Here is a 55138-nt window from a genome sequence, read left to right as displayed (position 1 = left end):
GTTCCAGGAGTTGCATGTGACGTCTGTACACAGTCCGTGTTTCGCAGGCATAGAGCAGGGTTGGGAGGACAATAGCTTTGTAGACAAGCACCTTGGTATCCCTACGGATGTCTCGGTCCTCAAACACTCTGCTTCATTCGGGAAAATGCTGCACTCGCAGAGCTCAGGCGGTGTTGTATTTCGGTGTCAATGTTGACTTTGGTGGAGAGGTGGCTGCCAAGGTAGCGGAAATGGTCAACATTTTCTAATGTTACACCATTAAGCTGTATCTCTGGCATTGGGGAGGGGATGGCTGGTGACTGCTGGAACAGCACTTTGGTTTTCTCGATGTTTAGTGACAGGCCAAGCTTCGTGTATGCTTCTGCGAAGGTGTTTAGAGTGGCTTGTAGATCTTCTTCTGAATGCGCACAGATGACATTGTCATCAGCATACTGGATGTTGTTGTTGACCTATAACAGATGTTGTTGTAACCTTGGTTTTGGCTTTCAGTCTGCTGAGGTTAAACAGCTTGTCATCTGTCCGATAGATGACTTCCACTCCGGTGGGAAGCTTCCCATCAACAAGGTGAAGTATCATGGCAATGAAGATGGAGAATAGAGTTGGGGCAATAACACATCCCTGTTTGACACCCGATTCCACCTTAAATGGGTCACTTTGGGAGCCATTGCTGCCATTTTTGTCTATAAATGCAGGGGACCCCAAGAGCATGCACGCTTCCTGATCCATGGCAACGGAGCATCCGCACCTCCTCGGAAAAGACTGATAATCTTCGCCGGAGGAGGCCTGTGTGTGCGTGAGTATGCGTGAATGTGTGTGTGCAGGAGAGCTCTCTTTGATGTGATTCTGATATGATTATGTGACTATTGTATTTCAATAAATGTTATATGAAGTGTCAAAACCAAATTTGGTCTCTAAAGTGTCTCATTGGTCTGAACTACCTTACTATTCCTTGCACACTCTGCACAAAAGAACAGGAACCTCTTTGGGTTCATAACAAGAGTGCTAGTGGTCTCGTTCGAGAGGCAGAGATTATAAAGTTTTGTCCTGACACAGTTCAGTTGCCATCATGCGTTGGAACAGTGAGGAGCGTGCTTTTGCCGTTGAGGCCTACTTTTCGAGCGGATTTGGAGTAGCCGGCCCACTCTCCAGATTTGGCCCCTTGTAATTTTTTTCTATGGGGTTTTTTGAAATCCTGTGTTTATGTGAACCGTCCAAGGACCCTACAAGATTTGAAGACCAACATCCAGGAAGAAATTGCCAACATAACACCTGCTATGCTAGCAAGAGTCATGACAAACGCCAGAAATCGGTTTACTCAGTGTATGGAGAATGGAGGACATCACCTACCTAATTTGATCCTCAAAACTACGCAAAATAAAACTTTAAGTATGCGCCAACATTATAAAAAAAAAAATTCTGATTCATATAATGGGTTATATTAAGTTTTGAAAAAAGGAAGTTATGCTGCCTCATCCTGTATTTAATCTCTTCTTTCCATGATGTAGACATTTAGGGGAAAAGCAAGAATAGGTAGGCCAACTTGTCATCACAACAGGACTGGGCAAGCCTATTTCATAAACTTATTTTAATAAAGAGAATAAATACTGAAAACTCAGGAAATAAAACCACTTAAGACATATATGAGCAAAAACACAATTTATAATCCCACCAAAGGCAAATACAAACACTCCTCCCCATCCAGCAGTTTCATAGGGTTCCGACCTATGCAGGATTCAGGTTCAGTTTCTTTAGGCCTCAAAACAGGAAGCTTGCAAGAAAGAGAGGCCTTCGAACCTGTCCTTTCCAACTTTAACTCCCAAAGGCCTCTTTAACTACCAAATTTGCCTTTGAGGACAGCTTCAACGATTCGCTTCTGGCCCAGAGCTTTCAGAGCTGAGTTCTGTTCAGCTTATTTCCTTCCAATCATGGGTAAGATTCCCCAGTAAGCTGAGTCCTCTTGTAACTCCCAAATGCCGACATGGCCTTAAAAAGAGTGGCCCCTTGCCAGCAAAAAGGCTTCTTACATACGAAGTCCAAAGCAAAAAATAAAATGAAATCTGGCCTGAGGGACGTATAACCCTCTCGGTGTTCCTCTCACAAGTTGTCGTAATCGTCCTCGTCCTCGTGTTTCCTTTTCAACGCGTTCGACTCGCCAGGCACACCCTGCGACGAGACCATGTTGGTGGTGATGAGGATGTTCTTGGATCCGATCAGGGATGGGTTGATCAGCACGTTCTGAACCGTCGGAGTGGTGGGCGTTGCTGGGGGCAAAAAGTTTCGTATGATTAATCTTCCTAGAAATCAATGGCGGTTCTGATTTTGGGAAGATAGTGTTGGAACTCATGCACATCCTGCACAAGTTTATAGTCCTCATCAAGGAAATAGATAAGGCAGATGAGTTCGTTGGCATGGAAAAGTCCTTTCTTGATTGGCCTCTTAGTTTCTCTTTTCCAGGCATTGGCCAACTTGGGACCTTCAGGGGTTTTGGACTCCAACTCCCATAATTCCTAACAGCCTCGGGCCCCTTCCTCAGGTCCAATGTTTTGGACTCCAACTCCCACAACGCCCAACAGACTCAGGCCCCTTCCTCAGGTCCAATGTTTTGGACTCCAACTCCCACAATTCCTAACAACCTTCCTTCCTCAGGTCCAATGTTTTGGACTCCAACTCCCACAATTCCTAACTGCCTCGGGCCCCTTCCTCAGGTCCAATGTTTTGGACTCCAACTCCCACAATTCCTAACAGCCACAGACCTGTGGGAGTTAGAGTCCAAAACATCTGAAGGCCCCAAGTTGGCCCATGCCTGGTGTAAATGCACCTTAAGATAGTTCTGTTTCCATGTGTTGTTGAAGGCTTTCATGGCTGGAATCACTGGATTGCTGTGAGTTTTCTGGGCTGTATGGCGATGTTCCAGAACCAAGTTGGCCCATTCCTGCTCAGATAACTGCTGAAGCTTTACTGCTGTGCTCAAGAAGCTTATGATTTGCTAAAACTGCTCCTGTTGTTGCCAATTGAGATATTTGAAATGCTTTTTCGTTTTTGAAATTACTCAATGGATGGACGCCTTGCAGTTTTGACTTACCTGATTTTACTGATGTTTGAGATGTGGGGATCTGCACGGTGAACCTCTGGCCTGTCAGGGAGACGGGTGTCCCGACTTTTGCCGAAACCGACATGGCCTGCGCTGAAGGCGTTCCTGAAATTCATATCATTATTGTTTAAAATTTTTTTATCAAAATCTCGAGCAAAACAAAGGGGCAGGAAGGAATGCACAAGCACTTTATATCAGGACCAATTTCTGATAGAAAGGAATGGTAAATATGGCACTAAGAGTATAGAGCTCTGCATCAACCTGGGGGAAACTGCTGGACTACAAGTCCCAGAATCCCCTAAACAACCTCATCTGGGAAGCTCTGGGAGTGGCTGCCATTACTAAGGGACATCTCAGGCACAAACCCAAATATAACTGGAGAAAAATGTGTTAACTTGCCTAACGTGGGTGTACTGGGACGGCTGGTCACAGCTCCAACACTGAGTCGTGGCACAGTTATCCTTCCAGCAGAGGAAGAGACCTGGGGAGAAAGAGGTAAAGGTAAAGGTTCTCCTTGAAGTGACTGGACTGACCTTGAGGGAGCTGGGGGTGGTGACGGCCGACAGGGAGCTCTGGCGTGGGCTGGTCCATGAGGTCTGGAAGAGTCTGAGACGACTGAACAACAACAAAAGGTTCTCGCTTGTATTAAGTCTAGTTGTGTCTGACTCTGGGGGTTAGGGCTCATCTTTATGAGCCACTGCGAAGAGTAAGATCTTCCGGGGAGGCCCTGCTCTCGGCCCACCACCATCACAGGTGCGTTTGGTGGGGATGAGAGACAGGGCCTTCTCAGTGATTGCCCCCCCCCCCGGTTATGAAACTCCCTTCCTGGCAATATTAGATCAGCCCCCTTCCTTCGGTCCTTCAAAAGGATGGTGACGACTTGGCTGTGGGACCAGCCTTGGGGCAATGCAATGAGGCAATAATAGAATGGTGTCCTGAAATGGTTTTTAAGCAACTGATTTTAAAGTGTATATAAGTGATTTTAATGTTGATATATATTTCTGGTTTTATGTCCTGGCATTGAACGTTTGCCATATATATGTTGTGCTCCGCCCTGAATCCCCTGCAGGGTGAGAAGGGTGGAAAATAAATCTTTTAAATAAATAAATAAATCTCCATTTCTAAGCTGAAGAGCCGGCATTGTCCGTAGACATCTCCAAGGTTATGTGGCCGGCATGACTGAATGGAGCGCTGTTACCTTCCCACTGGAGCAGTACCTATTCATCTACTGCATTTCTACATTTTCAAACTGCTAGGTTGGCAGAAGCTGGGGCTAACAGTGGGGGCTTACTCCATTCCCCGAATTTGAACCGCCAACCTTTTGGCCAGGAAGTTCAGCAGTTCAGTTTATTCTGCTGCTCCACCCACTACGCCACCGGGGGAAAGCAATGTTCCAAAAATATATCCAATTAATATTATTTATACCATCATTTTTAGTAGTAGTAGTAGTAGTATTGTTAGAGAAAGCAGTGTCCAAAAATCACGCAGGATGCAGAAGTTGAGCATCCAGCCCATTAGCAAGCAGAGTGTGAAGTGCCATTGGTTGCGCCTTTAAAGAATTCAGAGCTTAGGAGGCAAACATGCAGCCCAAAATCACAAAAGGGTTTATCTATATAAATAAAAATGTAATGTTAGTTCGTGCTACCATCAGAACTCAAAAGCCACTGGGGGAATTGACACCAAATTCGGACACAAGACACCTAACAGTCCAATTTATGTCCTCCACTCAAAAAAATTGATTTTGTCATTTGGGAATTGTTGTTGCTGGGATTTATAGTTTACATACAATCAAAGAGCATTCTGAACTCCACCAATGATGGAATTGGGCCAAACTTAGCACACAGGGCTCCCATGACCAACAGAAAAAACTGGAAAGGTTTAGTGGACATTGACCTTGAGTTTGGGAATTATAGTTCACCCACATCCAGAGAGCACTGTGGACTCAAACAATGATGGATCTGGACCAAACTTGGCATGAATATTCCATATGCCCAAATATGAACACAGATGGAGTTTAAGGGAAATAGACCTTGACATTTGGGAGTTGTAGTTGCTGGGATTTATAGTTCACCTACAATCAAAGAGCATTCCGAACTCCACCAATGATGGAATTCAACCAAACATGGCATACAGGACTTCCATGACCAACAGAACACACTGGAAGGGTTTGGTGGGCATTGATCTTGAGTTTGGGAGTTGTAGTTCACCTACATCCAGAGAGCACTGTGGACTCAAAAAATGATGGCTCTGGACCAACTTGACACAAATATTCCATATGCCCAAATATGAACACAGATGGAGTTTGGAGGAAATAGACCTTGACATTTGAGATTTGTAGTTACTCGGATTTATAGTTCACTACAATTAAATAGCATCCCGAATCCCACCAACGACAGAATTGGGGCAAACTTCCCACACAGAACCCCCATGACCAACAGAAAATACTTAAGGCCATCCAGTCCAACTCTCTTCACCAGGGCAAGAAAATGTAATCAGAGCCCTCCTGACAAAGAGCCATCCAGCCATAGATATAGATAGATAGATATGATTCCCACATACACACACAGATATAGTATCATAGACCCTTAAACAAGGACTATGATATGTTGCATGTTCCAGGGTGGGCAAGCCAGACACTCTCCACATCAACACTGACAAAGAAACAACAAGAAATACTGTTCACTCACAAACATAAAGGAATTTATCTTTATTAATGACTTAGATGAAGGGCTAGAAGGCATGATCATCAAGTTTGCAGATGACACCAAATTGGGAGGGATAGCCAATAGTCCAGAGGACAGGAGCAGAATTCAAAACGATCTTGACAGATTAGAGAGATGGGCCAAAACTAACAAAATGAAGTTCAACAGTGACAAATGCAAGATACTCCACTTTGGCAGAAAAAATGAAATGCAAAGATACAGAATGGGGGACGCCTGGCTCGAGAGCAGTACGTGTGAAAAAGATCTTGGAGTCCTCGTGGACAACAAGTTAAACATGAGCCAACAATGTGATGTGGCGGCAAAAAAAGCCAATGGGATTTTGGCCTGCATCAATAGGAGCATAGTGTCTAGATCTAAGGAAGTAATGCTACCCCTCTATTCTGCTTTGGTTAGACCACACCTGGAATACTGTGTCCAATTCTGGGCACCACAATTCAAGAGAGATATTGACAAGCTGGAATGTGTCCAGAGGAGGGCGACTAAAATGATCAAGGGTCTGGAGAACAAGCCCTATGAGGAGCGGCTTAGGGAACTGGGCATGTTTAGCCTGAAGAAGAGAAGGCTGAGAGGAGATATGATAGCCATGTATAAATATGTGAGAGGAAGCCACAGGGAGGAGGGAGCAAGCTTGTTTTCTGCTTCCTTGGAGACTAGGACGCGGAACAATTGCTTCAAACTACAAGAGAGGAGATTCCATCTGAACATTAGGAAGAACTTCCTGACTGTGAGAGCCGTTCAGCAGTGGAACTCTCTGCCCCGGAATGTGGTGGAGGCTCCTTCTTTGGAAGCTTTTAAGCAGAGGCTGGATGGCCATTTGTCAGGGGTGATTTGAATGCAATATTCCTGCTTCTTGGCAGAATGGGGTTGGACTGGATGGCCCATGAGGTCTCTTCCAACTCTTTGATTCTATGATTCTATGATTACATATATTAGAAACCAACACTTTCTCGTTACTTTATTTTCCAGATCACCAGACTGGGCCACAGCAACGCATGGCAGGGGACAGCTAGTTTACAATAATAAAGAACTACCTACATTTCTCCATAGTAAAGAACTGGGTCTGAGCTACTCTAACACCCATCTCTTCTAAGGTTTCAAAGGGAGGGGAAAAATCATCCAAGCACTACATCTCCCTGACACACTCAGAGAGAGATCTCAAAGCACACAGCGCATACTCTCCATACTAAAGTGTAAGAAACAGAAGTCAGATTCAAAAAACCTGCAGGAAAAAAGTATCAATTTTAAACAACCAATCAAAATGAGAGAAGAAAAACTGTCATTCAGGAGACATGGGGGAAAGGAAACCCTTAAGTCTATACTAAACTAACTAAACTGTTCCTCATTGAGGACTTGAGACTTGGGCAGTGTGGGGTTGAATTCCAACAGTATCAGCAGTATCACCGTTACTGCCATTATCATTCTCATTGACTTGTACAACACAATACCGTTCAGGCATGGGCAAACTTTGGCCCTCCAGGTGTTTTGGACTTTAACTCACACACTTCCTAACAGTCGGTGGGCTGTAGGCTAATCGTTGGTGGCTCTGGGCAAATTAACCCAACAATTCCTTTGATTAAAGAGTACCTTCTGGACAGATTTCTTACCTTTTTCTGTAAGGACCTCAGCCTGTAATTTGGTGCTGTCAGGCAGTATCGGTCTGGGGGCAACCTTGGCCCAGAGTACGGTTTAATCAGTGGCAAAGGCGTCTGGTTTTTCTGTCTTGCGATATCCAGCAAAAACTGTTTTCCCCAAAAAAGAGGAAGAAGAAAAAGAGAAGTGAAAAATTAGGAACGCTTTCTTCCAAATTCCTACCCAACAATAAGCCTGAACACTAACACATACTCTATGTTTTTCCTCTTTCCTGATCTACTGCATTTATTATATTATAGATTTATTATATTATATTTATATATATTTATTATATCATATCCCTCTCCCCCAAACCTACCATATATATTCTAGTACAAGCCGACCCAAATATAAGCCAAGGCACCTAATTTTACCACAAAAACTGGGAAAATTTATCGACTTGAGTATAAGCCGAGGGTGAGAAATGCAGCAACTAGTCAATTTCAAAATAAAAATAGATAGCATTAAAATTACATTAATTGAGGCATCAGCGGGTTAAATGTTTTCGAATATTTACATAAAACTGTAATTTAAGATAAGACTGCCCGAATCCGATTAAACCATTATTCTATATAATACTAGTAATAATAATTCAATATTACAATTATAATTATATATTTACATTACATGTAATATTACTAATAATATTACAATATAATCGTATAATGCAATATAGTAATATATACTGATATTGTACTATGCTAATAATATAATATATTGTATGAAAATATAAATTGTAAGCCGCTGTGAGTCCCCTTCGGGGTGAGAAAGGCGGCATATAAATGCCGTAAATAAATAAATAAATAAATAAATATCCTTCAGTGTAAATGTCTTTATGTATCCTTCCAACAGAATATAATAATAAATGTAATTAAAAATAATAATAATAGAGTAAAATAATGGAAATATAATACAGTAATAGAGTAAAATATTAAATGTAACAATATAATAAAGAGTACAATAATAAATGTATTATAAATAATAATGGAGTAAAATAATGTGAATGTAATAATAATAATAATAATAATAATAATAATAATAGAGTAAATAATAAATGTAATAATAATAACAAAGTAAAATATTAAGTAACCTTGACTCGAGTATAAGCTGAGGGGGGCTTTTTCAGCCTTTAAAAAGGCCTGAAAAACTTGGTTTATACTCAAGTATCTACAGTAAATAAAAAGAGATTGAGATTGTTAAACTCCTTAGAGCAAGACCTTTTCTGTTCACAAGCATTTATAGATCAGCCCCCTCCCTCCTGACCTTCAGAAAGAATGTGAAAATGTAGCTCTGGGATCAAGCCTTCAGAGAAGAACCACAGTGCAATAGATGGACTGGAATTATGTGCAATGACTACAGGAATCACCTGGATTATGATTGAGGATCGCGTGGTTTTATAGTGATTGAAATGTTTTTTAAATGTTTTAATGTTTTAATCTCGATCTTAATTATTGATTCAAATGTTTATTTTAATTCACTGCCTAGGAATTTACTGCACCTAGTTCAGCCTGGACCTAGCTCTGAATCTGTTTCAGCCATGATATTGTTTTTATGATGTTTTATGCTGTTCTTGTTGTTTTAACTGCAGTATGTCTTAATTTGATTTATTTTAATGCTGTTTATTTTTATCTGTGATTTTGGGCTTGTCCCCATGTAAGACGCCTCGAGTACCCTTGGGGAGATGGTGGCGGAGTATAAAAATAAAGTTTTATTATTATATTAGTAATAGTAATTGTACATTGTTTTTTTATTGTTTTGTCATAGTTATTACATTTGTTATACATTTGTTATAGCAGTTACATATTATTCATCACCCTCTTTAACATATAATCTTATTATTCTGCTTAAGCATCCCCCCCTTTTTTTCCCACCACTGTGCTCCCCTCCCCCATTTCAAGCCACAACTTTTACATATCATTTGTCCAAAATCTCATTTCTTCTTGTGACGGTAACCTTCCTTCTTTATTTTTTAAACCATGTACAACAAATTTTTCCCATACAACATAAAAATCACTTTGTTTCCATATACCTTTTTAAACTTTTAATATACATGTAAGCTTATCATTTATTGCCAATTTCCATGCTTCCTTGTACCACTCCTCTATTGGTATATTTATTTCTTTTTTCCAGTTCCTTGCTATGAGCAGTTTTGCTGTTGTTAATAAGTTTGTTATCACTTCTTTATCCTCCTTTTTCAATTGTTTATTGTTATATAGTAATAATAAAGCTATGCTAGGACTTTTCTCAATTTTCATATTCATTATATCTTCTATTTCTCTAAATAGTTTCTCCCAAAAATTATTTACATATTTACATTGCCACCACATATGTATATATGTTCCTGGTTCTTGGCACCCTTGGCACCCAAGAACCATTGTACATTGTTGTTAAGGCATTGAATTATTGCCTATCCGTAACCCACCTTGAGTCCCCTTCGGGGTAGAGGAAAAAAAGAGTGTTTCCAAGTTCAAGAAAATAATATTGTTCAGAAAGGTCTAAACGTACATCTCGCGGAGGAGGAGAGGTGAAGGACTGGTCTGTCCGGCACTGGATGGCCAACCGGACATCATCTGCATCCACACTGGACTTCTTGGCATGACTCGAATAAATCTTGGCATCTTCTAAGATGGTTGTCACGTACCCTTTGAGGAAACAAAATGCAAAATAAATTAATAGGGTGAGTATGTTGATCTCCATAAAAGGATTCATTTGACAAGGTTTTAGGTGTATGAGGTGCACAGCTTAGCTATAAGGGTAAATGGGTAACAGCATGGAAGGGGGAATTCTGATCCTCATGCTCTTCCCTTTGTTGTTGTTCATTTGTTCAGTCGTGACTTCATGGACCAGTCCATGCCAGAGCTCCCTGTCGGCCGTCACCACCCCCAGCTCCTTCAAGGTCAAGCCAGTCACTTCAAGGATACCATCCATCCATCTTGACCTTGGTCAGCCCCTCTTCCTTTTTCCTTCCATTTTTCCCTGCGTGGCTATGCTGTGAATCCGCACTAATGGTATCCTTCTGCGCATGCGCAACATAGCTCGGAAATCTTCAGTTAAAATTTAAATAGGACGGCGGTTGGCCCCGCACACACTCCCCATGATACTATAAATAGCCCGCGGAAGGCTAACCGCCTGTCTTCTCTAAGCTTTCCTTTCTCTTCCCTATTTAATGTTTTTGTTTGTTTATTTCAGTGCAATTCTAGGCTGCATCCATAAGAGTTTAGTGTTGAGATTGAGAAAAGTCACAGTCCCACTCTATTCTGCTTTGGTCAGACCTCACCTGGAATAAGCTGCTGTCCAGTTCTGGCTCAAGCCATTCAAGAAGGGTATGACCAGCTAGAACATGCCCGGAGGCGGGTAACCAAAATCGTCAACAGTTTGGTAACTATGAATCGCTCTGAGGAGTGGTTTAAGAAGCTGGATATATTTAACTTGGAAAAGGGAAGGTAAAGACTGAACATGATAGCAATGTTGAAATATTTGAAAGGAAATCCTATTAAAGATAAAGCAAGCTAGTTTTCTGCTGCCCCAGACTGGGACGTAGAGCAATGGATTCAAACTGGAGGAAAACAGATTCCATCTAAATTTAGGAATAACTTCCTGATGGTGAGACTGTTGGACAGTAGAATATGCTGCCTGGGAGTCCAGCGGAGCCTTTTTCTCTAGATGTTTTTAAACAGAGGCTATATGGCCATCTGTCAAGCAGGCTTTGAAGGTGTGTTCCTGTTTGGTAGAACAGGGTTGGACTGGAATGGCTCTTAAGAGTTCCCTTCCAACTCTATATGAGTCTACAAATAATTGGGCCAAAAAGTAATATAGCATTAAACAGCCAATCCAGTTAAAACATGCATTATAAACATTTTATACCACATTCAACACATATCATATACTAAAACATACAGCACCTATTATGCCATAATTAAGAGAGAGGGTTAAAAAGGAGTCCTCCTCAGCATCCAAATATTCCTCCCTTTTAAGAGACAGTTGTAATTATATTTGCCATTATGCATTCAAACCTTCAATGGGGAGTTGGAGAGAGAAACCGAGAGACAGACAAATGCAAAAATTAGGGGAGGGGGGGGGGGAAGGTAATGTGTGTTAACTTACTGTATGCAAACTCCAGCATCTGGTTTATAACCCGTGGCTCATACTCCGTAATCCCCATATCTTTCAGGATCTGGGCCATCACCTGTTCATTCCAAGGAGGAAAATGTTTGCATGGCTACAACATACAATATCAATTATGGTGAAAACTATTTTGCAAATGGAACAAAGTTTGTGTGCACTGAACCAGCAGAAAACAAAGGGAGCACTATTATAGATACCTATGGGGACCATTTTGAAGTTTTCAGATCCAAGAATTTATATTATTTTGGAGTTTTCAGATCCAAGAATTTGTATTATCTTCTTCTTCTTCTTCTTATTGAGCACTGTTACCTTCCCGCCAAAGCGGTACCTATTGATCAACTCACATTTGCATGTTTTCGAACTGCTAGGTTGGCAGAAGTTATGGCTAACAGCGGGAGCTCACCCCGCTCTCTGGATTCGAACCGCAGGGGGGGAGGGGGGAAGCAGGATTACCTCCTTCTCCTTCTGAGGTGGCAGGCAGGTTTATGCCTGTTTTTTTTTTATATTGTATGTTTTTGTATTATTTTGCATATGTGGAAACTGTTCTGAGTCCCCTAGGGGAGATAGGGTGGTATATAAATAAAGTATTACTGGGTTGTTGTAAGGTTTTTTCGGGCTATATGGCCATGGTCTAGAGGCATTCTCTCCTGATGTTTTGCCTGCATCTATGGCAAGCATCCTCAGAGGTAGTGAGGTCTGTTGGAACTAGGAAAAAGGGTTTATATATCTGTGGAATGACCCAGGATGGGACAAAGGACTCTTGTCTGCTGGAGCTAGGTGTGAATGTTTCAACTGACCACCTTGATTAGCATACAATGGCCTGACTGTGCCTGGAGCAAACTTTTGTTGAGAGGTGATTAGATGTCCTTTGTTGTTTCCTCTCTGTTGTTATGCTGTTGTAATTTTAGAGTTTTTTAATATTGGTAGCCAGATTTTGTTCATCATGGTTTCCTCCTTTCTGTTGAAATTGCCCACATGCTTGTCTGTGTAGTCTGACATGGTGGTTGTGAGAGTGGTCCAGCATTTCTGTGTTCTCAAAGGTTGGTTCATCAGGTGCTCTGCTGTGACTGATTTCTCTGGTTGAAGTAATCTGCAGTGCCTTCCATGTTCCTTGATGCGTGTCTGGGCAATGCTGCGTTTGGTGGTCCCTCTGGAGACTTGTCCACAGCTGCATGGTACACGGTAGACTCCTGCAGAGGTGAGAGGATCCCTCTTGTCCTTTGCTGAACGTAGCATTTGTTGGATTTTCTTGGTGGGTCTGTAGATAGTTTGTATGTTGTGTTTCCTCATCAGCTTCCCTCTGCGGTCAGTGGTTCCCTTGATGTCTGGCAAGAACACTTTTCCACTGAGTGGATCTTCACCTTTACTCTCGTGGCTTGTTCTTGGTTGTCTTGCAGCTCTTCTGATGTCTGAGGTGGAGTCTCCATTGGCCTGGAGAGCCCAGTTGAGGTGGTTCAGCTCATCTTGGAGGAGGTGGGCTTCGCAGAATCTTTTTGCACGGTCTGCCAAGGCTTTAATGGTGCTTCTTTTTTGACTTGGGTGATGGTTGGAGTTTTTATGTAGATATCTATCCGTGTGTGTGGGTTTTCTGTAAACGGTGTGACCCAATTGTTGATCTGGTTTGCGGATAACTAGGACATCTAGAAAAGGCAGTCTTCCTTCATTATTATTATTATTATTATTATTCTCTTCCAACGTGGGAAAGTTATTCATAACAGAATCATAGAATTGGAAGAGACCTCATGGGCCATCCAGTCCAACCCCATTCTGCCAAAAAGCAGCGAAATGGCATTCAGAGCACCCCCGATAGATGGCCATCCAGCTTCTGCTTAAAAGCCTCCAAATAAGGAGCCTCCACCACACTCGGCAGAGAGTTCCACTGCTGAACTGCGGGAAAATAAACTTGGAAAAAAAGAATCTCTCTATTCCACTGAGCCCTGCCAAAAAGGAAGGCCCTAAAACTGTATGTGGAATAAATAAACAGTGGGTTGTTGATGTTTATTTCGGGCTATATGGCCATGGTCTAGAAGCATTTTCTCCTGACATTTCGCCTGCATCTATGGCAAGCATCCTCCGAGGTAGTGAGGTCTGTTGGAACTAGGAAAAAGGGTTTATATATCTGTGGAATGACCAGGGTGGAACAAAGGGCTCTTGTCTGCTGGAGATAGGTGTGAATGTTTCAACTGACCACCTTGATTAGCATATAATGGCCTGACAGTGCCTGGAGCAAACTTTTGTTGAGATGTGATTAGAGGTAGTTTTGTTGTCGTGTCAGGAGCAACCGCTCCTGTTGTGAGAGAATTGGCCGTCTGCAAGGACGTTGCCCAGGGGATGCCTGGATGATTTTTGATGTTTTATCATCCTTGTGGGAGGCTTCTCTCATGTCCCCGCATGAGGAGCTGGAGCTAATAAAGGGAGCTCATCCGCCTCTCCCCAGATTCAAATCTGCGACCTGTCGGTCTTCAATCCTGCCGGCACAGGGGTTTAAAACATTAGAATTCATCCAGGCGTCCCCTGGGCAACGTCCTTGCAGACGGCCAATTCTCTCACAACAGGAGCGGTTGCTCCTGACACAACAACAAAAAAAGGGGGGGGGGTTAACCCACTGCGCCAACGGGGGCTCCATTAGAGGTAGTGAGGTCTTTTGGAACTAGGAAAACGAGTTTATATATCTGTGGAATGACCAGGGTGGGACAAAGGACTCTTGTCTGTTGGAGCTAGGTGTGACTGTTTCAACTGATCACCTTGATTAGCATTTGATTGCCTGGTAGTGCCTGGAGCAAGCTTTTGTTGAGAGGTGATTAGACAATACATTAAAGTATTATTATTATTATTGGAAGAGAATAATAACGTGGGAAAGTTATTCATAACAGAATCCTAGAGTTGGAAGAGACCTCATGGGCCATCCAGTCCAACCCCATTCTGCCAAAAAGCAGGGAAATGGCATTCAGAGCACCCCCGACAGATGGCCATCCAGCTTCTGCTTAAAAGCCTCCAAAGGAGCCTCCACCACACTCCGCAGCAAAGAGTTCCACTGCTGAACTGCAGGAAAATAAGCTTGGAAAAAAAGAATCTCTCTATTCCACTGAGCCCTGCCAAAAAGGAAGGCCCTAAAACGGTATGTGGAATAAATAAACAGTAGGTTGTTGTAGGTTTTTTCGGGCTATATGGCCATGGTCTAGAGGCATTCTCTCCTGACGTTTCACCTGCATCTATGGCAAGCATCCTCAGAGGTAGTGCGGTCTGTTGGAAGTAGGAAAAAGGGTTTATATATCTGTGGAATGACCAGGGTGAGACAAAGGATTTTTGTCGAAGGCTTTCATGGCCGGAATCACTGGGTTGTTGTAGGTTTTTTAGGGCTATATGGCCATGGTCTAGAGGCATTCTCTCCTGACGTTTCGCCTGCATCTGTGGCAAGCATCCTCAGAGGTAGTGAGGTATGTTGGAAGTAGGAAAAATGGGTTTATATATCTGTGGAATGACCAGGGTGGGACGAAGGACTCTTGTCTGCTGGAGCTAGGTGTGAATGTTTCAACTGACCACCTTGATTAGCATATAATGGCCTGGCTGTGCCTGGAGCAATCTTTTGTTGAGAGGTGATTAGATGTCCTTGTTTGTTTCCTCTCTGTTGTTGTGCTGTTCTAATTTTAGAGGTTTTTTTTTAATACAGGTAGCCAAATATGTTCCCTAGGAAGCGACTACGAAAAGCCAAACGGGCCAGACAACCGTCATCGCTCAGTATCATCTTTCTTCCAGTCTTACCTGAGCATCTTTAGGAGCGCTCTTAGGAGACGCCATCTTGCTCGCCTCCATTGCCGCCATCGCTAAAGAACCGCTGCTGCCCACTGCGCATGCGCAGTTGGCACCCAAAGCCGGGAGTAATATCGAGCATGCGCAATGATGAAAGTGAAGCTCCAACAATTGCCCTTTCACTGCATGTTCCTCCTTCGCCGAGGAACAGCTGCAGCACACTGCGCATGCGTAGTCGGTACACAAACCCGGAAGTATTACAGAACATGCGCAGTGGTGAAAGTGAAGTCCCAGTAACTGCCCCTTCTCTGCACGCCGACATCGCAGAAGAACCGCTGCAGCACTGAGCTGAGCATGCGCAAGCGGCATCTCCCAAAGCCGGAAATAATATCGAGCATGCGCAATGGTGAAAGTGAAGCCCATTTCCTTGCCATTCATTCCCTAATAGGAAGTTTAAAAGGGATTTTTCAAGACTCATAATTACACTTTGTCTTAGAGAATGCGAATTTTCATACCTAATTAGTGGTGCTCTTTCTCTTTAGCGTGGGAAAGTTACTTTTCCAGGTTGCAACAGTCAGAAGCCACATTCCCAAATTATTATTTTTGGATTGGGAATCCCTGGGGATGCTGGGAGTTGTAGTCAAAAAGTGAGGACTTTTCTCCAAGCTCCGAAACAAAGCAGTTGAAGGCTACTTAGCACAAAAAATATAGCCCAAGAGGAAAAAGTGATATTTTAAGGAAAATACCTTTAATTTAGGAGACAATGATGCAATTCAGAAAAATGGTCTTGCAAAAAAAAAAAAAAGCCTGACTTGTTGCAGAATCAGGATAACCTACAAATGTATTATGGGAGGAAATTAAAGAAAAATAAGAAATGTTATGAAATATATATTTTTTCAAAAAATCATGTTGCATTGGCCGGGAATCGAACCCGGGCCTCCCGCGTGGCAGGCGAGAATTCTACCACTGAACCACCAATGCCCCAGATAAGGAAATGCTGCTTCACAAAGTTCTTATGCATTGTGGTAAACACCCATAGCTAGCAAGAGTTATAATTATGATAATTATACATTTTACTCCCTAAAAAGATTTATATCTTCAGCTTTTTCCAACAGATGCATTGGTGGTTCAGTGGTAGAATTCTCGCCTGCCACGCGGGAGGCCCGGGTTCGATTCCCGGCCAATGCAACCTGACTTTTATAAACTTTCCAAACACACAAAAAAAGGAAAAATTAATTTTCTCCCAAGTGATGCTCCTTGATTCAAGCAATCATGGCTTTTATTACTGTTGCCTTGCTATCTATTAGCCATGGTAATATATTTTCTCTGAACATGATTTGGTTTTGGTGTTCCAAGGGCCAAAAGGAACAACTCAAACCCCTTTGGGTTGTTGTAGGTCTTTTCGGGCTATATGGCCATGATCTAGAGGCATTTTCTCCTGACGTTTCGCCTGCATCTATGGCAAGCATCCTTGGAGGTAGTGAGGTCTGTTGGAACTAGGAAAAAGGGTTTATATATCTGTCGAATGACCAGTGTGGGACAAAGGACTCTTGTCTGCAGGAGCTAGGTGTGAATGTTTCAGACCACCTTGATTACCATTTGATTGCCTGGCAGTTTCTGGAGCAATCTTTTGTTGAGAGGTGATTAGATGTCCTTGTTTGTTTCCTCTCTGTTGCTGTGCTGTTCTAATTTTAGAGTTTTTTTAATACTGGTAGCCAGATTCTGTTCCTTTTCATGGTTTCCTCCTTTCTGTTTGCTCCAGGCACTGCCAGGCAATGAAATGCTAATCAAGGTGGTCAGTTGAAACATTCACACCTAACTCCAACAGACAATAGTCCTTTGTCCCACCCTGGTCATTCCACAGATATATAAACTCATTTTCCTAGTTCCAACAGACCTCGCTACATTGTCGAAGGCTTTCATGGCTGGAATCACTAGATTCTTGTGGGTTTTTTCAGGCTATAGGGCCATGTTCTGGAGGCATTTCTCCTGACGTTTCGCCTGCATCTATGGCAAGAGGAGAAATGCCTCTAGAACATGGCCCTATAGCCCGAAAAAACCCACAAGAACCTAGACCTCACTACCTCTGAGGATGCTTGCCATAGATGCAGGCGAAACGTCAGGAGAAAATGCCTCTAGAACATGGCCATATAGCCCGAAAAAACATACAACAACCCAGTGATTCCAGCCATGAAAGCCTTTGGCAATACATCTTTTCAGATTTTCAAGTTTCTACTTTTTACAAATCCCAAATGATCATATTTTACAGAAGTGCAGTATTTTGCAGTTGTTCTTGCTTTCATTCCCTAAGCTGAAGCCAGCAAGGAAAGCCACCCATTCAATTATTTTTCAGACCCATTAATTTCAAGATTAAAACAGGCTCCAATTTAAGATTCATTCATCAGATCCTTCTCTTTAAAATCTCCATTTTCATCTGAGACACCAATACTGCTATATTGTTTATTTTTGTTCAGTGCATATAACCCCAATTTTTTTTGTCATGTCAGGACCGTCTTGAGAAACTGCAAGTCGCTTCTGGTGTGAGAGAATTGGCCGTCTGCAAGGACGTTGCCCAGGGGACACCCAGATGTTTTGATGTTTTACCATCTTTGTGGGAGGCTTCTCTCATGTCCCCACATGAGGAGCTGGAGCTGACATCCGCACTCTCCCCGGATTTGAAAGTAGTTGTTATGCTTCAGAAACTTTGCTTTTGCAGTTGCCACAAACCATGGTGAATTGGTCCAGACTAGTGGTTCTCAACCTTCCTAATGCTGCAACCCCTTAATAGACTTGTGGTGACCCCCAAACATAACATTATTTTCGTTGCTACTTCATAACTGTAACTTTGCTACTGTTATGAATCGTCATGTAAATATCCGATATGTAGGATGTATTTTCATTCACTGGACAGAATTTGGGACAAAGACCCAATATGCTCAAATTTGAATACTGGGGGGGGGGGGGGTGTTGATTTTGTCATTTGGGAGTTGTAGTTGCTGAGATTTATAGTTCATCTACAATCAAAGAGCATTCTGAACTATACCAATGATGCAATTGAACCAAACTTGGCACACAGAACTCCCATGACCAACAGAAAATACTGGAAGGGTTTGGTGGGCATTGACCTTGAGTTTTGGAGTTGTAGTTCACCTACATCTAGAGAGCACTGTAGACTCAAACAATGATGGATCTGGACCAAACTTGACATGAATACTCAATATGCCCAAATGTGAACACTGGTGGAGTTTGGGGAAAATAGAGCTTGACATTTGGGAGTTGCAGTTGCTGGGATTCATAGTTCACCTACAATTAAAGAGCATTCTGAACCCCACCAATGACAGAAACTTCCCACACAGAATCCCATGACCAACATAAAATACTAGGTTTCTGATGGTCTTTAGCAACCCTTCTGACACCCCCTCGCAACCCCCCCCCCCCCAGAGGTCTCTACCCCCAGGTTGAGAAATGCTGGTCCAGATTCTGAGATATTCATTGAAAAACTATAACAAAATGCTGGTGTCCCTCCTGCAGAAACGAAGTTTTTGCAGTTCAATAAACTTTTTCCAATTAGGAAACTATATTTATAACCCAGAAACCAAAACCGTGTTATGTAGTTATCTGACTTACTAAAATTAGTAGGGATAGTTCTTGCCTTGAAATCCGTATTAACCAATAATAATAGTAATACTGGTATTATTATTATTATTACTACTTACTTACTTAGGCGATCCCTCGCTTTCCGAGGATGATTGTCTTCCAGTATTCTTGTGGGTCCGTATGTGATTGTGGAGCCCTATTCTTGCTCTGCATCTTCTTCCGCAGTGAGGGCATTGGTTTCCAGGTGGAAGGCAGTCTCGGTCGGGGTTGGCTTGACGCGCCTTCCTCTTGGCACACTTCTCCCTTTCGCCCTCCATTCGTGCCTCTTCAAATTCTGCAGCACTGCTGGTCACAGCTGATCTCCAGCTGGAGCGCTCAAGGGCCAGGGCTTCCCAGTTCTCAGTGTCTATTCCAGAGTTTTTAAGGTTGGCTTTGAGCCCATCTTTCAATCTCTTTTCCTGTCCACCAACATTCCGTTTTCTGTTCTTGAGTTCGGAGTAGAGCAACTGCTTTGAGAAACGGTGGTCGGGCATCCGGACAACGTGGCCGGTCCAGTGGAGTTGATGGCGGAGGACCATCGCTTCAGTGCTGGTGGTCTTTGCTTCTTCCAGCACGCTGACGTTTATCCGCCTGTCTTCCCAAGAGATTTGCAGGATTTTCCAGAGGCAGCGCTGATGGAATCGTTCCAGGAGTTGCATGTGACGTCTGTAGACAGTCCACGTCTCACAGGCATATAGCAGGGTTGGGAGGACAATAGCTCTATAAACAAGCACTATATACTATATATACTACTACTAATAATAATAGGTCTGTGTCTTTTAGATGTAATTTTTTAAATTACCCATGCAGCCATTTTATCAACAAACTAGCTGTCCCTTGCCACGTGTTGCTGTGGCTCAGTCTGTGTATATGTGTTTTGTGTGCATATATGTGGTTTTCGCATGCATTGTAATGTATTTTTTATTTTTGGCTTTTAAGTCTCTTCTGCTGTCTTTTTTAGTGTTTTTATGAGTGATAGTCACTCATTGGCCTGATAGGTGTATTGTGTCCAAATTTGGTGTCAATTTGTCCAGTGGTTTTTGAGTTATGTTAATCCGACAAGCGAACATTACATTTGTATTTATATAGATTATCTGACATACTAAAATTAGTGGGGATGGATTAACTTCGAAAGGATTGCCCTTCGACGGAGCCCTATATCCCAGAATATCAAAGCAGAAAATCCCACAATATCTGCTTTGAACTGGATTATCCAAGTCCGCACTCAGATAATGTGGGATTTTCTGCCTTGATATTCTGGGACATAGGGCTGTGTGGAAGGGCCCATTATGGGTTCTCCATTGCTGCAACGTTTCTCTCTTTGCAGCAACTGCAAAATGTACTGGAGGAGACAAAAGAATTTCCACTTATCTGAAAGATAAAGAGAACCGGAGTGGAGAGAGAATGTAGGAGACACTGACCTTCACTTACCAACATTTCTCTTCCAGTTTTGGGATTTTGCCAAATAAACACATTGCAGCCCAGTACAGAAAGGAGGGGACTGTGAGCAGCCGTCTTCTGTACAAAAGGCTTGTTTTGAAAGTATTGTTCCAGAGATAGGGCTATTTATTATTATTATTATTATTATTATTATTGACACAAAAGCACAGTATGTCACAGCAAATGAGATATATATGATGGATTATTATTATTATTATTAGTGTAAATCCTGCATACATTTTTTTGGGGGTCATGTCAGGAGCGACCTGAGAAACTGCAAGTTGCTTCTGGTGTGAGAGAATTGGCTGTCTGGAAGCAAGTTGCCCAGGGGATGCCCGGATGATTTGATGTTTTGTCATCCTTGTGAGAGGCTTCTCTCATGTCCCTGCATGAGGAGCTGGAGCTGATAGAGGGAGCTCATCCACCTCTCCCTGGATTCGAACCTGCGACCTGTCGGTCTTCAGTCCTGCCGCACAGGCGTTTAACCCATTGCGGCACCGGGACTCCATTTACACTATGGGGTTATCTACACCAGGCATGGGCCAACTTCAGCCCTCCCTCCAGGTGTTTTGGACTTCAACTCCCACCATTCCTAACAGCCGGTAGGCTGTTAGGAACGGTGGGAGTTGAAGTCCAAAACACCTGGAGGGCTCAAGTTTGTCCATCCCTGGTCTACATTGCAGAATTAATGCAAATTTGCACCACTTTAAACTGCTATGACATCTTGGGATTTATAGTTTGATGAGGCCCCAGCCTTCTTGGGTAGAAATGGCTAAGGACCTTGTAAAACTACAGCTCCTATCATTCCATAACACTGAGCCAAAGCAATTAAAGTGGAGTCGAATTGCATTAATTCTGTAATGTAGGTGCACCTTGGCAGGGCTTCAGAGGTCACAACCGGCCTTTGGAACTTTGCCTGTAAACAAACTGCACATTTCTGTCCTTCCTATCTGCAAAAACACCTCTTGCCACCCATCTTCCATCTCCAGCAGTTTCGATCTGCAGCAAAATGTGGCAGAAGAGCAGAAGGGAAGTTGCAGGGTGACTCATATTGAAAAATAGCTATTCATTTGGCACAGTTTGGGCCTTTTGTGGGGGCAACGGACAGAGACTTTGCAGAGTCTAGTAAAGAGAAAAATAGGATGGGCGAGGCTGCAAACGCACCGGCGCTCTTTGTCCTTGTAAAACTACAACTCCCAGGGCTGCATAGCATTGAGTTGTGTCAGTGGAAGTGGGACCAAACTGCATTAATTTGGCAGTGTAGATGCACCCATGGCAAAACTTATATAGTAGCTATGGGCAAACTTGGGCCCTCCAGGTGTTTTGGACTTCAACTCCCACAATTCCTAACAGCCTATCGGCTGTTAGGAATTGTGGGAGTTGAAGTCCAAAACACCTGGAGGGCCCAAGTTTGCCCATGCCCACTATTTAGCTTCAGAAATTGCTCATTGAAGAATTTAATTGACTTTTAATTTCTTTTCTCCTCGGGGCATTAATGCAGCAATTTCAAGCATACTCAGAGTTTTATTCATTAAGTCTTTATTTAAAGGACGGCTCAGATGACAATCACATAAGACAAACAGCAGTTGCATACAGTGCACCCCAATTCCCTTGCTCTTCTCCCCCCCCCCCCCCCCCCAAAAAATCCCAGTTACCCCCAAGGAAAGGTAATAGCAGAGTTGCAAAATATGGATATGTTTCAAAAATATATATAATATTTCAGTTCTATCCAGTGGGGTTTACAAAATGGGCATATACTCAGCTATCAGTTGTCTAAGCATCTTGTGCAAAGGGTGCGTCTACACTTCAGAATGAATGCAGTCTAACACCACTTTAACTGCCAACGGCTCAATGCTGTGGAATTATGGGAGTTGTAGTTTGGGGAGGCACTAGCTCTCTTTGGCAGAGAGATTCTTGCAAAACGACAGCTCCCAAGATCGCACAGTCATGGCAGTTTCAAGTGGTGTCAAACTGTATTAATTCCGCAGTGCAGATGAACTCAATGGTAGCAAAAGGGTGCAAACAGTGGTTTATAGCCAAACGCGTAATCCGCTGCAATGAAAGCTATTTGAAATGAAAAGATCCACAAAGCAGCCTAGAAGCAACTAATAGCAAGTTAAAATCAACACATTTAAAAGACATAGAAAGTTGTATTATGCATATTGTATTAATTCTATAGTGTAGGCGAGGAATGGGCAAACTTGGGCCCTCCGGGTGTTTTGGACTTCAACTCCCACAATTCCTAACAGCCTACCGGCTGTTAGGAATTGTGGGAGTTGAAGTCCAAAACACCCGGAGGGCCCAAGTTTGCCCATGCCTGGTGTAGACGCACTCCAGGACCCCAAATTTAGCCCTTCAAGCTTCTAATGTGGACTTCTGAGCGTCCTGAGCAAAGTTACATTTTGTAGTCACCACTTCTAAGGCCCCGTCCACACTGTCATATAATGCAGTTTCAAACTGACTTATATGGCAGTGCAGATGGGACGCTAGTCACTAGCCATCCATCAGATGCCCGCAGCCATGGCACCACCAGATTCTCAGAAACATTTGCTGCAACAACTACCATGTCAGGATATAAAGAGAAGCCATTGAAATACACAAGCATGTGGACAATTTCAACATTAAAACATGAAAATAAACAAAACCTGGCTACCAGTATAAAAAAACTCCAAAATCAGGACAGTAAATAAAGAACAACACTCAAAAACAGGGGAATTCCAGACAAGAAATAATCAGGTCCTGCTAATCATCTCCCAACAAAGGATTCCCCCAGGCAGTAAGAAGTCAGACCTTGAAATTGCTAGGCCATTTAATGCTAATCAAGGTGGCCAATTGAAACATTCACATTTGCCTCAAACAGACAATAGTTCTTTCTCCCACCCTAGACATTATCCCACAGATATACACATATCAACCCCACTTGCCTAGTTTCCAACAGACCTCACAACCTCTGAGGATGCCTGCCATAGATGAAGGTGAAACGTCAGGAGAGAATGCTTCTCGAACATTGCCATACAACCCATTTGCTGCATTACAAACCCACAACCCATTCAAACCCACAACAACCCATTTGCTGCATTACCATGGAAGAAGACCTTCCATAACTTAGTTGGGATCCCAGTGCCTTCTCTTGATCATCTTCTGTGACAATAGGCTAGTAGATCCACTCACTGTCTTTTGGTCCGAATTTTGGAGACATCCACGGTGCTGTGCTTTTGGAGGCACGGAGAAAAAAGATGTAGCCCCTGTGGGTTTTGAAGTAAAAAGTGAGGTAGATTTAGGACAGCGAAGAGTCAGGATTGTATTTGTAAAGGCACAGGACGGCTTCCAGGTCTGCATTGTATTTGCAAAAGGCACAGTATGGGTTCCAGGTCAGGATTGTATCCACAAAGGCACAGGATAAGTTCCAGGTCAGGACTCTTATCTTCAAAGGCACATGATTAGTTCCAAGTCAGGACTCTATCTGCAAAGGCACAGGATGAGTTCCAGGTCAGGACGCTATCCTCAAAGGCACAGGATGGGTTCCAGGTCAGGACTATCACCAAAGGCACAGGATGAGTTCCAGGTCAGGATTGTATCCACAAAGGCACAGGATGAGTTCCAGGTCAGGACTCTTATCTTCAAAGGCACACGATTAGTTCCAAATCAGGACTCTATCTGCAAAGGCACAGGATGGGTTCCAGGTCAGGACTATCACCAAAGGCACAGGATGAGTTCCAGGTCAGGATTGTATCCACAAAGGCACAGGATGAGTTCCAGGTCAGGACTCTTATCTTCAAAGGCACACGATTAGTTCCAAATCAGGACTCTATCTGCAAAGGCACAGGATGGGTTCCAGGTCAGGACTATCAGCAACGGCAGAGGATGAGTTCCAGGTCAGGATTGTATCCACAAAGGCAAAGGATGGGTTCCAGGTCAGGACTATCAGCAAAGGCAGAGGATGAGTTCCAGGTCAGGATTGTATCCACAAAGGCACAGGATGGGTTCCAGGTCAGGGCTCTATCTGCAAAGGCACCAGATGAGTTCTAGGTCAGGACTATCTGCAAAGGCAGAGGATGAGTTCCAGGTCAGGATTGTATCCACAAAGGCACAGGATCAGTTCCGAGTCAGGACTAGCTGCAAAGGTACAGGATGGGATCCAGGTCAGGATTGCATCCTCAAAGGCACAGGACGGGTTCCAGATCAGGACTATGCTTCCTGGAATGGAGAGGAGGTAAGCAGCAAAAAAATATGAGGGTTTAATCAGGATGGGCAAAACCATTGTGATCCCACAATCTCTTGGATGTGACAAGGCTCGACTCAACTTAGGTCTCAACATAGCTCTCCTGGAAGGCTTTTTTCAGAACACTCTCCAGACTCCTGCCTTCTTCTGAATACTGGGTGCCATCCACATCGATGCAAAAGCTACCTTGATGATATATCCAGGCACAAGAAATGAATTCCCTGGAGTGCCACGTGGCATTTTTGACACGTTGCCAGAGACTGGTAAAGTCTTTCCTGTCAGGGCCAAAGCTTCCATTCAGGTAGTGGGCTAGTTCTTCATTCCGAGGGTCCCTGCCCAGTTTCCTTGGGGAGGTGCTGCGAAGGGCGCCATGTGCCACCTTCCTTACAGTGACATCCGAACAGTTCAGCAGCTGGAAGCCGTAGGAGATGGAGGCCACGTTGGCCATGTCTGTCAATGGCAGGAGTCCATGGCCGCCATCTTTCCAAGGGATCCATAGATCTCTGGCAGCTGTCTTGGGAATACTGAACCATTTCAACATCATGTTGGTGATAATGGAATCAGCTGTTTTGAGTTCCTTCCACGCCACGGGCAATTTTTTCAGAACAGAGAAATATTTGTGAAGGACAGAGGACTTGAGTGCATCCATCTTCTGCTCAGGAGTCAACGAGGACGCATCAATACGTTGGGCTTCTCTTAGCAACTTTTGGAAAGGCTCCTTCAAGATCGAATGGGGCTGGTTGGGCAAAATCAAAGGCATTCCCAGATATTCGAAAGGTTGGCTGCTTTCGATGGACCTGATGGACTTTCCCTGGAGGAGGAAATTTGAGGAGCATAGTTTACTTTGCCGGATATGAAGGCATTTACATTTCATGGCATTGAATTCTAGGCCCAGCCAATTGACAGTTTCAGAGGCCTTCTCCAGAATGCGTTGTAGTCCTGTCCCATTGCTGGCAACGAACACTATATCGTCGGCGTGAGCGAGAACGCTGACCTTCTGCCCATACAAAACAAAGCCCTCTGGTCCCTCAGCGATGAAGCGGATCAAAGGTTCTATGCTGAGGTTGAAAATGATAGGACTCAGAGGACACCCTTGCATCAATCCCTTCCGCATGGGTATTGGTGAGGTCTTCCCATTGGCCGCCATCACAACGATCGTGAGGTCGTGGTAGAGCGCATGTAGCATGTCGAGGAAATCTTTCGGTATGCCGAACCTCAACAGCGTGTCGAAGACATGCCAATGTGGGATGGAGCCGAAAGCATTGTGAAGGTCCAGTTTGGCCAAGGCTACCTCCTTTCCCTTGTGCCGGGCAACATCAATGGTGGACTGCAGGAGGAAATGCTGCTCGTCGGTGCCCTTGCGCGAGGGGACATAGGCCGACTGTTGAGGGCTCAGGGCCCCACCTGTCACGGCCCAGTCAGTGACACGGTGGGCAAGGCAGCGGGCATACATCTTGTAAAGGGTGTCGCAGAGGAACAGTGGCCGCCAGTTGGCTGGGTTGGAGGGCTCCCCACTCTTGAACTTGAGGATGACCGGCACTTCTTTCCAGGTGGAAGGGATGCGGTGGAACTGCTTGCATTTGTTGAAGATGGCGGTCAGGATGTGGCACCCAGGGTCCCGCTGCTTCAGCTTCTGGCGGGAGATCTTGTTCTTCCCGTTGACTTTGTTGGGGACTTTGTGGAGCTTCTCCGCGACCTCTTTCGGAGAGAAGTCACACCTCAGGAGCTGGAGGGCTTTGGGAGAGTTGATCTTCGGCAACAGAGGCATGCCATCAGGACGTTGAGGAGACACCTCGGTGTCCTTAAAGACTCTCGTGAAATAACTCTGCAGCTCTTCCAGGGGGATCTTGCAAGACGGGGAGAGCTTCCCCTGGATCTTCAGCAAGGCTTTGGGTTTGGAGGTACGGTACATGTACTGGAGCTGGCGGGCCTCCTTGACCACCATTATGGAAGCCCCCCTTCTGTTCCTAGGCTTCCGAGGAGTCACTTTGTCATCGGCAGACAGTTCCTTAGTCACTTTTTGGAAGACCTTCTCAAACTCTTCAAAAGTGGCGGCCTCCTGGATCCGCTTGATTTGCATTCTTTGCCACTCCCCAGGGCTGCTTTTGCCAGGCTGCATGGCTCCTCCGTCCTGTGGAAAAGGCGGGTGCTGGGTGTGAATCCTGGCTGGTGGGTGCCTTGTCATCCTGGCTGCAATAAAGGTCATCCAAAAGGTTGGTGGCAGAAGCAAAAGCCACCCAACAATTCCTTCCTTCCTTCCTTTCCTTCTTTCCTCCTTCCTTTCCTTCTTTCTTTCCTCCTTTCCTTCTTTCTTTCTTTCCTCTTTCCTTTCCTTCTTTCTTTCCTCCTTTCTTTCCTCCTTCCTTTCCTTCTTTCTTCCCTCCTTTCCTTCTTTCTTTCCTCTTTCCTTTCTTTCTTTCTTTCCCCCTTCCTTTCCTTCTTACTTTCCTTCTTTCCTCCTTCCTTTCCTTCTTTCTTTCCTCCTTCCTTTCCTTCTTTCTTCCCTCCTTTCCCCCTTCCTTTCCTTCTTTCTTCCCTCCTTTCCCCCTTCCTTTCCTTCTTTCTTTCCTCCTTCCTTTCCTTCTTTCCTCCTTCCTTTCCTTCTTTCTTCCCTCCTTTCCTTCTTTCTTTCCTCCTTCCTTTCCTTCTTCCTTTCCTCCTTCCTTTCCTTCTTTCTTTCCTCCTTCCTTTCCTTCTTTCTTTCCTCCCTCCTTTCCTTCTTTCTTTCCTCCTTCCTTTCCTTCTTTCTTTCCTCCTTCCTTTCCTTCTTTCTTTCCTCCTTCCTTTCCTTCTTTCCTCCTTCCTTTCCTTCTTTCTTCCCTCCTTTCCTCCTTCCTTTCCTTCTTTCTTTCTTTCCTCCTTCCTTTCCTTCTTTCTTTCTTTCCTCCTTCCTTTCCTTCTTTCTTTCCTCCTTTCTTTTCTCCTTCCTTTCCTTCTTTCTTTCCTCCTTTCCTTCTTTCTTTCCTCCTTCCTTTCCTTCTTTCTTTCTTTCCTCCTTCCTTTCCTTCTTTCTTTCCTCCTTCCTTTCCTTCTTTCTTTCCTCCTTTCCTTCTTTCTTTCCTCCTTCCTTTCCTTCTTTCTTTCCTCCCTCCTTTCCTTCTTTCTGTCCTCCTTCCTTTCCTTCTTTCTTTCCTCCTTCCTTTCCTTTTTCCTTTCCTCCTTCCTTTCCTTCTTTCTTTCCTCCTTTCCTTCTTTCTTTCTGGGAAATCTCCTTCCAAGAAAAAGAGGAAGTGGAGGAAGCCAAGCCTCAGTCCCCCTTTCCTCCAAAACTGGAGCTACTTTCCTTTCTTCCAGGAAGATGATCCAAAGCAGGAGAGACCTTCACATGAATTCCAACTCACCCCAATTGGTGCCTCCTCCAAGGCAAGGGATTGCAGAACTCCTCTCTCTTCTGCAACAGGAAGAAGTTTTGAACCAACACATGGGCGCCTAGTAGAGCAGTCGCACAAGCCCCGCCCACACGGCCTCCCAGCCAATGGGAGAGATGTTATGCTAATAAAGGATGCTCCATTCAAAACAAAAGGCGGAAATGCAGGGCAAAGGCGAGCAAACGGCCATTTCCGGTGTCTGGGGGAAAGGGGAATCACCTGAAATAGTTTCCTCTTTGCCTCTCTATTGTTATTGTGTGCCCCATTGTGGTTTTTTTTAAGTGGGTTTGAATTATTGGTGTATAATATAATAAATATAATATAATATAATAATATATAATATTATATATTATATAATATATTATATAATATATTATATATATTATATATATATATATAATATTATATATATAATATAATATATAATTTAATATAATATAATATAATATAATATTAAAAGTTCAATTTAATTTAAGAATTAGTTTTTAAAAGCTGTGTCCTAAGATGTAGTTTGGGTTTCCTTGGGCTAAAGGTGGGAAATAAAATTATTATTATTATTTTACTGATACAAAAACACAATATGGCACAGCAAATGAGATCTATATTGCTGGATTTCATATCACAAAATCACAAGTCAAACACTTCCCAAGCGTCTAGGACTGTGTGATGATGATGATGATGATTATTATTATTATTTGAAACACAACAAGATGAGTCCACAGCAGACACTCTGCTGGCTGTTGTATTGGATCATCATAATAATAATAATAATAATAATAATAATAATAATAATAATTTATTATTATTATTACTATTATTATTATTATTATTATTATTATTATTTGAAACACAAGATTAGTACACAGCAAACAAGAATTCTTGTCTATTGAAGGTGCCATTGGCCACCTTGATTAGAATTGAATAGCCTTGCAGCTACAAAGCTTGGCTGCTTCCTGTCTGGGGGAAACCTTTGTTGGGAGGTGATTAGCTGGCCCTGATCAAGGATAACGCTCAAAAACAGGGGAATTCCAGACAAGAAACAATCAGGGCCAGCTAATCACCTCCCAACAAAGGATCCCCCCAGGAAGGCAGCAGCCAAGCTTTGAAGCTGATTCCGGTCATGTAAGCCTTCAACAACACAACTCTTATGATTTTATTAGTTAAGACTGATTGGGATGCTGTGAGTTTTCTGGGCGGTATGGCCATGTTCCAGAAGCATTAACTGAAGTTTAGACTTATTATTAATGCTCAGCAATAAACAGGATTGCAAGTTTGGGGCAAATAGGAGGACAACAGAAACTCCTGCCCTTTTTAAATTGGCATTCCCTCCTTCTTTCCAGTTTTTAGCTATTAACAATTTACAGATTGGCAATTAATTCCTTTAGCTTTTGATATTTTAACTTTATCCATCAATGATAGCAGTGCCATTTCCAGGTTGCAGTTATCTCTATTTGGGTGATTCTTATTTCTTGAAATACATTTTTCCAAAAATTTTGAACATATTTACAAGACCTCCACATGTGCATATATGTACCAGTTTCTTGATAGCCCCTCCAGCACTGCTTAGAGCAGGGGTCATCAAACTAAGGCCCGAGGGCCAAAGACGGCCTTACTCAGGGTCAACTTAAGTCTGAAACTACTTGAAAGCACACAACAATCCTATCTCATCAGCCAAAAAGCAGGCCCACACTTCCCATTGAAACACTAATATTTATAATATTAACGTAATAATATATTTATATTTGTTAATATTTAGATGTTTATATTTGTTATATTTGCAAGTGTGGAGAAGAATCATAGAATCAAAGAGTTGGAAGAGACCTCATGGGCCATCCAGTCCAACATTCTGCCAAAAAGCAGGAATGTTGCATTCAAATCACCCCTGACAGATGGCCATCCAGCCTCTGTTTAAAAGCTTCAAAAGAAGGAGCTTCGCCACACTCCGGGGCAGAGAGTTCCACTGCTGAACGGCTCTCACAGTCAGGAAGTTCTTCCTCATGTTCAGATGGAATCTCCTCTCTTGTAGTTTGAAGCCATTGTTCCGCGTCCTAGTCTGAAAGGAAGCAGAAGACAAGCTTGTTCCCTCCTCCCTGTGGCTTCCTCTCACATATTTATACATGGCTATCATATCTCCTCTCAGTCTTCTCTTCTTCAGGCTAAAAATGCCCAGCTCCTTAAGCTGCTCCTCATAGGGCTTGTTCTCCAGACCCTTGATCATTTTAGTCGCCCTCCTCTGGACACATTCCAGCTTGTCAATATCTCTCTTCAATTGTGGTGCCCAGAATTGGACACAATATTCCAGGTGTGGTCTAACCAAGGCAGAATAGAGGGGTAGCATTACTTCCCTGAATCTAGACACTATGCTCCTCTTGATGCAGGCCAAAATCCCATTGGCTTTTTTTGCCGCCACATCACATTGTTGGCTCATGTTTAACTTGTTGTCCAAGTACAGACCACCTTTGCAATGCACCCTGAGCCCTGCTACATCCACAATGGAGGACCTTCTTGCTGCAACACCAGAGGCACTCCAAGTGGCCAGCTACTGGTCAAAGGACATTTAATCATCTACCAAGCTTGCAAACTTTGTAGTTTGTTTGTTAAAATATGCAATACAACTGTTTGGTTTGCTCCTGACATAATAATAATAATAATAATAATAATAATAATAATAATAGCTTATTTGTACCCCGCTACCATCTCCCCAAGGGACTCGATGCGGCTTACATGAGACTGAGCTCAAATACAACAATACAAGCAATAAAACAAGTAATTAAAATTAAAAAAAACATAGACAATAAAATATACAACATTATCAATAAGACAGAACACCATTAAAAACAGTGGGAAGGCCAAATGTAAAATTAAAATTGGAAGTGATGCTGGGACATGGACGAAAAGGTGATAGTGGTGTTTGTAGCGGGCATACAAGCAGACCTAAAGAAATGTAAAGTGCTTTGGAGGACAAAGTGCTATGGGATCATTATTCCGGGAAGGCACACTGGAACAGCCACGTCTTCAAGTTCCTCCTGAAGACTGCCAGTTGGGGCCTGTCTGATGTCTTTAGGGAGTGAGTTCCAGAGTCGAGGGGCCACCACCGAAAAGGCCCTCTCTCTCGTCCCCACCAATCGCGCCTGCGAGGCTGGTGGGATCGAGAGCAGGGCCTCTCTGGATGATCAAAGGGATCATGTGGATTCGTATACGGAGATGCGGTCACGCAGGTAGGCGGGTCCCAAACCGTTCAGGGCTTTGTAGGTAAGAACCTGTACCTTGAATTGGGTCCGGTAGATGAATGGCAGCCAGTGGAGCTCCTTAAACAGGAGGGTTGACCGCTCCCTGTAAGGAGCCCCAGTTAACAACCTGGCTGCCGCCCGTTGGATCATCTGGAATTTCCAGGCCATTTTCAAGGGCAGCCCCACGCAGAGTGCATTGCAGTAATCCAGTCTAGAGGTGTCACAAGAAATTCAATGTGCAAATTTGATAAATGTGAATTTAAAATCATGTCTGTGAATGAATGGAAGAATGGAAGGATGTGTGGTTGGAGTTAATAATTTTGGAAACACCAGTATAATATTAAAGCCTGCAATTAACTACCTGCTTGCTGGACTTGCTAATGAGAAACCCTGATAAGAACTGGGACAGTGATAAAGGAAATGTTTGCAATCTTCCTTATGTTAAGAAGAAAGTCAACATAAGATCAACACCAATCAAGAAGATCAACATCTGGCCAGGAAACCGAGATGGATCCAGGATGAAAGACGTCTATCATTAATTTACAACTTTGGGACGACATCAACAGAATTTTCCTATAAAAGACTCAGGCTAATAATGTTCAGATCATGGCAGACCAAGGAGTCTGTTCCACCTGCCATGCTCTGCTCCATGGGAAGGACAGAGGTGGTGTATTCAGTGTCAGATATGCTATGTGAAAGCATGATTCTGGAGCTTCTTTCTCAAGGGAAGAGGAAGAAGTGTGCTTTTGGAGTCTTGGATTTTGTGCAGGGAGTCAGGTTCTGCTGTATGGAAAACAGAGGTCTGGTCCTTGGCATGGTTCTTAGGGAAAGAAGTTTTGGCATTTCAGCGTTTTGAAGTTATGGTGTTATGGAAGTTATGGAACTGTGCATTGGCAGGCTGCAGGAAAGCAGGGCCTGGCCTAAGAGGTGCTTCTCCAAGGAGGGAGAAAGGATATGGTAATATTTGGATGCATGCGGATGAATGCGTGTACATGTGTGTGAATGTTGAGTGAAAATATAATTCCCCTATGTTTGTTGTCAGCCCTAGCTTCTGCCAACCTAGCAGTTCGAAAACATGCAAATGTGAGTAGATCAATAGGTATCGCTTCGGCGAGAAGGTAACGGCGCTCCATGCAGTCATGCTGACCACATGACCTTGGAAATGTCTACGGACAACGCCGGCTCTTCGGCTTAGAAATGGAGATGAGCACCACACCCCAGAGTCAGACATGACTGGACTTAATGTCAGGGGACTACCTTTACCTTTACCTACCTATGTTTGTTAACCAATGTAATTGTGAATCCAATGTAGTTTCATAGAATCTGTATGTCCAATGTCATTCTTTGTCTAAATGTTTTCTGTAATCTGAAATACCTTCTCACACTGGAAATTGCAAGAAAAAGAACCTATGCTTCAAAGTTATTGAAAAGTCATTCATGACAGAGGTGACATGATAAATACATTTGTTAAAATTGTTAATTTTAATTATTGTATTGTTTTAAAGGGTTTTTTGCACTACAAATAAGGTATGTGCAGCGTGCATAGGAATTAGTTTTTTAAAAATGATATAATCTGGTCCATGCTGCAGATACAATATAAACAAATATAATAATCTGGCCCTCCAACAGCTTGACTATGACCTGGTCCTATAATTATAAAGCTTGAGGATGCCTGCCTTGGGAGTCTTTCTCCAGTGTTTCCAAACTCTTTCATGACTTTGTGTTTGGCTCTGAAAAGAGCCTTTTGGGTTCTGAATCGAATTCCAAGTCCAGCAAGTGTTTGGGGAGCAATGTTGGGCTCTACTTGGCCTTGGCCTTGTGGCTCTCGGTCTTCTTGGGGAGGAGCACGGCCTGGATGTTGGGCAGGACGCCTCCCTGGGCGATGGTGACTCTGCCCAGCAGCTTGTTGAGCTCCTCGTCGTTGCGGATGGCCAGCTGCAAGTGGCGAGGGATGATGCGGGTCTTCTTGTTGTCCCGGGCCGCGTTTCCCGCCAATTCCAGGATCTCAGCCGTCAGGTACTCCAGCACGGCCGCCATGTAGACCGGCGCCCCGGCCCCGACCCGCTCGGCGTAGTTGCCCTTCCGGAGGAGACGGTGGACTCGGCCCACGGGGAACTGCAGCCCGGCTCTGGAAGATCGGGTCTTGGCCTTGGCTCTGGCTTTGCCTCCTTGCTTGCCGCGTCCAGACATGGCTGCTGAGTTCCTTCTCGCCTTGACTGCTGAAAAAGAATGAAGTCTCACTAGCCGCGCCCGCCTCTATTTATTTCCACCGTCGGATTGTGAACCGCGATTCTGATTGGAGGATGGTGAAACGCCTCCTCCAATCGGACGCCGGCACGCGACTACGGCCTATCAGGAAATGGTTTCCGAAACGAACCAATCAGGACAGGGCTCGAAGAATTCCTTGGGCGAAAGAAAGAGAAGGACATTCAGCCGTCGTTAATATATTCATACGTATCCTCCAATCACACGCGGGCGCGGGACTGCCGACCAATCAGGAGGTGGGTTCTGAAATTAGCCAATCAGGACAGGGTTCGAAGAATGTCTTGGGAGGAGAAAGGAAGAGAAGCAAATTCGGCCTCCATTGTTCTTTCTCCTGATAATTGGATTCAAGGCACGTTCAAAACAATACAGGCTAAAAAAAGCAAATTAAAGATATAAATATACAGCTTTTGACTATTTGTTTCTTGGGACAATCAAGGCCAGCTAATCACCTCCCAACAAAGGATTTCCCCAGGCAGTAAGAAGCCAGTCCTTGAAACTGCTAGGCCATTGAATGCAAATTAAAGGTATAAATATACAATTTCTGACCATTTTTTTTCTTGGGACAATCATGGCCAGCTAATCACCTCCCAACAAAGGATTTCCCCAGGCAGTAAGAAGCCAGACCTTGAAACTGCTAGGCCATTGAATGCAAATTAAAAGTATAAATATACAACTTCTGACCATTTTTTTTTCTTGGGACAATCATGGCCAGCTAATCACCTCCCAACAAAGGATTTCCCCAGGCAGTAAGAAGCCAGTCCTTGAAACTGCTAGGCCATTGAATGCTAATCACGGTGGCCAATTGCAACATTCACACCTATCTCAACAGACAAGAGTTCTTTCTCCCACCCTGGACATTATTCTACAGATATATAAACCCTATTTTCCTAGTTTCCAACAGACTTCACAATCTGAGGATGCCTGTCATAGATGTGGGTGAAACGTCAGGAGAGAATGCTACTGGAACATGGCCAGACAGCCTGAAAAACTTAAAACAACTCAGTGATTCCAGCCATGAAAGCCTTCGACAATGCATTGAAAAATGTTCTGTTTCTGGTCTGAAAGTGTTATTTCCTGTTTGGTTGTGCAGTCCTTACTTTGAAAGCAGTTGTTATCCTCCAGAATCTTCATTTTCGGGGCTGCCACAAACTAGGTTTAATTGCTTGAGACTATGATGAGATATTAATTGAAAAACTGTAGCAAAATGTGCTATAGAAGGATGACCCGTAAAGGCAAAGTTTTTGCAGTTTAATAAACTTTCTCCATGTTTTTATATACAAAACCAATTAGGAAATGACATTTCCCCGGGGAGTGAATTCCATAGGTGAGGGGCCACCACTGAGAAGGCCCTGCTCCTCGTCCCCGCCAATCTCACTTGTGACAGAGGCAGGGCCGAGAGCAGGGCCTCCCCAGAGGATCTCAGACTCCGAGGTGGGACGTAGAGGGAGATGCATTCGGACAGATACCCTGTCTGAATATATCTCCTTGTATGAACCATCACGGAGGTTAAGATCTTCTGGGGAGGCCCTGCTCTCAGTCCCACCTGCTTTGCAAGTGCATTTGGCAGGGACGAGAGACAGGACCTTCTCAGTGGTGGCTCCTCAGTTCTGGAACTCTCTGCTGAGTGAAATCAGACCAACGCCCTCCCTCCTGGCCTTTAGAAAGAGAACAAAGACATGGTTATGGATCCATGTCTTTGACTAGTGAAGTGACGCAGTACAAGAAGCAAATATGGAAATCTTTTCTTCTCCTTCATTTTTTTCTCTTCTTTTTCCTACTTTCCTATAAATGAAAATGTTCTCCCAAATGTTCAATGTAAACAAAACTTTTTTATCCTTTTTTTTCTCCCTCAAATTTTATTTTCTCTCAATAAAACTTTAATTATATATATTATATATATAAAGAAGCAAATATGGAATGTGCGCAATTGACATTTGAAATGGTCAAGCCTACGTACTTGGATCACGTGATTTTAATGTTTTTATTAGGTGTTTTTAATTCTTATATTTCATGTTTTAAAAGCCTTTTTATTGTATCTTATGATGAATGGTCCCATTGATTCTAGACTTTGTTATGGCGTTGTTTGTAATTTGGTTTACGTTTGAAAGGCATTGGATTTGGGCAGTATTTCTGTGTAAATGGCTTTTGAGTTTCCCCAGGGGTGAGAAAAGCGGTATATAAATAATGTAAACAAACAAACAAACAAACAAATGTATAACCCAAAAACAACAATCATATTGCATAGTGTAACCTTCTATCTTCTACACATAATAAAAGTGAAAATCTGTATGTGTGTATGTGGCTGGGGTGCCCACTTACAGACAAGCTCCTACCTCCACAAAGATAGGGGAAAAGACACCTTGATTTGGGGGAATTGTAGTTCACCTACATCCAGAAAGCACTGTGGACTCAAACATGATGGATCTGGACCAAACTTGGCACACAGAGTGAAAGGACCACGGTGTTGACATCTCTGGCCCATCCCCTGTTCAGATATCAGCCAGCATGCCAACAACTTAAATTAAGTAATAGCTTTGTAAGACCTACAGAGACACTCGCAGGAAGACCTCAGCAAGCGGGAGTCCAAAAGTGGCAGGCTCAAACCATAGCTGATACCAAATGAGACATTCCCTCTAGGCACACAGAAGACTGGGCAATTGGAAGGTGCTGAACAGACTGCGCTCTGGCACCACGAGATGCAGACCCAACCGTAAGAAATGATACAAAGATACAAAATGGGGGATGCCTGGCTCGAGAGCAGTACGTGTGAAAAAGATCTTGGAGTCCTTGTGGACAACAAGTTAAACATGAGCCAACAATGTGATGTGGCGGCAAAAAAAGCCAATGGTATTTTGGCCTGCATCAAGAGGAGCCTAGTGTCTAGATCTAGGGAAGTAATGCTACCCCTCTATTCTGTTTTGGTTAGACCACATTTGGAATATTGTGTCCAATTCTGGGCACCACAATTCAAGAGAGATGTTGACATGCTGGAATGTGTCCAGAGGAGAGCGACTAAAATGATCAAGGGTCTGGAGAACAAGCCCTATGAGGAGCGGCTTAAGGAGCTGGGCATGTTTAGCCTGAAGAAGAGAAGGCTGAGAGGGGATATGATAGCCATGTATAAATATGTGAGAGGAAGCCACAGGGAGGAGGGAGCAAGCTTGTTTTCTGCTTCCCTGGAGACTAGGACGCAATGGAACAATGGCTTCAAACTACAAGAGAGAAAATTCCACCTGAACATGAGGAAGAACTTCCTGACTGTGAGAGCCGTTCAGCAGTGGAACTCTCTGTCCCGGAGTGTGGTGGAGGCTCCTTCTTTGGAAGCTTTAACAGAGGCTGGATGGCCATCTGTCAGGGGTGATTTGAATGCAATATTCCTGCTTCTTGGCAGAATGGGGTTGGACTGGATGGCCCATGAGGTCTCTTCCAACTCTTTGATTCTATGATTCTAAATGGGGCCACGAAGTGGAGTCCATGACAAAGAAAGGGCCTGAGGCTGTTAGGAATGCTGGGAGTTGGAGTCCAAAACACCTGGAAGGAGGGCCCAAGTTGGCCCATGCCTGGTTTATCTAACTAGCATGCTGTCTGGATTGGTAACAGTGAGATAATTAAGTTGAGGTTAAGGTTAACAGCTCTTTTGAGGAAAACATGGGTGGCCCTTAAAAGGGCCTTTGGGGTTTTGTTGAAAGAGATTAAGACTAGAAAATTAGCCTCCGAAGCCGTAAAGAGTGCGGCCTTGTCGTTTCAGGGCATAGACAACGTCCATGGCGGTGACAGTCTTCCTCTTGGCGTGCTCGGTGTAAGTCACGGCATCGCGGATGACGTTCTCCAGGAAGACCTTCAGGACGCCCCGAGTTTCCTCATAGATGAGCCCCGAAATACGCTTGACACCTCCACGACGAGCGAGGCGGCGAATGGCGGGCTTGGTGATGCCCTGGATGTTATCACGGAGCACCTTCCTGTGCCTCTTGGCGCCTCCTTTGCCCAAGCCTTTACCGCCCTTTCCGCGACCAGACATCCTTCCGAAGTATACACGAGCTCTCTCTCAAACAAAAAGGGAGCTAAAGTAGTCGTCGCAGGGGTTTTTATACCTCAGCGTCGGACCAGAGGGAAAACTCGAGTCGCGCCTGTAATAGTACGCGTAAGTACCGCCCAGTTTTTCCGAAGTCTAACACGCCATTGGCTCTCTTTCTAACCAATCAGATTTCAGGCGGGCTTTTTCTTGAAAAATCGAACTGTTCCCTAATCGTAGCCTCAGACAAAAGGAACAAAGCTCCTTTCACATTATAGCCGTCCTGCAACATTTGCAGTTTTGGCTTTTGGGATCTGATTATTCACGGATTTGATATAAATCAAATCCCCTGTGCTTTACTAATATAAAATTATTATTTATTTATTTTATTTATTTGTGGTGTCAGAGCAACCAGTCCATTATATTACATTTCTAACAGAACAAAGCAAACAAACAGATAAAATTATAATATATTGTATATACATATAATATCTACAACATTATAATGTAATACAATATAATACTACTACTTATAATATGATATTATAATTATATATTTTATATTACATGTAATATTACTAATAATATTACAATATAATGGTGCAGTACAATATAGTCATATATACTACTGATATTGTACTATGCTTTTTTTTTTTTTTTTTTTTTTTGCTGTGTCAGGAGCAACTTGAGAAACTGCAAGTTGCTTCTGGTGTGAGAGAATTGTCCCTCTGCAAGGATGTTGCCCAGGGGATGCCCGGATGTTTTGATGTTTTATCATCCTTGTGGGAGGCTTCTCTCATGTCTCCGCATGAGGAGCTGGAGCTGACAGAGGGAGCTCATCCGCACTCTCCCCGAATTCGAACCTGCGACCTGTGAATCTTCAGTTCTTCCGGCACAAGGGTTTAACCCACTGCACCACTGGGGGCTCCTTATACAATGCTAATAATTTAATATATTGTATGTATGTGTGTGTGTGCGTGTGTATATCTTGTAAGGCGCTCTGAGTCTCCTTTGGGGTGAGAAGGGCGGCATATAAATGAAATAAATAAATAAATAAATGTTATCTCTAGGGCTGTTTCTTCACTGTCACAGAATGCAGTTTGAACTGTATTCTATGGTCAGTGTAGTAGACCCATGTAATGCAGTTCAAACTGCATTATATAGGTTTTATTACACTGACCAGTGGCTTTGTGGGTTGAACCACTGAGCTGCTGAGCTTGTTGACCGAAAGGTTGCAGATTCAAATCTGGGGAGCAGCCATGAGCTTCCACTGTCAGCCCCAGCTTCTGTCAACCTAGCAGTTTGAAAACATGCAAATGTGGGTAGATAAATAGGTACTGCTCTGGTGGGAAGGTAACGGCGCTCTATGCAGGCTACACGACCTTGGAGGTGTCTATGGACAACACCAGCTCTTTGGCTTAGAAATGGAGATGAGCACCAACCCTCAGAGTCGGACACAACTGGACTTTATGTCAGGGGAAAACTTTTATCTTTATCTATTTAAATGAATAATACTAATATTGTAATGTGTATATATAAACATTTCTGCACTGCTTTTAAAATGAATTATATATATATATATATATACACACACACACACACACACACACAATTCTGCACTGCTTTTAAAATCATAGAATCATAGAGTTGGAAGAGACCTCCTGGGCCATCTAGTCCAACCCCATTCTGCCAAGAAGCAGGAATATTGCATTCAAATCACCCCTGACAGATGGCCATCCAGCCTCTGTTTAAAAGCCTCCAAAGAAGGAGCCTCCACCACACTCCAGGGCAGAGAGTTCCACTGCTGAACGGCTCTCACAGTCAGGAAGTTCTTCCTCATGTTCAGATGGAATCTCCTCTCTTGTGTGTGTGTGGGTGTGTGTGTGTGTATAATTGGCCACATCATGAGAAGAAAGGAAAGTTTAGAGAAGACAATGATGCTGGGGAAAATGGAAGGAAAAAGGAAGAGGGGCCGACCAAGGGCAAAGTGGATGGATGGCATCCTTGAAGTGACTGGACTGACCTTAAAGGAGCTGGGGGTGGTGACGGCCAACAGGGAGCTCTGGCGTGGGCTGGTCCTTGAAGTCACGAAGAGTCGGAAACGACTACCGAACGAATGAATAACAAATAATTATAATTAATTTTAAAAGCAGTGCTTTTAAAATGAATTATATATATACACACACAATTCTGCCCTGCCTTAAATATGTGTGTGTGTGTGTGTGTGCAGAAAGAGAGAGTTGCATTAAGAGAAAGGCAGCCCAGTGCCTCTCTTTTGGAGACAAAGAAAAGCAGGCTGACAAGACCCATCCCTGTTCCTTCCACCCCTGAAGCAATGACGTAATGCTTTTCCCCCTAAGCAAAACATGCAAATAAGAAGTCTTCAAAGTCTTCGCATTTCTATTGGACGGTATGAACGCAAGCACGCCATTGGACCGTTCGAACGTCAGGCTCCGATTGGCTGGAAGGAGCCATTCCCTTATTGGCCGAGAGGGGGCTATGGAACGCATTGACCAATCAGAATGAGGAACTACGATCCACGAGACTAAATAAAAGGGGAGGTTCGTGACTGAAGGAGACCACATTCGTTTCATTCCTTTAGCTCTTGCTTGTTGTTTAAGCTTCTCTTCAAAGGCATCATGTCTGGACGCGGCAAGCAAGGAGGCAAAGCCAGAGCCAAGGCGAAGACCCGATCTTCCAGAGCCGGGCTGCAGTTCCCCGTGGGCCGTGTGCACCGTCTCCTCCGGAAGGGCAACTACGCCGAGCGGGTCGGGGCCGGGGCGCCGGTCTACATGGCGGCCGTGCTGGAGTACCTGACGGCTGAGATCCTGGAGTTGGCGGGAAACGCGGCCCGGGACAACAAGAAGACCCGCATCATCCCCCGCCACTTGCAGCTGGCCATCCGCAACGACGAGGAGCTCAACAAGCTGCTGGGCAGAGTCACCATCGCCCAGGGAGGCGTCCTGCCCAACATCCAGGCCGTGCTCCTCCCCAAGAAGACCGAGAGCCACAAGGCCAAGGCCAAGTAAACACCCCGCTTCCCTTCCTTCCTCCGAAGCCAACAAAGCCCCAAAGGCTCTTTTCAGAGCCACCCACTCTGTCACAAAAGAGCTGATTTCCCCAATGGCAGCTTCCAACAACAACATACCCCAAGCATACAAGGCCAACTTGGGCCCAGCAATAGTTACCAATGACCAGGTGCTAATTTAGCAGGCATGGGCAAACTTGAGCCCTCCGGGTGGGGGTTTAAATCCGGAATTATGTCCATGGTGGGAGAAAAAACACTGCTTGAGGCAAATGTGAATATTGCATTAAATGGCATTGCAGCTTCAAAGCCTGGCTGCTTCCTGCCTGGGAGGTGTTAGCTGGCCCTGATTGTTTAATGTCTGGAATTGCTCATTGTTTACTGTCCTGATGCACAGATATTTACATCCAATATTTATTAAGCGGCTGAGGGGAGAAAGGAAGGGGCTTGAGGCTGTTAGGAATGCTGGGAGTTGAAGTCCAAAACACCTGGAGGGCCCAAGTTGGCCAATACCTGCTATACACTATTAAAGCTACTTGACAAGCTTCAGGATCCCACATAAGAGCTGTTCAGCAGTGGAATTATCTTGTCTCAGTCTGGTAGGAGGCTTTAAAGCAGAGGCTGGATGGCCATCTGTCAGTAGTGGTTTGATTGTGCTTTTCCTGCGTGAAGGGAGAAAGGATTTTGGACTAGAAAGGCCCTTTGGAGGGGTCTCTTCCAACTCTTGATTCCATGGCAGAGCAACTTTATTTATTTACGACATTTCCATGCCACCCTTCTCACCTTGAAGGGGACTCAGTGCGGCTTTCAAGATATATACACATACAATATATTATATTATTAGCATAGTACAATATCGGCATTAAACATTGCTATATTGCACCATACCACTATATTGTAATATTATTAGTAATATTACATGTAATATAAATATATAATTGTTATTAGTATAATGCATTACATTATATTACAAATATTATATGTGCATACAATATATTACATTAGCATAGCTCAGGAGATAAGGTGGAATTTGAGAAACTGCAAGTCGCTTCTGGTGTGAGAGAATTGGCAATCTCCCGAATGTTTTTACCATTCTCATGTTCCCGCATGGGGAGCTGGAGCTGACAGAGGGAGCTCATCCGCTCTCTCCCCGGATTCAAACCTGCAACCTTTCAGTCCTGCCAGCCCAAGGGTTTATTAACCCGCTGCGCCACCGGGGACTCCTATGTCACTGACTCCGTGGTACCAGCTCTATTTATGAGAAGGTGGGTGGCCCTGAAAAGGGCCTTTGTGATCTGCTTTGAGCCAAGCCTGAAAATTAGCCTCCGAAGCCGTAAAGAGTGCGGCCTTGTCTCTTCAGGGCGTAGACGACGTCCATGGCGGTGACGGTCTTCCTCTTAGCGTGCTCGGTGTAAGTCACGGCATCGCGGATGACATTCTCCAGGAAGACCTTCAGGACGCCCCGGGTTTCCTCATAGATGAGTCCCGAAATGCGCTTGACTCCTCCACGACGAGCGAGGCGGCGAATGGCGGGCTTGGTGATGCCCTGGATGTTGTCCCGAAGGACTTTCCGGTGCCTCTTGGCGCCTCCTTTGCCCAGACCCTTCCCGCCTTTCCCGCGACCAGACATATCTACCAACAAGTTCCTCCACTCAAACTCAAAAACTGTAGCGAGCAAAGCCTGGCGCTCCTTATTATATACCAGAGGAGCCGACCAGAGGGAAAACTTTAGCCTTTTCACTGCGCTGGAATTCCATTGGCTAAACCATATTTACTTCTCACCAATCGCATACGCCGTGGCAAGTAACCAATGAGAGCCCGCTGAGCATAGCGTGACAAACCCTGTCCCGTCTAACCAATAATATTTCAGCCCGGGAAATTCAAATGTTCTAACGGTCACAGCAAGGTTTTCAGCCAATCAGAGCTGCCAAATCTGTCTATAAATAGGCTGGAGAAAGCGGCTGTGCCTCACATTCCGTCTCGCATCGGAAGTGTTGACATGGCTCGTACCAAGCAGACAGCTCGTAAGTCCACCGGCGGGAAGGCGCCCCGCAAGCAGCTGGCGACCAAAGCCGCCCGGAAGAGCGCCCCAGCCACCGGAGGAGTGAAGAAGCCTCACCGCTACCGCCCGGGCACTGTCGCCCTGCGGGAGATCCGCCGCTACCAGAAGTCCACGGAGCTGCTCATCCGGAAGCTGCCCTTCCAGCGCCTGGTCAGGGAGATCGCGCAGGACTTCAAGACGGACCTGCGCTTCCAGAGCTCGGCCGTCATGGCGCTGCAGGAGGCCAGCGAGGCTTACCTGGTGGGGCTCTTCGAGGACACCAACCTCTGCGCCATCCACGCCAAGCGCGTCACCATCATGCCCAAGGACATCCAGCTGGCCCGCCGTATCCGCGGGGAGAGGGCTTAGGGCGCATTCCCATACAGACCAATCAAACCCAAAGGCTCTTTTAAGAGCCACCACCTTTTCACCAAAAGGGCTGATAAACCTCATAATTGACCATTGGTATAAATTCTGCATTCGGTTTTGGAAGAGCACAATCAAAGCACTCCTAGCAGATGGCCATCCAGCTTTTGTTTATTTTTATTTACTGTCCTGATTTTAGAGGATTTTTAAAATACTAGCCAGCTAATAAAGGATTCCCTCAGGCAAGAAGCAGCCAGGCTTTGAAGCTGCAAGGTTATTCACTGCTCATCAAGGTGATACATTGCAACATTCACATTTGCCAAGGCCTGATATAAACAATGTGTATGTACTCAGTTCTTGTGTGTTTTTTCGGGCTATATGGCCATGTTCTAGAGGCATTTTCTCCTGACGTTTCGCCTGCATCTATGGCAAGCATCCTCAGAGGTGAGATCTCACCTCTGAGGATGCTTGCCATAGATGCAGGCGAAACGTCAGGAGAAAATGCCTCTAGAACATGGCCATATAGCCCGAAAAAACCCAGTGATTCCGGCCATGAAAGCCTTCAACAATACATTGGTATAAAGTTGGAACTCTGCATTCAGTTTTGGAAGAGCACAATCAAAGCACTCCTAGCAGATGGCCATCCAGCTTTTATTTATTTTTATTTATTGTCCTGATTTTAGAGGATTTTTTTAAATACTGGTAGCCAGCTAATACCTCCCAATAAACTCTGCATTCGGTTTTGGAAGAGCACAATCAAAGCACTCCTGGAAGATGGCCATCCAGCCTTTGAGACAGTTTCACCAATGAGTTCTCTTATTTACTGTCCTGATTTTAGAGGATTTTTAAATACTAGGCAGCTAATGCCTCCCAATAGAGGATTCCCTCAGGCAGGAAGCAGCCAGGCTTTGAAGCTGCAAGGTTATGCACTGCTCATCAAGGTGATACACTGCAACATTGACATTTGCCCAGGCCTGATATAAACAATGTGTATGTAGTCATTACTGTGGAAACCGCTCTCATGGGCTCACCCTCAGTTCAATTCACACCATGCAACATTTAAAGTGGACGAGCGACGTAAGCTTCCGCTGTCGGCTCCAGCTTCTGCCAACCTAGCAGTTCAAAAACATGCAAATGTGAGTAGAGCAATAGCAGGAAGGTAATGTAGCCCCCGGTGGCGCAGTGGGTTAAAGCACTGAGCTGCTGAGCTTGTTGATCGAAAGGTCGCAGGTTCAATTCTGGGGAGCGGCGTGAGCTTCCACTGTCAGCCCTAGCTTCTGCCAACCTAGCAGTTCGAAAGCATGCAAATGTGAGTAGATCAATAGGTACCGCTCCGACGGGAAAGTAACGGCGCTCCATGCAGTCATGCCAGCCACATGACCTTGGAGGTGTCTATGGACAACGCTGGCTCTTCGGCTTAGAAATGGAGATGAGCACCACACCCCAGAGTCAGACATGACTGGACTTCGTGTCAGGGGAAAACCTTTACCTTAATGGTGCTCCATGCAGTCATGCAGGCCACATGACCTTGGAGGTGTCTACAGACAACGCCGGCTCTTCGGTTTAGAAATGGAGATTAGCACCAACCCCCAGAGTCGGACACGACTGGACTTCATGTCAGGGGAAAACTTTACCTTATATCTTAGATTACTATATGTTGAAAAGCAGAATATTGGTTATTATTATTTTTTAAAACTATGCAGGTCACTTCTGACTATGAAGTGCCAGCTACAATAGAAACAAGAAAGCGAGGAAGATTAGGAAATCATCCAGGCTTTGAAGCTGCAAGGCTATTCACTGCTAGTCAAGGTGATCCACTGCAACATTCACATTTGCCTCAAACAGACAAAAGAGTTCTTGCTCCCACCCTGGATATTATTCCACAGATATATGTATAAACCTCACTTGCCTCATTTCCAACACACCTCTCAATCTGTGAGGATGCCTGATATAGATTCCCCAAAGCACTAAGCAGACAGACTCTGAAGCTGCAAGGCTTTGCAATGTTAATCAAGGTGGCCAATGGCAACATTCACACTTGCCTCAACTAGACAAGACTTCTTTCTCCCACCCTGGACATTCCACAGGTATATAAACCCCACTTGCCTAGTTTCCAACAGACCCCACAACCTCTGAGGATGCCTGTCTTTGATGTGGGTGAAATGTCAGGAGAGAATGCTTCAGGAACATGGCCAGAAAGCCGGGAAAACTCACAGCACAGCAACCCAGCGATTCTGTGACAACCTTTAACAGACTCAAGGAAACTGAACTGTCTTAAGGGGCATCTACACCAGGTGTGGGCCAACTTGGGCCTTGCAGGTGTTTTGGACTCCAACTCCCAGCATTCCTAACAGCCTCAGGCCCCTTCCTTAAGCAGCTGAGGGGGAAAAGGAAGGGGGCTGAGGCTGTTAGGAATGCTGGGAGTTAGAGTCCTGCAAGGCCCAAGCCTGTGATAAACAGTGAAACCGCCACGAAGGCTGGATGGCCATCTGCCGGGGGTGCTTTCATTGTGCTCTTCCTGCCTGGCAGAAACTGAATGCAGAGTGTTCTCTTTTCCCCCTCAGAAAGGGCCTGAGGCTGTTAGGAATTGTGGGAGCTGAAGTCCAAAAATACCTGCTGGGCCCAAGTTGGAAACTAGGCAAGTGAGGGTTATATATTTGTGGAATAATAACTCTTACCTGTTTGAGGCAAATGTGAATGTTACAATGGGTCACCTTGATTAGCATTGAATAGCCTTGCAGATTCAAAGCCTGGCTGCTTCCTGCCTGGGAGAATCCTTTGTTGGGAGGTATTAGCTGGCTAACTCTAAAATCAGGACAGGAAATAAAGAGCAACACTCATTATTGGCCCATGTTTGAGTTAACAGCTTTGAAAATACAAAGTTGCCTTGCAAGTACGGTTAAGTTTTCAACCTACTTGTTTACTTGTGCATAGCATCTTGTTTACTTGTGTATAGCAATTTGCTATTGGAAGTGATTTGCCTAAGGAGATACCTAATATTATAAGTTTCCAGCCCTGTGCAAGGATTGGATTTCCTTTATTTTCAGTGTCCAGATACAGTATTACACCAACCTGGCTCTCAAAATCACTTCAAGGGAACTCCTTCTAGTTACCAATCTGGCTCTCAAAATGTCTCATTTTGCTCAATTGTAGCAGTGAGACTTTCAACTGAAGCTACTAAAAGCAACATTAAACTATTTCCTATTCCTCATTGCTTTTCAACACATTTTTGATGGGTTGTTGTGAGTTTTCCAGGCTATATGACCATGCTCTAGAAGCATTCTCTCCTGACCTTTCGCCTGCATCTATGGTAGGCATCCTCAGAGATTCTGAGGTCTATTGGAAACTAGGAAAATTGGGTTTATATATCTGTGGAAAGTCCAGGATGGGAGAAAGGATTCTTGTCTGTTGGAGGTAGGTATGAATGTTGCAATTGGCCTCCTTGATTAGCATTTAAAGGCCTAGCAGTTTCACTGTCTGGCTTCTTACTGCCTGGGGAATCCTTTGTTGGGAGGTAATTAGCTGGCCCTGGACATTCCACAGAAATATAAACCTCACTGGCCCAGTTTCCAACTGACCTCACAACCTCTGAGGTTGCCTGCCATAACTGTGTGCAAAAGGTCAGGAGAGAATGCTTCTGAAACATGGCCAGATAGCGCAGAAAACTCACAACCATGATTCCAACCATGAATTCCTTCTTGATACTTAAAACAGCGTGGGTTTGAATTAATTCTATGTGTCCCCAATCCAACAATTTCTCATGATTCCAATTAAGTTTTAAATGAAGTGGTGGGTTGTCAGATGAGAACTTTAATATCTTTTTTTTTAAATTCTTTTGTGTCAGGAGTGACTTGAGAAACTGCAAGTCGCTTCTGGTGTGAGAAAAATGGACATTGCCTAGGGGGTGCCTGGATGTTTTCCCATCCTGTAGGAGGCTTCTCTCATGTTGTATGGGAAGCTAGAACTGACAGGCGGGAGCTCACCCCGCTCCCTGGATTTGAACTACCAGCTTTTTGGTCAGCAGTCTTGCCAGCACAAGGGTTTAACCCAGGCATGGGCCAACTTTCTAACTTGGGGGCCGCATGCTAGCACTCTCTGCTAGGGAGACTGGCTGCCTGGTGATGGAAGAAGGGAAGGAGGAAGGAAGGAAAGAGAAGGAAGAATGGGAGGAAGGAAAAAAAGGAAGAGGGAAGGAGAGTGGAAAGAGGGAATGAAGAAAAGAAAAGGAAGGATTAAAGGGTGGAAGGAGGAAGGAAGGATAAGGAAAGGGAAGGAAAAAGAAAAGAGAAGGAGAAAGGGAGAGAGGGAGGAAAGACAAGAGTGGAAAGGAAAATGAGCTAAGAATAAAGGAAAGAATGGGGAAGAAGGACAAAGGGGTGGAAGGACGAAGAAGGAAGGGGGAAAGTTAAGGAGGAAGGAAAGACAAGAGGAAAGGAAGCAAGCAGAATGGGAAGGCAAGAGGAGGACGAAAGGGTGGAAGGGAAGGATGAAAGATGGAGGGAAAAGGAGGGAGGTAAGGAGAAGTAAGGAAGGAAAAAGGAAGGCAAGGAGGGAAAGAAGGATAAAGGGGTGGAAGGAAGAGGGAGATAGGATTAACTAAAGAAAGAAGGAAAGACATAAGGGAATGAAAGAAAGGAGGAAAGAGGGAGGGAAGGAAGGACGAAATGGGGAAAGTGAAGGGTGAAAAATAGAGGGAAAGGGAGGGAGGTAAGAAAAAAAGAGAAGGAAGGGAAGGAGGGAAAGAAGGAAGGACGAAGGGGTGGAAGGGGAGAGAGATGAGGAAGGAAAGAGAAGACAAAAAGGAGAGGAGGAAAGGGTGGAAGGGAAGGATGAAAAGAAGAGGGAGGGAAAGGGAGGGAGGTAAGAAGGAAGAGAAGGGAAGGAGGGAAAGAAGGATGAAGGGGTGGAAGATGAGGAAGGAAAGAGAAGGAAAGACAAAAAGGAAAGGAGAAAGAGGGAAGGAAGGACAAAGAGGTGGAAGAGAAGGATGAAAAGAAGAGGGATGGAAAAGGAGGGAAGTAAGAAGGGAAGATAAGGACAAAAGGATGGAAGGAAGGTGAGGGAGATGAAGGAAAGAGAGAAGGAAGGAAAGAAAAAGGAAAGGAGAAAGGGACGGACGAAAGGAAGAAAGAGGGAGGGAAAGGGCGGGAGGTAAGGAAGGAAGGAAAGTGAAGGAGGGAAAGGATGAAGGGATGGAAGGGGGAGGGAGATGAGGAAGGAAAAAGAAGAAAGGAAAGACGAAAGAGTGGAAGGGAAGGATGAAAAGAAAGGGAGGGAGATAAGAAGGAAGGAAAAAGAAGGCCGAAGGAATGGAAGGAAGGGGATATGAGGAAGGAGAGAGAAGGAAGCAAAGACAAAAGAGAAAGGAGAATGAGGGAAGGACGAAAGGATGGGAGGGAGGGAAAAGGAGGGAGATAAGAAGGAAAGTGAAGGAGGGAAGAGAGGGAAAGAAGGACGACGGGGTGGAAGGGGAGGGAGATGAGGTAGGAAAGAGAGAAGGAAGGAAAGGCGAAAGGGAAGGAGGGAGAAAAGAGGGAAGGACGAAAGGGTGGAAGGAAAGGATGAAAGAAGAGGGAAAGGGAGGGAGGTAAGAAGGAAGGAAAGAGAAGGAAGGGAGAAAAGGAGGGAAGAGAGGGAAAGAAGGACGAAGGGATGGAAGGGAGATGAGGATGGAAAGGAGACAAAAGGGAAAGAAGAGGGAAGGACGAAAGGATGGAAGGGAAGGATGACAGAGGGACGGAAAGGAAAGAAGGGAAGGAAGAGAAGGAAAGAAGGACGAAGGGGTGGAAAGGGGAGGGAGATGAGGAAGGAGAGAAGAAAGGAAAGACAAAAGGGAAGGAGGGAAAGAAGAAAGGACGAAGAAGTGGAAGGCGAGTAGAGAGGGAAGAAGTCGAGAGAAGGAAGGTGAGAGGAGGGCCTGAGAGAAGAGCCCATGGGCCCGCATTGGGTGAGTGATTATTCGTGACATTCAGCTCTCTCTGGGCAGTGGTGGGTGGCTCTTAAAAGAGCCTTTGGGGTTTAAAGGACGAACCAACCGCTCTCCTCCGCGCCTTCTTCCTCATTCTCCTCCGCTCTCTTCTTCTCCGCTTTACTTCTTCCTGGGCGCCGCCTTCTTGGCCTTGCCCACCTTGGCCTTGGGGGTCTTGGGCTTGGCTTTGGCCTTGGCCGCCTTGGCCTTGGCGGGGCTCTTGGCGGGCTTGCGGGCTTTGGCGGCGGCCGCCTTGGGCTTCTTGGCGGGGCTTTTGGCGGGCGCTTTCTTGGCTCCCGCCGAGCTCGGCTTCTTGGTGACTTTCTTGACGCTCTTCTTGGGAGTCACGGCCTTCTTGACCTTCTTGGCGGCGGAGGCGGGCTTCTTGGCGGCGGGCTTCTTGGCCTTGGAGGCGGCGGAGACAGGCTTCTTCTTGGGGGCGGCCTTCTTCTCCTTGCCCTCCGAGGAAGCCTGCTTCTTGTTCAGCTTGAACGAGCCGGAGGCGCCGGTGCCTTTGGTCTGGACGAGCGTGCCCTTCGTGACCAGGCTCTTGAGGCCCAGCTTGATGCGGCTGTTGTTCTTCTCCACGTCGTAGCCGGCGGCCGCTAAGGACTTCTTCAGGGCGGCGAGGGAGACTCCGCCGCGCTCCTTGGAAGCCGACACGGCTTGGGTGAGCAGCTCCGTCACGCTGGGGCCGGCCGGCTTCCGAGCCTTGGCAGCGCCTCCTGCCGCTTTCTTCGCCTTCTTCGCGGGAGCCTTGACGGCCGGGAGTGCGGCCACAGGCGCGGCGGGAACCTCTTCCGTCATCGTGTGATTTTACCTCAGCAGCGCCGCCGAAAAGTTTCTTCTTCTTCTTCTCTTCTTCTTCTTCTCCTTCGATGCTCGCGTCGCCGAAGCTGAAACTCAACTGACGCGAGCCCAGGCGCCGCCGGCTATTTATAGGGGAGGAGCTGCGCGCTGATTGGTCCGTTTCGGGCAGGGTTTCTCGCGCTGACAGCCAGATGGTGTTCCCAGCTCTTTGCAACTTTTTGTGTTTCTTCACCGGCACAAAACGCGCGATTAATCCGCCGCCCGGGCACCGATCGCTTCGGTTCCGGTACCGTTCGATAGAGGAGATTATGAGCTTTCCAACGATACCCGGGACTTCCCCGAAGAGATCGGAACCAGCCCGGCAAACGAAAAGGAACTCAGCCACTGCCTGTTCTTTCGGCGGGCAAAATTGCAAAGTTCTGCTTTTCGGTGAAAATAGCAAATAATCTTTCGAATCCAAGGCAAAGAAGGGTCTCCGGGCCTCTAGCCAGAGGGGTCTTCTGCCCGACAGTGAAGAAAAAGAACTGATTCCGCCCTTATCTTGGCCGCAATCGCGGCTTTAACCGAGTCAAGTAACACATCTGACAAAGGGCTTTGGTCTAAATTGATCTATGGCATCCCGAAGACTTGGGCCCCAGAAAAGAAGGGGAAATGTCAGGTCCAAGGGGTTCGGGTCCTTGCAAAGAGCCCAGCCCCCCAAGAGGCCTCGAAAATTAACCCAGGCGTCGAAATTCGGTCTTGTTTACACTTTTCCTGGAAGTCATTTGATAATAGGCAACACTTGCTTTCCTCTCTGTGGGTCCTTATGCAACCCAGGGGAGGCTTCCAGGGATGCCATTTCCACAGTTAAACCTATTTAAAATATATGTTTTGGCAAAAATTAGACTCGGGTCTCACCCAAAAGGGAATCCCCGAGAGGTGTGAGTGGTTTAAGTGTGGGTTTGCAATGCATCCACACTGTAGAATTAATGCAGTTTGAAGTCACTTGAACTGCCATGGATGAATGCTAGGAAATCATGGGAGATATAGTTTTTTCACAGGATTTTTAACCTCCTCTGCCAAAGAGTGCAAACTACAAATGCCAGGGTTCCATAGCACTAAGCCATAGGAATTGAAGTGGTTCTAAACTGCATTAATTCCACAGTGTAGATGCACCTTAAGCCATAGAAGTGCAGTTTGAAGTCTCTTGAACTGTCATGGCTGAATGCTAGGAAATCATGGGAGACATAGCTTTTTCACAGGATTTTTAACCTCCTCTGCCAAAGAGTGCAAACTACAAATGCCAGGGTTCCATAGCACTAAGCCATAGGAATTGAAGTGGTTCTAAACTGCATTAATTCCACAGTGTAGATGCACCTTAAGCCATAGAAGTGCAGTTTGAAGTCTCTTGAACTGCCATGGCTCAATGCTAGGAAATCATGGGAGACATAGTTTTTTCACAGGGTTTTTAACCTCCTCTGCCAAAAAGTGCAAACTACAAATGCCAGGGTTCCATAGCACTAAGCCATGGGAGATGAAATGGTTCTAAACTGCATTAATTCCACAGTGTAGATGCTCCTTAAGCCATGGAAGTTAAAGTGGTGCCAAACCACATTAATTCTACAGTGTAGATCAGCCATGTGGATCTACACCATATGTTTTTGCAAAAATTAGACTTAGGTGTCACCCAACAGGGAAACCCTGTGAGGTGTGAGTGGTTTAAGTGTGGGTTTGCAATGCATCCACACTGTAGAATTAATGCAGTTTGGCATCACTTGAACTGCCATGGCTCAATGCTATGAAATCATGGGAGACATAGTTTTTTTTCCCACAGGGTTTTTAACCTCTTCTGCCAAAGAGTGCAAACTATCAATGTATGAAGCCGTGGGAGTTAAAGTGGTTCTGAACTGCATTAATTCCACAATGTAGATGCACCTTAAGACATGGGAGTTAAAGCGGTGCCAAACCACATTAATTACACAGTGTAGATCAGGCATGTGGATGTACACCATATGTTTTTACAAAAATTAGACTTAGGTGTCACCCAACAGGGAAGCCCTGCGAGGAGTAAGTCGTTTAAATGTGGGTTTGCAATGCATCCACACTGTAGAATTAATGCAGTTTGAAGTCACTTGAACTGCCATGGCTCAATGCTATGAAATCATGGGAGACATAGCTTTTTTCACAGGGTTTTTAACCTCCTCTGCCAAAGACTGCAAACTACAAATGTATTAAGCCATGGGAGTTAAAGTGGTGCTAAACTGCATCAATTCCACAGTGTAGATGCACTTTAAGACATGGGAGTTAAAGTGGTGCCAAAACACATTAATTCCACAGTGTAGATCAGGCATGTGGATCTACACCATATGTTTTAAACCATATGTTTTTGTTAAAATTAGACTTAGGTGTCACTCTGTGAGGTGTAAGTGGTTTAAGTGTGGGTTTGCAATGCATCCACACTGTAGAATTAATGCAGTTTGGTGTCACTTGAACTGCAATAGCTCAATGCTATGAAATCATGGGAGACATAGCTTTTTTTCACAGGGTTTTTAACTTCTGCCAAAGAGTGCATACTACAAATGTGTTAAGCCATGGGAGTTAAAGTGGTGCTAAACTGCATTAATTCCACAGTGTAGATGCACTTTAAGTCATGGAAGTTAAAGTGGTGCCAAACCACATTAATTCCACAGTGTAGATCAGGCATGTGGATCTACACCATATGTTTTAAACCATATGTTTTTGCAAAAAATAGACTTAGGTGTCACCCAACAGGGAAACCCTGCGAGGTGTGAGTAGTTTAAATGTGAGTTTGCAGTGCATCCACACTGCAGAATTAATGCAGTTTGAAGTCACTTTAACTGCCATGGCTCGATGCTATGAAATCATGAGAGGCATAGAAACTTAAGTATCACCTAACAGGGAAACCCTGTAAGATATAAGTGGTTTAAGTGTGGGTTTGCAATGCATCCACACTGTAGAATTAATGCAGTTTGAAGTCACTTGAACTGCCATAGTTCAATGCTATGAAATCATGGGAGACATAGCTTTTTTTCACAGGGTTTTTAACCTCCTCTGCCAAATAATGCAAACTACAAATATGTTAAGCTAAACTACATTAATTCCACAGTGTAGATGCACCTTAAGACATGGAAGCTAAAGTGGTGCTGAACTGCATTAATTCCACAGTGCAGATGCACCTTAAGACATGGGAGTTAAAGTGGCGCTAAACTGCATTAATTCCACAGTGCAGATGCACCTTAAGACATGGGAGTTAAAGTGGTGCTAAACTGCATTAATTCCACAGTGCAGATGCACCTTAAGACATGGGAGTTAAAGTGGTGCTAAACTGCATTAATTCCACAGTGTAGATGCACCTTAAGACATGGGAGTTAAAGTGGTGCTAAACTGCATTAATTCCACAGTGTAGATGCACCTTAAGACATGGGAGTTAAAGTGGCGCTAAACTGCATTAATTCCACAGTGTAGATGCACCTTAAAACATGGGAGTAAAAGTGGTCCTAAACTGCATTAATTCCACAGTGTGGATGCACCTTAAAACATGGGAGTTAAAGCAGTGTAAACTGCATTAATTCCACAGTGTGGATGCACCTTAAGACATGGGAGTTAAAGTGATGCTAAACTGCATTGATTACACAGTGTAGATGCACCTTAAAACATGGGAGTTAAAGTGGTCCTAAACTGCATTAATCCCACTGTGTAGTTGCACCTTAAGACACAGGAGTTAAAGTGTTGCTAAACTGCATTAATTCCACAGTGTGGATGCACCTTAAGACATGGGAGTTAAAGTGATGCTAAACTGCATTAATTCTCCAATGTAGATGCACCTTAAGACATGGAATTTAAAGTGATGCTAAACTGCATTGATTCCACAGTGTAGATGCACCTTAAGACACAGGAGTTAAAGTGGTGCTAAACTGCATTAATTCCACAGTGTGGATGCACCTTAAGACATGGGAGTTAAAGTGATGCTAAACTGCATTAATTCCAGAGTGCAGATGCACCTTAAGACATGGGAGTTAAAGTGGTGCTAAACTGCATTAATTCCACAGTGTAGATGCACCTTAAGACATGGGAGTTAAAGTGGTGCTAAACTGCATTAATTCCACAGTGTAGATGCACCTTAAGACATGGGAGTTAAAGTGGCACTAAACTGCATTAATTCCACAGTGTAGATGCACCTTAAAACATGGGAGTAAAAGTGGTCCTAAACTGCATTAATTCCACAGTGTGGATGCACCTTAAAACATGGGAGTTAAAGCAGTGTAAACTGCATTAATTCCACAGTGTGGATGCACCTTAAGACATGGGAGTTAAAGTGATGCTAAACTGCATTGATTACACAGTGTAGATGCACCTTAAAACATGGGAGTTAAAGTGGTCCTAAACTGCATTAATCCCACTGTGTAGTTGCACCTTAAGACACAGGAGTTAAAGTGTTGCTAAACTGCATTAATTCCACAGTGTGGATGCACCTTACGACATGGGAGTTAAAGTGATGCTAAACTGCATTAATTCTCCAATGTAGATGCACCTTAAGACATGGAATTTAAAGTGATGCTAAACTGCATTGATTCCACAGTGTAGATGCACCTTAAGACACAGGAGTTAAAGTGGTGCTAAACTGCATTAATTCCACAGTGTGGATGCACCTTAAGACATGGGAGTTAAAGTGATGCTAAACTGCATTAATTCCAGAGTGCAGATGCACCTTAAGACATGGGAGTTAAAGTGGTGCTAAACTGCATTAATTCCACAGTGTAGATGCACCTTAAGACATGGGAGTTAAAGTGGTGCTAAACTGCATTAATTCCACAGTGTAGATGCACCTTAAGACATGGGAGTTAAAGTGGCACTAAACTGCATTAATTCCACAGTGTAGATGCACCTTAAAACATGGGAGTAAAAGTGGTCCTAAACTGCATTAATTCCACAGTGTGGATGCACCTTAAAACATGGGAGTTAAAGCAGTGTAAACTGCATTAATTCCACAGTGTGGATGCACCTTAAGACATGGGAGTTAAAGTGATGCTAAACTGCATTGATTACACAGTGTAGATGCACCTTAAAACATGGGAGTTAAAGTGGTCCTAAACTGCATTAATCCCACTGTGTAGTTGCACCTTAAGACACAGGAGTTAAAGTGTTGCTAAACTGCATTAATTCCACAGTGTGGATGCACCTTACGACATGGGAGTTAAAGTGATGCTAAACTGCATTAATTCTCCAATGTAGATGCACCTTAAGACATGGAATTTAAAGTGATGCTAAACTGCATTGATTCCACAGTGTAGATGCACCTTAAGACACAGGAGTTAAAGTGGTGCTAAACTGCATTAATTCCACAGTGTAGATGCACCTTAAGACATGGGAATTAAAGTGGTGCTAAACTGCATTCATTCCACAGTGTAGATGAGGCATGTGGATAAAGTGATTTTAT

The 55138-nt window shown here is 44.5% G+C and overlaps 7 protein-coding genes and 2 non-coding genes across 9 annotated transcripts; 3 read left to right on the top strand and 6 right to left on the bottom strand.

Annotated features, from left to right (window-relative positions):
- Positions 1-1641: 1641 nt before the first annotated feature.
- Positions 1642-15426, bottom strand: TAF9 (TATA-box binding protein associated factor 9). Its single transcript, XM_060779952.2, has 7 exons — positions 15331-15426; positions 11548-11629; positions 9949-10085; positions 7419-7553; positions 3491-3572; positions 3083-3196; positions 1642-2261 (listed from the first exon to the last, which is right to left on the bottom strand). Exons 1-7 carry the CDS (start codon positions 15388-15390, stop codon positions 2095-2097), a joined length of 777 nt encoding a protein of 258 aa, XP_060635935.1. The 5' UTR covers positions 15391-15426; the 3' UTR covers positions 1642-2094.
- An 802-nt stretch (positions 15427-16228) lies between these two features.
- Positions 16229-16299, bottom strand: TRNAG-GCC (transfer RNA glycine (anticodon GCC)). Its single transcript has one exon. It is a non-coding gene; the product is annotated as a tRNA-Gly (tRNA).
- Positions 16300-16435: 136 nt separating this feature from the next.
- On the top strand, positions 16436-16506 carry TRNAG-GCC (transfer RNA glycine (anticodon GCC)). The gene has a single exon. It is a non-coding gene; the product is annotated as a tRNA-Gly (tRNA).
- A 16237-nt stretch (positions 16507-32743) lies between these two features.
- Positions 32744-33455, bottom strand: LOC132777585 (histone H2A type 2-C-like). Its single transcript, XM_060779951.2, has one exon. It carries the CDS (start codon positions 33402-33404, stop codon positions 33015-33017), a length of 390 nt encoding a protein of 129 aa, XP_060635934.1. The 5' UTR covers positions 33405-33455; the 3' UTR covers positions 32744-33014.
- A 3377-nt stretch (positions 33456-36832) lies between these two features.
- Positions 36833-37518, bottom strand: LOC132779185 (histone H4). The gene has a single exon (XM_067469728.1). The coding sequence runs from the start codon at positions 37495-37497 to the stop codon at positions 37186-37188; it is 312 nt and encodes a 103-aa protein (XP_067325829.1). The 5' UTR covers positions 37498-37518; the 3' UTR covers positions 36833-37185.
- Positions 37519-40088: 2570 nt separating this feature from the next.
- On the top strand, positions 40089-40627 carry LOC132777584 (histone H2A type 2-C-like). Its single transcript, XM_060779950.2, has one exon. The coding sequence runs from the start codon at positions 40131-40133 to the stop codon at positions 40518-40520; it is 390 nt and encodes a 129-aa protein (XP_060635933.1). The 5' UTR covers positions 40089-40130; the 3' UTR covers positions 40521-40627.
- Positions 40628-41693: 1066 nt separating this feature from the next.
- Positions 41694-42187, bottom strand: LOC137097228 (histone H4). The gene has a single exon (XM_067469449.1). It carries the CDS (start codon positions 42144-42146, stop codon positions 41835-41837), a length of 312 nt encoding a protein of 103 aa, XP_067325550.1. The 5' UTR covers positions 42147-42187; the 3' UTR covers positions 41694-41834.
- Positions 42188-42503: 316 nt separating this feature from the next.
- Positions 42504-43023, top strand: LOC132777583 (histone H3). Its single transcript, XM_060779949.2, has one exon. The coding sequence runs from the start codon at positions 42516-42518 to the stop codon at positions 42924-42926; it is 411 nt and encodes a 136-aa protein (XP_060635932.1). The 5' UTR covers positions 42504-42515; the 3' UTR covers positions 42927-43023.
- Positions 43024-48912: 5889 nt separating this feature from the next.
- LOC132777582 (histone H1.10-like) lies at positions 48913-49782 on the bottom strand. The gene has a single exon (XM_060779948.2). It carries the CDS (start codon positions 49696-49698, stop codon positions 49012-49014), a length of 687 nt encoding a protein of 228 aa, XP_060635931.2. The 5' UTR covers positions 49699-49782; the 3' UTR covers positions 48913-49011.
- Between the last annotated feature and the right edge of the window lie 5356 nt (positions 49783-55138).

Source organism: Anolis sagrei, chromosome 6 (assembly GCF_037176765.1).
Source record: "Anolis sagrei isolate rAnoSag1 chromosome 6, rAnoSag1.mat, whole genome shotgun sequence".
Taxonomy (NCBI): domain Eukaryota; kingdom Metazoa; phylum Chordata; class Lepidosauria; order Squamata; family Dactyloidae; genus Anolis; species Anolis sagrei.
This window is presented reverse-complemented; position numbering and strand designations above follow the sequence as displayed.

Excerpts from the sequence above, each read along its gene's own strand:
- TAF9 (XM_060779952.2), bottom strand. The coding sequence starts at position 15,390 with ATGGCGGCAATGGAGGCGAGCAAGATGGCGTCTCCTAAGAGCGCTCCT. Across the intron at positions 3,573-7,418 it reads TGAGGTCCTTACAGAAAAAG|GTCTCTTCCTCTGCTGGAAG; the intron begins GTAAGAAATCTG and ends CTTTCTCCCCAG. Across the intron at positions 2,262-3,082 it reads TCAAACATCAGTAAAATCAG|CAACGCCCACCACTCCGACG; the intron begins GTAAGTCAAAAC and ends TTTTGCCCCCAG.
- LOC132777583 (XM_060779949.2), top strand. The coding sequence starts at position 42,516 with ATGGCTCGTACCAAGCAGACAGCTCGTAAGTCCACCGGCGGGAAGGCG.
- LOC132777585 (XM_060779951.2), bottom strand. The coding sequence starts at position 33,404 with ATGTCTGGACGCGGCAAGCAAGGAGGCAAAGCCAGAGCCAAGGCCAAG.
- LOC132777582 (XM_060779948.2), bottom strand. The coding sequence starts at position 49,698 with ATGACGGAAGAGGTTCCCGCCGCGCCTGTGGCCGCACTCCCGGCCGTC.
- LOC137097228 (XM_067469449.1), bottom strand. The coding sequence starts at position 42,146 with ATGTCTGGTCGCGGGAAAGGCGGGAAGGGTCTGGGCAAAGGAGGCGCC.
- LOC132779185 (XM_067469728.1), bottom strand. The coding sequence starts at position 37,497 with ATGTCTGGTCGCGGAAAGGGCGGTAAAGGCTTGGGCAAAGGAGGCGCC.
- LOC132777584 (XM_060779950.2), top strand. The coding sequence starts at position 40,131 with ATGTCTGGACGCGGCAAGCAAGGAGGCAAAGCCAGAGCCAAGGCGAAG.